The sequence below is a fragment of the Octopus sinensis genome, linkage group LG25 (genome assembly GCF_006345805.1).
Source record: "Octopus sinensis linkage group LG25, ASM634580v1, whole genome shotgun sequence".
NCBI lineage: Eukaryota > Metazoa > Mollusca > Cephalopoda > Octopoda > Octopodidae > Octopus > Octopus sinensis.
In genome coordinates this window covers 14935592-14998906 of record NC_043021.1, presented here as the reverse complement: position 1 = coordinate 14998906, position 63315 = coordinate 14935592, and the positions used below count along the sequence as shown (strand labels likewise).

At 40.1% G+C, this 63315-nt stretch overlaps 1 protein-coding gene across 2 annotated transcripts; it reads left to right on the top strand.

The window, feature by feature from the left end:
* The first annotated feature begins 8025 nt into the window (after window positions 1-8025).
* Window positions 8026-47325, top strand: LOC115224348 (mitogen-activated protein kinase 7-like). 2 transcript variants are annotated; one of them, XM_029795219.2, is made up of 11 exons: window positions 8131-8281; window positions 29233-29903; window positions 30847-31035; window positions 32942-33049; window positions 34531-34742; window positions 35573-36305; window positions 38367-38489; window positions 40504-41756; window positions 43998-44257; window positions 46450-46650; window positions 46857-47325. In XM_029795219.2, exons 2-10 carry the CDS (start codon window positions 29249-29251, stop codon window positions 46607-46609), a joined length of 3693 nt encoding a protein of 1230 aa, XP_029651079.1. In that variant the 5' UTR covers window positions 8131-8281; window positions 29233-29248; the 3' UTR covers window positions 46610-46650; window positions 46857-47325. The 2 variants fall into 2 exon arrangements, with proteins under 2 accessions (XP_036369041.1, XP_029651079.1); XM_036513148.1 differs by lacking the exons at window positions 8131-8281; window positions 46857-47325 and adding an exon at window positions 8026-8113 and having other exon boundaries at window positions 46450-46719.
* Window positions 47326-63315: the final 15990 nt, after the last annotated feature.

The window sequence follows — 63315 nt, the reverse complement described above, 5'->3', positions numbered from 1 at the left end:
ACTTCGCGAGTGTAGTGGGTGCTTTTTACGTGCCACCTGCACAGGTGCCAGACGGAGCTGGCAAACGGTTACGAACGGATGGTGCTTTTACGTGCCACCGGCACGGGGCCAGGCGATGCTGGCAACGGACACGAACGGATGGTACTTTTACGTGCCACCGGCACTAAAGGGTTAAGGCAGTGAGCTGGTAGAATTGTTAGCATGCCAGGAGAAATGTTCAGAGGCATTGCATCCAGCTTTATGTTCTGAGTTCAAATTTTGCCGAGGTTGACTTTGCCTTTCATCCTTTCCGGGTTGATGAATTAAGTACTAGTTAAGTACTGGGGTCGATGTAATTGACTATCCCCATCTCCCCCAAATTCCAGGCCTTGTGCCTATAGTAGAAAGGATTATTATTATTATTGAGTGAGAGAGCAGTTCATGCCATCAAAGTAACACTGGGGTAAAATATACGAAGCTCAATATACCCATCATGACTACCCATCTGATAAGGGTACACCAGGCACATGCATCACAACCATATGTGCGCGACATGGTGATCTCATATCAAGATAAACAGCACATGACCTTGCAGGTGGGGCCCAGTTATAATTTTCTTCAGGTTGAGTAGCCCATCCCGCTCAAACGGTCCCTGAATAAGGGTTGTTTAAGGATGTTGAAAAAACCACCTATGTTTCCAGAGGTGAATTATTCAAACCCCAAAGAATCCCTCTCAACACATGGTGGCTATGATGCTCCCCCACTACTTCTGCTCGTGATCAAAGATGCACATATTTATTATTATTATTATCATTATTATCATTATTATATTATTATTATTATTATTATTAACTTCAACACTTTAGTGTTTAAACCGGCCATATCCGGTCCAAATATTCTACATGGTTTATATTCAAACTGGTGATATCTAGCCTCTCACACCTAACCTACATTGACATTCTAAAAATAAACAATCACATCACTGAAACCTCAAAAGCTATAAGATAATGCAGGAGTAATTAAAAACAATTTGAGTAAAAAAATATTACATTTAACAGAGTAATCATCATCATCATCATTTAGTTTCCGTTTTCAACTGGGGTCTGTGAAGCCAGAAGGCTGCGCCAGGCCCAGTCTGATCTGGCAGTGTTTCTACGGCTGGATGCCTTTCCTAACGCCAACCACTTCGCGAGTGTAGTGGGTGCTTTTTACGTGCCACCTGCACAGGTGCCAGACGGAGCTGGCAAACGGTTACGAACGGATGGTGCTTTTTACGTGCCACCGGCACGGGGCCAGGCGATGCTGGCAACGGACACGAACGGATGGTACTTTTACGTGCCACCGGCACTAAAGGGTTAAGGCAGTGAGCTGGTAGAATTGTTAGCATGCCAGGAGAAATGTTCAGAGGCATTGCATCCAGCTTTATGTTCTGAGTTCAAATTTTGCCGAGGTTGACTTTGCCTTTCATCCTTTCCGGGTTGATGAATTAAGTACTAGTTAAGTACTGGGGTCGATGTAATTGACTATCCCCATCTCCCCCAAATTCCAGGCCTTGTGCCTATAGTAGAAAGGATTATTATTATTATTGAGTGAGAGAGCAGTTCATGCCATCAAAGTAACACTGGGGTAAAATATACGAAGCTCAATATACCCATCATGACTACCCATCTGATAAGGGTACACCAGGCACATGCATCACAACCATATGTGCGCGACATGGTGATCTCATATCAAGATAAACAGCACATGACCTTGCAGGTGGGGCCCAGTTATAATTTTCTTCAGGTTGAGTAGCCCATCCCGCTCAAACGGTCCCTGAATAAGGGTTGTTTAAGGATGTTGAAAAAACCACCTATGTTTCCAGAGGTGAATTATTCAAACCCCAAAGAATCCCTCTCAACACATGGTGGCTATGATGCTCCCCCACTACTTCTGCTCGTGATCAAAGATGCACATATTTATTATTATTATTATCATTATTATCATTATTATTATTATTATTATTATTATTATCGTCATTAAGGTGGTGTGCTGGCAGAATCATTAGCACACCGAGTAAAATGCTTAGTGGTATTTTATCTGTTTCTATGTTGTGAGTTCAATTACTACCAAGGTCAATTTTACCTTTCATCCTTTCGGGGTCAATAAATTAAGTACCAGTCAAGTACTGGGGTCAATGTGATTGACTACCCCTCCCTGCAAATTTCAGGCTTTGTGCCTGTAGTAGAAAAGATTATTATTATTCCTTCGTTATACAGTGTAGGTAAAAATGCACCAGAGTCAAGTCACATCAAGCACCTCAGATAGATAATACTCTCCTTAGGATCTGCACTGTGCCTAATATGACTGCTTTTTGCAAGACATCAATCTTGCATGGGACTTCCAGTTACCTTAGGAAGTCTTGAAGTGTCAATGGGATTGAGCCCAATGCTCCAATTACCACTGGTATCACTTTGACATTACTCTCTCGCATTCCATACAATCTTGCCATTTTCACTTTCAATTCGGAGTATTTGGTGATTTTTTTCAACCTCTTTACTCACAACATTCATGTCATTTGGTATGGCTATATCAATGATCTGACAGTATTTGTCTCTCTTATTCAATACAACGATATCCGGCCGACAGCGTTCGATTACACAATTCGTCTGAAAATCATAGTACCAGAGTATCGCTACTTTTCCTATTATTATTATTATTATTATTATTATTATTGAGTGAGAGAGCAGTTCATGCCATCAAAGTGACACTGGGGTAAAATATACGAAGCCCAATATACCCATCATGACTACCCGTCTGATAAGGGTACACCAGGCACATGCATCACAACCATATGTGCGCGACATGGTGATCTCATATCAAGATAAACAGCACATGACCTTGCAGGTGGGGCCCAGTTAGAATTTTCTTCAGGTTGAGTAGCCCATCCCGCTTAAAAGGTCCCTGAATAAGGGTTGTTTAAGGATGTTGAAAGAACCACCCATGTTTCCAGAGGTGAATTATTCAAACCCCAAAGAATCCCTCTCAACACATGGCTATGATGCTCCCCCACTACTTCTGCTCGTGATCAGAGATGCACATATCGTCAGCCACTAAGGGACATGCTCAACTGGTTAAGGTCAAACAACTGACAAGCAAATCTGTGGTATTGAGCAGAATATTTGCTGTAGCCCATCTTTTATACCAAGTCAAAACAATATACATGATAACACTTCCAATCAGTTAAGATCAGAAGCCATGAGATCCACTGCCTGGTACTGCATCAGGGCATTTATTATTATTATTATTATTATTATTATCATTATTATTATTATTATTATTATTCAGTAGTTTTATTTTTATAGCGTGCTTTCACTTCACTACCGAGCGCAGCTCTGTGTGCCTTGGGTATGTACTGTGATTTGTTGTGATGCTCTGATGCTTACTATATTGAAAGTGTTTTGCATAGGATGTGTTACCTTGGCGGAGGTTTGTGCTCTCAGAGTGCTCTTGTTACCATTATTATTATTATTATTAGTATTGTTGTAAAGGAAGCAAGCTGGCCAAATCATTAGCATGCCAGGTGAAATACTTTATGGGATTTTGTCTGTCCTTACATTCTGAGTTCAAATTCAGGCGAGGTCAACTTTGCTTTTCATTCTTTGGGGATCGATAAAATAAATACCATTTAAGAACTGGGGTCAATGTAATCGACTCATCCCCTTCTACCCAAAATTTCTGCCCTTGTGGCAAAATTTGAAATCATCATTATTACTATTGTTATGAAGGCATTGAGCTGGCTGAAATGTTAGCACGCTGGGTGAAATGCTTAGCGGCATTTCGTCTGCTGTTACGTTCTGAGTTCAAATTCCACTGAGGTCGACTTTGCCTTTCATCCTTTCGGGGTCTATAGATAAAGTACCAGTTGAGCACTGGGGTCGATGTAATCGACTTAATACCTATGTCTGTCCTTGTTTGTCCCCTCTGTGTTTAGCCCCTTGTGGGTAATAAAGAAATAGGTATTTCGTCTGCTGTTACGTTCTTAGTTCAAATTCCGCCAAGGTCGACTTTGCCTTTCATCCTTTCGGGGTCTATAGATAAAGTACCAGGTGAGCACTGGGGTCGATGTAATTGACTTAATCCCTTTGTCTGTCCTTGTTCAGCATATCTGAAATAAATTTGACTGCTCTCACGAACGAGAATACTAAAAGTGAACCCGACTGCTCTCAAAAATTAAGTAAAACAAACAGGAAAAATAATCCAGAATCCTTGTCCGGTGCTGGATTGATCTCAAAATCTTATCAGTTTATGTGTTTGTGTGTCTGTGTTTGTCCCCCCACAACATCATGTTTAGCCCCTTGTGGGCAATAAAGAATTAAGAATCATTTGTGTGCCAGGCAAAATACTTTGTGGCATTTCGTCTGTCCTGGTGTTCTGAGTTCAAATTCTGCCAAGATCAAGTTTGCATTTCATCCTTTCGGGGGCTGAGCATTTTCGACACTATTTGCTTTTTGCATTTAATCGAGATGTTAAGCCCACCAAAGCTGCTCATTAGATTTGTGCTGTGTATGGAGAAGGAGCAATGTCTTTCAAAACCACTAGTCTTGACCCAAAATTTGAAATCATTATTATTCTTGCCGTTGTTATTGCTGTTGTTGTTGTTGTTGTTGTGGGATGACGTCAGCAGGTGGGTGCGCTGACCGGAAGTCGGGGCAGCTTGAAGGGGCAGCCGTGAGGCGCGCGCAGGGAGCGGCGATTTTGGCCTTTTCGAACCGGGGTCGTCGACATGTCAAGACGGGGGAAAACGTTGCTAAGGTTGAGTGAAGCCTTTAGCGTTCAGGTCGGGCTGTGTCGAAGGATCCGTTACCACTGAAGGGTCTCCATCGGAGCGAAGAGAAGGTAGGTGCCTTTATATTCGAATCGCGCACACACTACAGTTGTACCTATTGTAGAATAAATATTTACATACATAATGCATACAACCATTACGATGTGTCGGTAAAATTCAAAGACAGACGATATTTATCTTCAGCTGATTGCTGTGTTAGAGGATATAAAAGGGGACAGAAAGCCTCAGTCTTCAGTCTGTGCTTTATTAATGTACGTTTGGTTGTTTTTGAGTAAACATAATTGATTCAGAGGTGAATAAATAAACTGGTGTGAGGTGGTTTTCCTCAAATAAACGAATAAATGAAGAATAACAAACAAAAGAAAATGATAATGGTCTGCTGATTAATATTAATGACTTTACTTTTTGTATTATTATTATATTGTATAATAGTGAATACAAATATATCTATTTGATTGTCTGTCTGTCTGTCTATCTATCTATTTATCAATCTGCCTACCTACTTACCAACCTACTTACATATCTAACTACCTACCTATCTATCTATCTATCTATCTATCTATCTATCTATCTATCTATCTATCTATCTATCTATCAATTTGCATGTATATGTATATATATATATATATATTATATATATATATATATTATATATATATATATATATATATATATATATGTATGTATGTATGTATGTATGTATACACACACACACACACACACACACATATATATATATATATATGCCAGTGCCGCCTGACTGACTCCCCATGCCGGTGACTCGTAAAAAGCACCATCCAAATGTGGTTGATGCTAGCCCCTCCCCAACTGGCTCATGTGCCAGTGGAACGTAAAGAGCATCTTCTGAACGTGTCACCTGACAGTGGGTATGTATATTTTTCGGTGAATGTGTGGGTGAGCAAGGTCCCTACTTCTTCGCTCTCTTGTGTTACCCTTCTGTCCGGCAGTCGCCATGATAGATCAGTAGCCACTACACACATTTTTTTTTCTCTTCTTGTTTTTTCTGTGTCCCTTTCTGTAGAAGAGCGTAGGCTCGAAATGTAAAAGACCTTTTCAATTCCTGAGCGTTATACTAATACATCTATTTGTTTTATACACCACCTGTCTTCATCTTTTGTTTTTTTTGTAAACTATCCCTATATATATATATATCTTCTTTTACTTTTTTACTTGTTTCAGTCATTTGACTGCAGCCATACTGGAGCACTGCCTTTCGTTGAACAAATCGGCCCCAGGACTTATTCTTCGTAAGCCTAGTACTTATTATATCAGTTTCTTTTTCTGAACTGCTAAGTTACGAGAATGTAAACACACCAACATCGGCTGTCAAGCAATGGTGGGGGGGGACAAACACAGACACACAAACATATACATTTATACACACATGTACTTAGTACATACATACATGTATACATATATAGAGAGATGATGATGCAAATAAACAGTTTTTTTATTTGCATCATAATCTCCATATCTGCTTACCTGGATTCCTATTATATCACTCTTTACCCCAGAACTGCAAAGTGTTTTCAATATTTAACATTTCTAAGGTGGTGAGCTGGCAGAAATGTTAGCACACCGGGCGAAATGCTTAGCAATATTTCGTCTGTCTTTATGTTCTGAGTTCAAATTACGCCAAGGTCGACTTTGCCTTTCATCCTTTCAGGGTCGATTAGATAAGTCCCAGTTACGCACTGGAGTCGATATAATCGACTTAATCCGTTTGTCTGTCCTTGTTTGTCCTCTGTGTTTAGCCCCTTGTGGGTAGTAAAGAAATAGGTATTTTGTCTGTCTTTATGTTCTGAGTCAAATCCCACCAAGGTCGACTTTGCCTTTTATCCTTTTGAGGTCGATAAATTAAGTACCAGTTGTGTACTGGGGTTGATCTAATCGATTGGCCTCCTCCCCCAAAATTTCAGGCCTTGTGCCTAGAGTAGAAAAGAATATTCGGCATCACTGGATTTCATCTCTTGATTCTAGACATGTATGTGAGTGTGCTTATGTATGTATGTATGAGAGATAGGAAAAAGGAAAATGATATTGATAAAGATAGATAGATAGATAGATAGATAGATAGATAGATAGACAGAGGGAAAGAGAAGGAAGAGGAGATACTGAAAGAAAGTAAAAGCTAGATACAGGCAAATGTAAACTTAGGGAAAAAGAGAAGCAGAAATAAAGAAATAAAGATTGCTGAATAACGGACATGGATATAGAAAATGTGCGTGAGTGAGAAAGAAAGAGAAAAAGACATTGAGAGGGGGAGAAATAAATAAAGAGAGAAAGAGGGAGGAAGAGAGATATTAGGAGAAAGAGAGAAAGAAAGAAAGTGGGGAGAGAAAAATAGAGTAAAAGAGAAAGAGAGAGATAGCAGGCGGGGGGGGGGAGATAAAAGTGATAAAGAGAGAGGGAGGAATAAGAAAGAAGGTGAAAGAATGAAAGGAAGAAAGGAAGTGACAAATGAAAAAGCAAAAGAGTGAGATAGAGAGTGAAGGAAGAGAGAGGGAGAGTGGGGAGAGAGATAGAAAGGAGAGAGAAAAGGAGAGAGTGAGAAAGTGTGTATGTGTGTGAGAGAGAGAAGGAGAGAGTGAGAAAGTGTGTATGTGTGTGAGAGAGAGAAGGAGAGAGTGAGAAAGTGTGTATGTGTGTGAGAGAGAGAAGGAGAGAGTGAGAAAGTGTGTATGTGTGTGAGAGAGAGAAGGAGAGAGTGAGAAAGTGTGTATGTGTGTGAGAGAGAGAAGGAGAGAGTGAGAAAGGTGTATGTGTGTGAGAGAGGAAGGAGAGAGTGAGAAAGTGTGTATGTGTGTGAGAGAGAGAAGGAGAGAGTGAGAAAGTGTGTATGTGTGTGAGAGAGAGAAGGAGAGAGTGAGAAAGTGTGTATGTGTGTGAGAGAGAGAAGGAGAGAGTGAGAAAGTGTGTATGTGTGTGAGAGAGAGAAGGAGAGAGTGAGAAGTGTGTATGTGTGTGAGAGAGAGAAGGAGAGAGTGAGAAGTGTGTATGTGTTGTGAGAGAGAGAAGAAGAGAGTGAGAAAGTATGTATGTGTGTGAGAGAGAGAAGGAGAGAGTGAGAAAGTGTGTATGTGTGTGAGAGAGAGAAGGAGAGAGTGAGAAAGTGTGTATGTGTGTGAGAGAGAGAAGAAGAGAGTGAGAAAGTATGTATGTGTGTGAGAGAGAGAAGGAGAGAGTGAGAAAGTGTGTATGTGTGTGAGAGAGAGTGCGCGGTGCGATTCAACTGAGGTTTTCTCGTCCCAAACCTTGAAGTGAAGCAAACTTCAGCCACTCGAGGTAAATACAATCCAAGTTTGTTGAGTTGAGAGAATCTGTATTGGTTTCCTTTTTTTTTTTTTTTCACTTCTGAGTTATTTAATAGAAAACCTTAGATTGATTATTTATTAGCATTGTTACTTTTGTTTGTTCCTGGATTACACGGATTTAGTACTGGTTTACAGATCGGTAAGTAAAAAAAAAAAAGAAGTATTAACAATTCTCGAGTTTAAAACGATCTAGCAGGGAAAAAAAAATATTAACTTTTTGGGTGTAGAGAGAAAGTTTTTAAACTTCAGGAAAGAAGAAAAAAGTTATTTCTGTTTTGAAACGAACTTTTCTGATATACTCGAGTAAAAAACAACGAAAACTGAATTATGTGTTTATATATAATATATACCATGTGTACATAGTTATGTTATATATATATATATATATATATATAGATATAGATATAGATATATTTGCCTAATACTGAATCCATCTCCTGTTAATAACTTTTGTATATAATATACAAAAGATATTTACATTTGTTATTAATATAATATAATATCATTTACATATATTATGTAAATTAGTTATATGCATTATTTATTACTTATGTCATTCGTGTACATTTGTGTATATATTTTATATGTACATGTAGAGGTAGGTACGTACATATATGTTTATATATATGCATATATTCTATTTTATTAACATATATATATATATATATATATATATATATATATATATATATATATATATATATATTTACAGACACACATGATTTATGTAAAATAGGTAAATATATTAGTTATGTATGTGACTTATGTACATTTATGTAAATTAGTCATATATATATATATTGGATATGTATATTATTCGTGTACATTTATGTATATCAGTTATATAATTCATGCATACTGCTTATGAATGCTTTTTTATTTTTCATAAATTATGCTTATTATTTAGCCATGTTACTTATGTGTATTATTTATGTAAATTAGTCAGACATAAATTATGTATATATCTATATAAGTTATGCAAGCATATTAAGTATATATATATATTATGACGACGACGATTATGTATATTAGTAACGTATTATATATATATATATATTTATATATATATTTGGTGGGCCATCTTTACGGATCAAAGTCTCGATAGACTTTTGAGACATGAGAAGTCATTGATTGCCACAGCAACCTCATTACTTCTTCCATAGTTAGCTAACGTTTCTTTATTCTGCTCTTTCTTTCACGGACGTCTGTTGTATATGTGTGTGTTTGTGAAGACAGCGAGCTGGTAGAATTGTCAGGAAGCCGGGCAAAAACTCTTAGCGGAATTTCGCCCGTTTTTACGTTCAGAGTTCATGGTTCCCCCGGGACCGACTTACCCCCTTTCGATTTACCCCTTTCCTCAAACTTGCTAGCCTTGTGCCAAAATTTGAAACCCAATATAGAGCCTCTGTGTGCGTGTGTGTGTGTGTCTATGTGCCCACACACATATACACAACGACAAAAAGCAAATAAAAGTACAACGGACTTTCATAGTTCATATTAGGGTGACGCTCAAGGAAGGAGTAAGAGTTATAGAGTAAAAATTATTACGTTTCGGATATAACCCTTTCGTCGGATATGAGAGGAAAGTCCAGAGGAGACTGAGAAATGAAAGAAGGTGGGTACCGGGTGGGAGTAAGAAAGTATTAGGAATATATACACGTACTTTGTGATACTGGGGTGTGTCATTTGAGTGAGATTTCCCTGCCAGTTCTTGTAGACCGAGCGGAGTGTGCATGTATCTATCTATCTAACCAGGGTCTAATATGGCACTTGGGGTGTCCAGGTAAGATTTTGTTGCTAAAGTGTATATGCAATAAATTGGTTACACTTCTAAAGTTCACAGAATATTTCAACAATTTTTATACAATTCCAAATAATATTTAATCATAAAAATAATAATAGGATTTTTTTAAACACTGAGTGTCCATCCAAGTAAAATTGGAATCAAAGTGGTCCATAGGTAAAATATTGAGAAATGCTGATCTAAATAGATAGATAGATAGATAGATAGATAGATAGATAGATAGATAGATAGACAGATAGATATGGATATGTATGTATATGGGTTTGACGGCCCAAACTGGAGTAATAAAACTCAAAATATAATAGCATATATTTTTTTATTCGGTTGTAAAATTACAAGCGACTCAAGGGCTAACAGTTTCGTGTATTATACTTCTATCTATCTGTCTGTCTATCTATCTATCTATCTATCTATCTATCTATCTATCTATCTATCTATCTATCTGTCTGTCTGTCTGTCTACCCACCTGTCTGTCTATGTATGTATGTGTGTGTGTGTGTGGCGAGAGAAAGGACGTGTGTGTTTGTTCGAAAAATATATATATATAACTAACACGGCGATGTTGAAAAACATGATTGTTGAAGATACTGGATTGCCACCTTTTCCTGTTCTTCAATCAACAACCGAACCGAACACTAGAAATTTAATTTCTTTCCGACAGTAGTGCACCAACAACAACAACCACAAAATGTCAAAGTTTTCTTCTTTCCCGGGGATAAAACTAACTTCTTTGCGAACTTTTGGCATCAAAGAAGTCCTTCCTGCTAGAAATAAATAACAATCCGTTAATATATTCCCAGTCGTATCTGAATCTCTCACCCTTCTTTCGTCATAACTCATTCTTCCAAGAACAGAAAGGCAACTGGCTCTTGTTATATCCGTTATTTCCATAATTGGGCTGCGGCCATGCTGGGGCTGTCAATATAAAGATCTTCACCCGTGAACAAAAAATAAATAAATAAACCAGCCTCCTGTGTGTTAATAAGTATGTAGAAAACGAATATGATAAAAAAAAAATTGCGCTAACGACCCGGGGGGGTGGGTGGGCAGTGGACTTTCGGAAAATTCACAAGATCCGATTTTTCCGTCATTACTTTCGGTAAAATGGATATATATTGATTTTTTTTTTACGGAATCCCACGTTTTTGGTTATGGAGGATCCGATTCTGGAAAAAAAAAAATTTCAAAAATCTCATTTTCAAAATTTCAACTACTCTGAAATTACTCCGAAAGAAATCTTTGCAGAAAGGTAAGTAGATTTGGCTGTTATTTCTAGCATGTGGCTAGCCTGCTTCAAGGCCCGGGGTGTATATATATATTGAGGGATTTTTGAAATTTTTTTTTCAGAATCGGTTCCTCCAAAACCAAAAACAGTATTCCGTAAAAAAAAAATCAATATATATCCATTTTATCGAAAGTTATTACAGAAAAATCGAATCTTGTGAATTTTCCGAAAGCCTTCTCCCCCACCACCCCAGGATCGTTAGCGCAAATCTTTTTTTCATATTCGTTTCCTACATACTTATTAACACCCAGCAGGATGGTTTATTATTATTATTTATTAATTTTTTTTCTGTTCACAGGTGAAGATCTTTATATTGACTGCTGGGGCACCTCTAGACGAATCTACCCCGGTCACTTTTTCTTTTTTCTTTTCTAAGCTTGGGTACTTATTCTATTGTTCTCTTTCGCCGAACCGCTATATTACGGGAACATTAACAAATCAACTCTGGGGAGGCGTAAACACACGCACACATATGCGACGATCTTCCACACAGTGTCCATCTACCAAATCCATTCACTAAGCTTTGGTCGGCGCAGGGCTATAGTAGAAGACACTTGCCCAAGGTGTGCACTGAATCCAAGAAAACATCATTGGGTAGCAAGCTTCTTACTCTCAGATCTATGCCTTCGGCTATAAATTTATCGATTTTTATTTGTTTGCTTGCTTCCCAACCACATGTTTCCAGGTTCAGTCCTACTGCATGATACCTTGGGCAAGTGTCTTCTACTATAATCTCGGGCTGACCAAAACCTTGTGAGTGGATTTGGTAGACAGAAACTGAGCGAATACCATCATCTCTCTCTCTCTCTCTCTCTCTCTCTCTCTCTCTCTATATATATATATATATATATATATATATATATACGTATGAATTTCTGTGTGTGTGTGTCTCTGTCAGTTTTTGCCCCCTCCCACCGCCTGACAACCGGTATTTATGTGTTTACATCCCCGTAACTTATCAGTTCGGCAAAAGAAACTGATAGAATAAGTACAAGGCCTAAAGCGTAAGTCCTGGGGTTGATTTTTTTCAACTAAAATCCTTCAAGGTGGTGCTCCAGCATAGCCGCAGTCAAATGGCTGAAACAAGTGAAAGAATAAAACTACATTATCAAGTGAGCAGACCTACACAAAGGCGCTCCCCACCCCCAATGACTTTGTTTCCTCATAACGTTCAGAGAAATGGCTATTTTTTCATTAACTTTTTCTACAAATACTTTTCAGATGGTGTAGAATACGATTATATCAGAATGTAATAGCGGGTGGGGAGGAAAATTGGTAGACGTGTACACTTACATACTGACATACATCACATAATGTTTCCAATATTTCAAGTTTGAGCATGTAGATATATATCTGATGTGTGTCAGTGTGTATAGGTGTTTGTGTGGAGACGCAATAGCCCAGTGGTTAGGGCAGCAGACTTGCAGTTGTAGGATTGCAGTTTCGATTCCCAGCCCGGGTGTTGTGTTTATTGAGTGAAAACACCTAAAGCTCCATGAGGTTCCAGCAGGGAGTGGTGGCAACCCCTGCTGTACTCTTTCACCACAACTTTCTCTCACTCTTTCTTCCTGTTTCTGTTGTACCTCTATTTCAAAGGGGTCAACCTTGTCACAGTCTGTGTCATGCTGAATCTCCCCAAGAACTACGTTAAAGGTACATGTGTCTGTGGAGTACTCAGCCACTTGCAGGTTAATTTCATGAGCGGGCTGCTCCGTTGATTGAATCAACTGGAACCCTCGTCATCATAAACAACGGAGTGCCATGATAGGTGTATGTGGGCATGGATACCAGTTTTTATTATTCCCTTTTTCACATTAAATTCCGATATACAGTAACCCCTCAACTATCATTGGGTGTTACGTTCCAAAGCCCCCTGCGATAAGTGAAAATTCATGAAGTAGATATAGTACTGTATTGTATATTTTTTCATTATTTTTATCATCTGTACATATTTATTTTGTGGAGGCGCAGTGGCCCGGTGGTTAGGGCAGCGGACTCATGGTTTCGATTCCCAGACCGGGTGTTGTGTGTGTTTATTGAGCGAAAACACCTAAAACTCTACAAGGCTCCAGCAGGGGGTGGTGGCAACTCCTGTTGTACTCTTTCGCCCCAACTTTCTCTCACTTTTTCTTCCTGTTTCTTGAGTAACGCTGCAATGGACTGGCGTCCTGTCCAGCTGGGGGGAATACATACGCCATAGAAACCGGGCCCATGAGCCTGGCTAGGCTTGAAATGGGCGCGTAAATAAAAAAAAAACTTTAATTTTATTATAAATGCAAAACAGTACCACAGAGGAATTGGCGTTAGTTTAAATAATAAACCATGATAGGTGAACCGCGATGTGGCAAGGGATTACTGTAATCATAATCTACCCCATCTGATAAGTCTTTGTAGAAAATATCATTATAAAAAAACCTGTTTTTCTGAAAGTTATGAGGAAACAAAGTTGACTTTTGTGAATTATTCAAAACTCCTCTGTTCTTTTTTGAAAAATGTTTTTCCAAACTAATTCTGATGTAATCGTAAATTACACCACCTGAAAAGAACCTAAAAAATTTGTTAAAAAATAGCCATTATGTGGAAACAAAGGTGGGTGAGTGGGGGCAGGGTGTGTAGGTATGCCATCAAGTATATCCTTTCTTTTCGAAGATGGTGTGGTTAGGGTGGTGGTGGTTTGAGGGAAATTTGGCTGTTATTTCTAACAGCCTAACAGGTTAAAGCAGTAGTTCTCATTTTTTTTTTTACCAATGGTACACGAAATATTGTGGCACACTTGATTGAAAAATTAAAGATTAACCTTTAAAAAAAATGTAGGCATGGCTGTGGGTAAGAAGCTTGCTTCTCATTCACATGGTACAGGGTTCAGTCCCACTCTGTCACACCTTGAGCGAGTGTCTTCTACTATAGCCTCAGGCTGACCAAAGCCTTGTCAGTGGATTTGGTAGATGGAAACTGAAAGAAGCCTGTCATATATATATATATATGTATATAGGTGCAGGAGTGACTGTGTGATAAGTAGCTTGCTTACCAACCCCATGGTTCCGCGTTCAGTCCCACTGCATGGCATCTTGGGCAAATGTCTTCTACTATAGCCTCATGCCAACCAAAACCTTGTGAGTAGATTTAGTAGATGGAAACTGAAAGAAGCCTGTCGTGTGTATATATGTGTGTTTGTGTGTCTGTGTTTGTCCCCCCCAACATCGCTTGACAAACGATGCTGATGTGTTTACGTTCCTGTAACTTAGTAGTTTGGCAAAAGAGAGCGATAAAATAAGTACTAGGCTTACAAAGAATAAGTCCTGGGGTCGATTTGTTTGACTAAAGGCAGTGCTCCAGCATGGCTGCAGTCAAATGAGCAAAACAAGTAAAAGAATAAAAGAGTAAGAATTCTAAATTATCCTTTTCTACTCTAGGCACAAGGCCCGAAATTTTGGGTGAGTTGGGGCAGTCGATTAGATAGACCCTAGTACACTACACTGGTAGTTAATTTATCGACCCTGAAAGGATGAAAGGCAAAGTCGACCTTGACAGACAAAATACTGCTAAGCATTTCACTCGGCATGCTACCAATTCTGCCAGCTCACTGCCTTAAGAATTCTAAATTATCATGAAGGCATTGAGCAAGGCGGCGAGCTGGCAGAAACGTTAGCAAGCCGGGCGAAATGCTTAGTGGTATTTCATCCGCCGCTGCGTTCTGAATTCAAATTCCGCCGAGGTCGACTTTGCCTTTCATCCTTTTGGGGTCGATAAATTAAGTACCAGTTACGCACTGGGGTCGATGCAATCGACTTAATCCGTTTGTCTGTCCTTGTTTGTCCCCTCTATGTTTAGCCCCTTGGGGGCAATAAAGAAATAAGAATCGTTAGCATGCCAGGCAAAATGCTTAGCGGCATTTTGTCTGTCTTTATGTTCTGAGTTCAAATTCTATCAAGGTTGACTTTGCCTTTCATCCTTTCAGAGGTCGATTAAAAGAGTTGATTTTTTATTGCCCACAAGGGGCTAATATGGATGGGACAACACAAAGACATAAAGACGTGTGGGGACATATAACACAAAACTTCAAAATAAAATTACAAATAAAATTATAAAATGATAATATGAAATGAAAAATGGAAATGAGCTGCCTGCCCCACTACAAGCAGCATCACTGACTCTTTTGGAGTCCTTTATTCATGCTAATTCCATGTTTATCCAGCAAAACCTCGCATTCAATATTGTGTTTTTTTTTATGTCCTCGTGTATTTTCCACATTTTCACACAGAGGTCGATTAAGAGTACCTGTTAAGTGCAAGGGTCAATGTAACTGGCTTAGCCCCCTCCCCACCAAGTGCTGGCCACGTGCCAAAATTTGAAGCCATTATTAATGTTATTGTTAAAACTATAGATTTAAGGCAGTGAGCTGGAAGAACCATTAGCACGCCAGGCAAAATGCTTAGCGGCATTTCGCCCATCTTTACATTCTGAGTTCAAGAGTTCAAATTCCGCCGAGGTTGACTTTGCCTTTCATCCATTCAGGGTGGATAAAAATTGAGCACTGGGGTCAGTGTAAGCAACTTACTCCCTCCCCACAAATTGCTGGCCTTGTGCCAAAATTTGAAATCATTATGGTGGTGAGCCAGCTGAACTATTACTGCACCAGATTAAAAGGTTAAGTAGCATTTCCTTCCAGCGCTTTCCATTCTAAGTTCAAATGCCACTGGGGTTGACTTAGCCTTTGAACCTTTCGGGATCAATAGAATAAGTACTCAAGTACTGGGGTCAATGTAATCAACCTCACCCTCCTCTCGAAAACTGCTTGCCCTGTATTGAAATTAGAATCATTAGCATGACAGGCCAAATGCTTAGCAGTATTTTGTCCATCTTTACGTTCTGAGTTCAAATTCCATTAGGGTCAGCTTTGTCTTTCATCCTTTCGGGGTCGATAAAATAAGTACCAGTTGAATTCTGGGGTTGATGCAATTGAAGTTGTTATCAATGTGGTTACTAAAAGTATAGATTTAAGGCAGCGTGCTGGCAGAAACGTTAGCATGCCGGGCGAAATGCATAGCCGTATTTTGTCTGCCGTTACATTCTGAGTTCAAATTCTGCCAAGGTCGACTTTGCCTTTCATCCTTTTGGGGTCGATAAATTAAGTACCAGTTACGCACTGGGGTTGATGTAATCAACTTAATTCGTTTGTCTGTCCTTGTTTGTCTCCTCTGTGTTTAGCTTCTTGTGGGTAGTAAAGAAATAGGTATTTCGTCTGCTGTTATGTTCTGAGTCCAAATTCCGCTGAGGTCAACTTTGCCTTTCCATCCTTTCAGGGTCAATAAATTAAGTACCAGTTACACACTGGGGTTGATGTAATCGACTTAATCCGTTTGTCCTTGTTTGTCCTCTCTGTGTTTAGCCCCTTGTGTGTAGTAAAGAAATAGGTATTTCATTTGTCTTTCCGTTCTGAGTTCAAATTCTGCTGAGGTCAACTTTGCCTTTCATCCTTTCGGGGTCAATAAAAAGAGTACCAGTTAAGCACGAGGGTTGATGTAACTTACTTGGCCAAGGGGGGGTCAGTGTAACTGACTTAGCCAACTTACCCCCAGAAACTGCTGGCCTTGTGCTGAAATTTGAAACAATCACTAAGGCAGTGAACAGGCAAGACCATTACTACACTGGACAAAATGCTTAGCAGCATTATTTTCCGGTTCTTTGCAGGTGTTGGCGTTGTCATTGTTGTTGTTCATTGCTGAAATTAGAAACTATTATTAATGATATCGGTAAGGTGGTAAGCTGGCAGAATCGTTAACGCAAAGGTCCAGTCAAAATACAGGAGTTGATGTCATTAACTTCTGCCCCTCCCCTTAAAAACTACTGGCCCTGCGCTGAAATTTCAAACCATTATTTAATGGTATTATGCAAACTTTTGTGTGTCGCATTACACTGGTTGTGAACCACCAGGTTAAAAGATCACCTCACTCTCCTTCTCTTCCGCTCTCCTCTCTCACCATCTCTCTCCTCCTCACCATCTCTCTCCTCTCTCACCATCTCTCTCCTCCTCACCATCTCTCTCCTCCTCACCATCTCTCTCCTCCTCACCATCTCTCTCCTCCTCACCATCTCTCTCCTCTCTCACCATCTCTCTCCTCCTCACCATCTCTCTCCTCCTCACCATCTCTCTCCTCCGCAGCATCTCTCTCCTCCTCACTCTCCATTCTCTTTCTCCTCTCCTCTCTCTCTCTCTCTCTCTCTCTCTTCATACAAAGCAACAAGTTAACAGAATGACATACTTAAGTAAACTCATAAAGAAAACCCCCTTGTTTTATTTCCTCTCCTTCCGTCTTTCCCGCAGATCAAATTCCCCTGGTGAAATTTGATCCCAGAAATTATGTAAACAAAATATACGCAGTGGTTTAGCCCCAGGTTTTTCCTTTATTGTCTAAAGCTTTCCAACCATAACAGTCCTGCCTTTTTAATATCATTCAGTACTATAGGCACAGGTGTGGAAGTACGGTAAGAAGTTTGGCTTCCCAATCCCATGGTTCTGGGTTCAGTCCCACTCTGTGGAACCTTGGGCAAGTGGCTTCTACTTATAGCCCCAGACTGACCAAAGCTTTGTGAGTATATTTAGTCGATGGAAACTGTCGTGTGTGTGTGTGTGTCTGTGTGTCCCACTACCACTTGACACCTGGTCTTGGTTTGTTTATGTCCCTGTAACTTAGCAGTTTGGCAAAAAGAAACTGATGCAATAAGTATCAGACTTTAAAAAAAAATGTACTAGGGTCTACTACATACTTCAAAGCTGTGCCCCAGCATGGCCATGAGCAAAACAAGTAAAAGAGATGATTACATTATCTATGTTCTGACAATGGAGATGGTAGTGGGAAGCCCTTCGATACAAACTCGTTTGAAACCGCCTCTGGATCTGTATTACAAATGTCTTGTTTTCATAAGTTCTGAATTCAAATCTTCCACCAAACCTTAGTCACAATTTATGTTCCTAACACTAGCTTAATTATTACTAAGTTATTTTACTAAATCCTTTGTTAAATTTAAAATTAATTGAAAGAAACACAGAGCATCTCAACAGAAATATAGTAACAAAAAGGTTAAGAGAGATTAAGGGAGTTAGCTGCTATTTCTAGCAGGCCAAGCGACCACATAGAGGCTCCATTGGTGGCTTACTCTTACTCTTTACTCTTTTACTTGTTTCAGTCATTTGACTGCGGCCATGCTGGAGCACCGCCTTTAGTCGAGCAACTCGACCCCGGGACTTATTCTTTTGTAAGCCCAGTACTTATTCTATCGGTCTCTTTTGCCGAACCGCTAAGTGACAGGGACATAAACACACCCGCATCGGTTGTCAAGCAATGCTAGGGGGACAAACACAGACACACAAACATATACACACACACATACATATATATACATATATACGACAGGCTTCTTTCAGTTTTCGTCTACCAAATCCACTCACAAGGCATTGGTCGGCCCGGGGCTATAGCAGAAGACACTTGCCCAAGGTGCCACGCAGTGGGGCTGAACCCGGAACCATGTGGTTGGTAAACAAGCTACTTACCACACAGCCACTCCTGCGCTTGTAAATAAAGGGCAGTTGAAGTGACTTTGTCTTTCTGTGAGAGACTTTCGGTCGTTGAAGCATCCTTTATCTGACATTGAGGAAAGTAGAGAAAAAAACCTTGTCATTTTGTCATTCTGAGATGATACACAATATCTGAAATTTTATAAACCTACCTCTCATCTGTTTGTTCATTTGCTTTGCATTTTCCCCCACCCATGCTAGTATGGGTTTATGACCCTTCGGGGTTCATGTAAGATTTTTTTGTTAAAATCTGTGTCCAAAAAACTTTTTATACTGATACAATACACAAAATATTTTAACAATTTCTTAAAATACAAATCCTAATAATGTTTGATTATAAAAATATAAGATTTTTTAAATTGTGAATGGCTAGGAGGGTCCACCTCAGGAAAATAGGAATCAAAGGGGTCCATTGGCAAAAAAACGGTTGAGAACCTCTGGGTTTCATGAATATTATTTTGAGGCATTGTTTTATAGACAGATGCTCATCCTAAAGCTAATCCTTATAGTCAGATGCCCATGCTAATGCTAACCCTTGTAGCCAGATGACAGTCCTAATGTTAAACCTTATAACCTGATGCCCATCCTAATGCTAACCCTTATAGCTAGATGCCCATCCTAATATTAACCTTTATAGCTAGATGCCCATCCTAATGTTACCCCTTATAGCTAGATGCCCATCCTAATGTTAACCCTTATAGCCAGATGCCCATCCTAATGTTAACCCTTATAGCTAGATGCCCATGCTAATGCTAACCCTTGTAGCCAGATGATAGTCCTAATGTTAACCCTTATAGCCAGATGCCCATCGTAATGTTACCCCTTATAGCTAGATGCCCATCCTAATGTTAACCCTTATAGCTAGATGCCCATCCTAATGCTAACCCTTATAGTTAGATGCCCATCCTAATGTTAACCCTTATAGCCAGATGCCCATCCTAATGTTAACCCTTATAGCTAGATGCCCATGCTAGCCAGATGATAGTCCTAATGCTAACCCTTATAGCTAGATGCTCATCCTAATGCTAACCCTTATAGCTAGATGCCCATCCTAATGTTAACCCTTATAGCTAGATGCCCATCCTAATGCTAACCCTCATAGCTAGATGCCCATCCTAATGGTAACCCTTATAGCTAGATGCCCATCCTAATGTTAACCCTTATAGCTAGATGCCCATCCTAATGTTAACCCTTATAGCTAGATGCCCATGCTAGCCAGATGATAGTCCTAATGCTAACCCTTATAGCTAGATGCTCATCCTAATGCTAACCCTTATAGCTAGATGCCCATCCTAATGCCAACCCTCATAGCTAGATGCCCATCCTAATGGTAACCCTCATAGCTAGATGCCCATCCTAATGGTAACTCTTATAGCTAGATGTCCATCCTAATGCTAGCCCTTATAGCCAGATGCCCATCCTAATGTTAACCCTTATAGCTAGATGCCCATCCTAATGCTAACCCTTATAGCTAGATGCCCATCCTAATGTTAACCCTTATAGCTAGATGCCCATCCTAATGCTAACCCTTATAGCTAGATGCCCATCCTAATGTTAACCCTTATAAACAGATGCCCATCCTAATGCTAACCCTTATAGCTAGATGCCCATTCTAATGCTAACCCTTATAGCTAGATGCCCGTCCTAATGTTAACCCTTATAGCTGGATGCCCATCCTAATGCTAACCCTTATAGCTAGATGCCCATCCTAATGTTAACCCTTATAGCTAGATGCCCATCCTAATGCTAACCCTTATAGCTAGATGCCCATCCTAATGTTAACCCTTATAGCCAGATGCCCATCCTAATGGTAACCCTTATAGCTAGATGCCCATCCTAATGCTAACCCTTATAGCTAGATACCCATCCTAATGTTAACCCTTATAGCCAGATGCCTATCCTAATGCTAACCCTTATAGCTAGATGCCCATCCTAATGCTAACCCTTATAGCTAGATGCCCGTCCTAATGTTAACCCTTATAGCTGGATGCCCATCCTAATGCTAACCCTTATAGCTAGATGCCCATCCTAATGTTAACCCTTATAGCTAGATGCCCATCCTAATGCTAACTATTATAACCAGGTGCCCATTCTAATGCTAAATAAAGGATGTCTTATTTCACATGTCTTCAAAAGGCATGAAGCAAGTAGATGAGTTACTCACAGAGGAAATGACTATGCTTGAATTATGCCGTAGAAACACTGCCAGATTTGACTGGGCCTGATGAAGCCTTCTGGCTTCACAGACCCCAGTAGAACCGTCCAACCCATGCTAGCATGGAAAACGGATGCTAAATGATGATGATGATGATGATGAAGTTATATACGAGGTGGTGCCAAAAAGTTCTTGGTTTTAAGGAAACCATGAAGGACCTGGTTGGAGACCCAACCTTCTGAGTTCTTTTACAGGGCTTAAAAAAAAAACAAAACGAAGGACCACTGCGAGCTTACGCATATCCTCAGCAGTCACGGCCCATGTTTCACTGCCATGTAGCATGGCTGTTCGTACACACGCATCATACAGTCTGCCTTTCACTCTGTGCGAGAGGCCTTTTGTCACCAGTAGAGGTAAGAGCTCTCTGAACTTTGCCCAAGCTATTCTTACTCTAGCAGTTACACTTCAGCACACCCGCCCCCGCTGCTGACTTGGTCACCTAGGTAACGGAAACTATCAACTATTTCTAGTTTTTCTCCCTGGAAAGTGACGGAAGTTGGTCTCAGAGCATTTTCAGTGTTTATTGTTCCTGAGCATCTGCCACATACAAAAACCATCTTCCTAGTTAGCCTTCCTTTGACATTGCTGCATCTCTTATGTGTCCATAGCTTACACTTGGTGCATCTTATAGAGTTTCTACTACACCTTTTCTACAGATCGAGCAGGGCCATCTACCTGAAGGTGTTTGTGATTTGTCTACCTTCCTACTGATTACGACTTGGTTTTAGCTAGATTGACTCTGAGGCCCTTCGATTCTAATCCTTGTTTCCCACACTGAAACTTCTCCTCCAGTTCTGATAGCGACTCAGCAATTAGAGCAAGGTCATCAGCATAGAGGAGCTCCCAAGGGCATCCTGTCTTGAATTCCTCCGTATTGCCTGGAGGACTATGATAAATAGGAGGGGGCTGAGTACTGAGCCTTGGTGGACTCCTACCTCTACCTGGAATCTTCACTGTACACATTTCCAACCCTCACCCTACTAGCGGCGTCCCTGTACATGGCCCGCCACAGCTCTCACTAACCATTCATCTATCCCTAGTTCCTCATTGCCCACCAGATAAGGGATCGGGGGACCCTGTCGAAGGCTTTCTCTATGTCAACAAAAGCCAGGTACAGGGGCTTATCTTTGGCTAGGTATTTCTCCTGCAGCTGCCTTACCAGGAATATAGCATCAGTAGTACTTTTCCTGGCACAAACCTAAACTGCATCTCATCTAAACTAACTCTCTCTCTAATTAGTTGGGCTATGACCCTCTCCGTAACCTTCATCACCTGGTCCAACAGCTTGATACCTCTGTAGTTATTTGTATCTAGGGCATCACCTTTACCTTTGTAGCAGTTGACTATTATACTGCTACACCAGTCATTGGGTATGACCCCTTTGTGTATCACCTGATTAACTATACGGGTGACTAGGCTATAGCCGACACTACCAGACATTTTGAGCATCTCTGCAGTGATTCCTGATGGGCCTGGGGCTTTCCCTGTCTTCATGCTTCTAATTGCCTTAGCTACCACGGAACTATCAACTCGGATAGCTGGTCCCTCTGTTGGGTCAACATTCGGCAGACTCTCTTTATCCCATTCATTTTCTTCATTCAGCAACCTTCATAGTGGCATCTCCAAACCTCTCTCTTTGCATCCTCATTTAGCGCAAGTGAACCATCTTCCATGCGAACACACTTCTCTCCTACCACATCACGATTCTCTCTCACACACTGTCTTGCAACACGAAACACCTCCAGTCTTTGGTCCTCACGGCGCAGAACATTGGCAAATTTTTCTTATCTGCTTCCCTCTGGCTAAATAAACCTGTCTCCTAGCTTCTCTTTTGGCAGTCTGATACAATCCCCTGCTACCCCCATTTTTCCAGACCTTCCAAGCCTGTCTCTTTTCTCTAATAGCCCTGTCTACAATATTGTTCCACCACCACGTTATTCTAGGTCGAGAGGGGACTTTGCACCAGCCACAGATCTGGTCAGTGGCTCTCAGCAGGTTGTCCTTAGAAACGTCCAGCTGTCTTCTACCCCCTGTGATGCTCTATCCCCTTCTACTTCGTCAGAGGCTTCAAGTAATATGTCCCTAAATCTCTGTCCATTTGCAGGATCTTTAAGCTTCCAGATCCTTCTTCTCCATATTTGTCGTCTTCTGGTTGTCCTCCTAGTCCTGATCCTAAAGTCACTAACTACCAGTCTATGTTGTGGGGTACATTCTTCACCTGGGAAGGTTTTGGCATTTATAAGCAGCCATCTCTCCCTTTGCCTTGTAAGGATGTAGTCAATTTGGCTGGTATGTTGGCCCGATTGGTAAGTGACTAGGTGGCTGGTAGGTTTCCTGAAGTTAGTGTTGCAAATCATAAGATTATTTGCATCGCAGAACTCCAGCAGCCTGGTTCCCTCCTCGTTGCGGGAGCCATAGCCATAGCCTCCATGTACGTCATGGAAGCCCCCAGCATGTCGTCCAACGTGACCATTGAAGTCACCAGCCACAAAGATAAGGTCTCTGTCGTTCCTCAACGAGGTAGTCTGCAGTAGAGTGTCATAGAATCGGTCTTTCTGTCCATCGGGTAGCCCCGACTGAGGAGCATAGGCTGATATAATGGTTGCTAAACTATGATGAAGCACTAATCTAATCTTAAGTATTCTGTCACATACTCTGATTACCTCAATTACTTTATCTACCCATTTCTCAGCGATAAGTATACCCACGCCACCAACCCCGTCAGTGTTCCCTGCCCAGAAAATCTTGTACCTGCGTTCCTTGCCTGTGAGGAACCTAGCTGATCCTCCTCTCCACCTTATTTCTTGCATGCAACATATTGTTCCCTGCCCAGAAAATCTTGAAAAGAAAAATGAAAATACAAAACATTTGGCATTTCTCAAGAAACATTTAATTTAGATAGAAAATATAAATAGATAGTCTCTAACAGCTGTTTCGAGAATAGCCAAACATGTGGATCATAATATGCCTGTCTACTCTAGATACAAGGCCTGAAATTCTGGGGGAAGGAGACAGTCAATTACGTCGACCCCAGTGCATAACTGGTTCTTATTTTATCGACCTTGAAAGGATGAAAGTCGAAGTTGACCTCAGCGGAATTTGAACTCAGAACATAAGGATAGACAAAATGCTGTGCATCATAATATTGAGTAAGGATCTCGTAAGTTAAAATATTCTGTGGAGGCACATGGCCTAGTGGTTAGAGCAGTGGACTTGCGGTCGAGTGATTGCAGGTTTGAATCTCAGACCGAGCGATGTGTGTGTTTATGAGCAAAACACCTAAGCTCCACGCGGCTCCAGCAGAAGGTAATGGCGAACTTTCTGCTGACTCTTTCGCCACAACTTTCTCTCACTCTTTCCTCCTGCATCTTGCAACTCACCTGCGATGGACTGGCGTCCCGTCCAGGTGGGGAACCTATGCGCCAAGGAAACCAGCCCTTATGAGCCAGGCAATATTCTTTTATTCTTTTACTTGTTTCAGTCATTTGGCTGCAGGCATGCTGGAGCACCACCTTTCGTTTTAGTTGAAGAAATCGACCCTAGGACTTATTCCTTATAAGTCTGGTACTTATTCTATCAGTCACTTATACTGAACTACTAAGTTACCGGAACATAAACACACCAGCAGCGGTTGTCAAACGATGGTGGTGGTAGTGGGGGTGGGGACAGCACAGACACACACATAAATATATACACACATACATATATATAAAAAGCAATAAAGATTCAAGTTAATTTAAATGAATTTACTTGAATATGGTACCTAACTTAGATGCACCAAAAAAAAAACTATACTGTTTTAACAATACAGTAATGTGGGGTGATTATAAGCGAGAAAGAAGCAACAAGAATGGATAGGTTTTTGTATGAAACGATTGTACTAAAAACCTATCCATTCTTGTTGCTTCTTTCTCGCGTATATATATATATATAATATATATATATATATGTATATATATGTACATCAAGCTTCTTTCAGTTTCCATCTACCAAATCCACGCACAAGGATTCGGTCGGCCCAAGGCAAATCACAAGAAAACAAATATATGTTTTGGCCCAGACAGGAAAGCTATTGGCCAAACAGGAAAGCTATTGGTCAAACTGGAAAGCTATATATATATATATATCTGTGTGTGTGTGTTTATATACACATACATATATACATGAGTGTGTATACACACATATATGCACACACATATATTTCTATATTTGTTTATTTCTGTACACACAAAGACACACACTCCATTGCTACAGAAAGTAATTAAAAATTAAGCAGGAAGGCACCAATAACCCAGTATACAGACAGACACACACACACACACACGCATCACGCACACACAGACCAAGAGAGAGAGAGAGAGAGAGAGAGAGAGAGCTTGGCAGAAATGAAGAGAAACCTTCAGTAAAAAAGAGAGCAATATCCTGTACCAACAACAATAACAACAATAACAACAACAACCCATAAAGTGAAGTGGTATATCAGAAACACCCAACTCTATTTATGTTATGTATGGAGCATGTTATCTTAATATCTCGTGGAGAATTTTTCTCCTCCTCATGTCATCCAGTTAACCATCTGTTCTAAATCTGTTTCATACTTTCTTATTGTTTTTTGTTTGATTCTGAGCTGCAGTGTATTAAAATTCTTCTGAAACTCCAAGGAGCTTTTAATTGCCGCCACTTACTTAACTCTGGTTTCATAGAACTGAATAAGGGGAAATCTTGCTTTGCTATGATGCTTGTTGGTTTTATTCTGTTCTGTTCTACTGAAAGTAACATTCCCATCTGGGGATGTTACTGGACAGTAATGGTCTGACCTTAGGTAGCATTCCTGTCTGGCCAACAGCTTTCCTGTCTGACCAACAGCTTTCTTGTCTGGCCAATAGCTTTCCTGTCTGACCAATAGCTTTCCTGTCTGGTCAATAGCTTTCCTGTTTGACCAATAGCTTTCTTGTCTGGCCAACAGCTTTCCTGTCTGGCCAATAACTTTCCTGTCTGGCCAATAGCTTTCCTGTCTGGTCAATAGCTTTCCTGTTTGACCAATAGCTTTCCTGTTTGACCAATAGCTTTTTTATCTGGCCAATAGCTTTCCTGTCTGGCCAATAGCTTTCCTGTCTGGTCAATAGCTTTCCTGTCTGGCCAACAGCTTTCCTGTCTGGCCAACAGCTTTCCTGTCTGACCAATAGCTTTCCTGTCTGACCAATAGCTTTCCTGTCTGGCCAACAGCTTTCCTGTCTGGTCAATAGCTTCCCTGTCTGACCGATAGCTTTCCTGTCTGGCCAACAGCTTTCCTGTCTGGTCAATAGCTTTCCTGTCTGGTCAATAGCTTTCCTGTCTGACCAGTAGCTTTCTTGTCTGGCCAATAGCTTTCCTGTCTGGGCAGTAACACTTCTTTTCACATTGCACCACTCCACTCAGCTGTAAATGGGTGCACCCTGTAATGGAGCTTTTTGATCAGGAGCAATGTCACCTAGCCAGCAGGATGGCACCATTCAAAAGCTAAAACATGGGGAAATATCACCTCGGCAGAATTTCTAAGTTTTTGTTGTCGAGCTTATATGTATTATACCTTTACAAGAAGAAAGGCGATAGTAACTTCGAAGTTTTGATCTGCTAGCTTTTGTTCAAATGTCAGACAGTTGCAGGTTGAAGCTGTGAAGTTACTGTCACCCCTCTTCTTGTAAAAGTATAACAATGTATGTGTGTGTGTGTGAATGTGCTTGTGTATGGAGAGAGTCATCATCATCATCATCATCATTTAGCGTCCGCTTTCCATGCTAGCATGGGTTGGACGGTTCAACTGGGGTCTGGGAAGCCAGAAGGCTGCACCAGGCCCAGTCTGATCTGGCAGTGTTTCTACGGCTGGATGCCCTTTCTAATGCCAACCACTCCGTGAGTGTAGTGGGTGCTTTTTACGTGCCACCGGCACGGGGGCCAGGCGGGGCTGGCAAGCGGCCACGATCGGATGGTGCTTTTTACGTACAACCGGACAGTGGAGGGGGTTAATGTTATGTAGGCACAAGTACACCCCACCTCTGTATAAGTGTTTTTTGAAAGGTGTCGGTGGATTTGTGTGGGGGGAGGAGAGAGAGAGGGAAAGTCTATTATTGTGTCTGCACACTTACATATAGAAGGAGACCTTTATGAAAAATTTTAGAAAATAGTGGTAAATCCTGAATAGAGGTAGACATCTGTTCAAGATTTTCCGAATGGTGTCTGCATTAAGAGAGAATGATATTCACACGAGTGTGTTTGGGTCGGGAAGTGGCGTGGGGGGAGGGAGAGAATGAGCAAGACAACGCATAGGCACAGGTACTTTTAGCATGTATTCTGGACTTTTGAGAACAGCTGTGTGTTGCACTGTGTGAGTGTATGTCTGTGCAAGTGGTGTATATATATGTATCTATATGTGTGTGTATGTATGTGTATGTGTATATATATATATATATATATATATATATATATATATATTATATATATATATATATAGGGAGGGTTTATGAAAAAAACAAAAGACGAAGACAGGTGGTGTACAAAAGAAACAGATGTATTAGTATAAAACTCAGGAATAGAAAAAGTCTTTTGCGTTTCGAGCCTACGCTCTTCAACAGAAAGGGACACAGAAAAAACAAGGAGAGAAAAAAATGTGTGTAGTGGCTAACATATATATATATATATATATATATATATATGTGTGTGTGTGTGTTTGTGTGTGTGTGTGTGTATATATATGTATGTATATATCTATATAATTTAGAGGAAAACCTCTATTAAACAATTCAATAAAGAAAGATGTTATTCACACCATATAGAAAACATATACTATAAAAAAAAACCTTATTCTAAAAATTAATAAAGTACAATAAATAGTAGTAAAAAAAGTTTTTCTCTAAATTATATACATATATTATAGTTTGTGAAGTTTGATTTAAAATTGTTAAATTGAATTTTTCCCTGTAGGTTTTGGAATTATATTCCCTACAATTATTATTATTATTATTATTATATATTTCTATACACACACACACATATGTATGTGTGTATTTGGAAGGGCATCCAGCTGTAAAAAACCTTGACAAATCTGACCTCACTTGTGCTTGTGCTATGTAAAAAGCACTGGGTCCACTCTGCTGAGTTGTTAGTCTTAGGAAGGGCATCCAGCCAAAACAGTCTGGTGCAGGCTTCGGCCTGGCTGGCTCTTGTCAAACCATCCCACCCATGCCAGCATGGAAAGTGGACGTGAAACGATAATGATGATGATCATCATCATCATGTATCATCATTTAACATCTGTTTTCCATGCTGGCTTGGATTGGACGGTTTGACAGGAGCTGGTCAGCCAGAGAGCTGGTCAGCCAGAGAACTGGTCAGCCAGAGAGCTGTCTAGGCTCCAATTGTCTGTTGTGGCATGGTTTCTATGGCTGGACACTCTTCCTAACGTCAACCACTTTACAGAGTGTACTGGGTGCTTTTACACAGCACTAGCACAGGTGTGTTCATGTGGCACCAGTACGAGGGCATTTTACGTGGCACCAGCACCTGGAAAAGACAAGTGTATATGTATGGATGACGGCGATTGTACTTCGCTCAACGTGTCTTCTCAAGTATAGCAAATTACTACAACTCCCGGTTGTTGTCATTTTCTCTCTCTCACACACACACAACACACACACACACACACACACGTGTTCACTTAGTCTGTGTGTGTGGAGGCACATGGCCTAGTGGTTAGAGCAGCGGACTCGCGGTCGAGGGATCGTGGGTTCGAATCTCAAACCGGGTGATGTGTGTTTATGAGCGAAACACCTAAGCTCCACGCGGCACTGGCAGAAGGTAATGGCAAACTTCTGCTGACTCTTTTGCCACAACTTTCACTCTTTCATCCTGCATCTTGCAGTTCACCTGCAACAGACCAGCGTCTCATCCAGGTGTGGAACCTATACGCCAAGGAAACCGGGAAACCAGCCCTAATGAGCCAGGCATAGCTTGAGAAGGAACAGACAACAAACTCTTCAAGGCGGTGCCCCAGCATGACCACAGTCGAATGACTGAAGCCTGTTAAAGGTCAAAGATAAATAGATTAATGTATTCTTTGGACACACCTAGTTTGATAAATTAATGATTAAATAAATGATTGTCTTTCTCCTTGGCGCCTAATTATTATTAGTATTTTTGGTTTAATTGTTTTTTGTTTTGTTTTCCATTAACAGCATTCCAGTTGACACAATGCAGAACAACAACATAAACGACGACAGCGGCAACAACAACAACAACGATGACAACAATAACAACAACAGTGACAGCCACAACAACAACAACAGTAACAATATGACACAGAGTAGAAGTCACATGACCAAAACACACAGCAACATTTTAAAGAATTTGTCTTTCCTCAAAAAACGCAGCTTCGACGTGAAGTTCGATTTGGAAGGCACCGGCTATTCTGCCGTAGAAAAAATCGGCATCGGAGCGTACGGGGTCGTGTGTTCGGCCGTGCAGAGTCGGACCGGCGACAAAGTGGCCATCAAGAAAATACCGAACGTCTTCGATCACTGGGTTGTGACGAAGCGGACTTACCGGGAGATCAAGATTCTGAAACACTTTAAACACGACAATATCATCTCGATACGGGATATTCTGAAACCGAAAGAGGGCCCCGTTGACTTCCGAGACATCTATGTCGTGCTCGATCTCATGGAGAGTGACCTGCGCCAGATCATCTACTCGAAACAACCGCTCACCGAAGAACACATCCGATACTTCTTGTACCAGATTCTCCGAGGCCTCAAGTACATCCATTCTGCTAACGTGGTCCATCGAGACTTGAAACCCAACAACCTGCTGGTACGAGAAAACTGCCACCTGAGGATCGGAGATTTTGGTAAGATACCATTTTTGTTGTCATCTGCTTTGTTGTGAAGGCGCACGGTCAAGCAGATAGTGTCGCATTCACGATCTCCTCCAGCTCTTTCACCTTATCTTTCTGACTTTTTCTTTCTCTCTCTCTCTTTCTCTCTCTCTCTCTCACACACACACACACACACACACACCTTCTCTTCGTTCTTTCACACCTTATCTTTCTGACTTTTTCTTTGCCTCTTTCTCCTACTCTCCGTTTTTTTTCACACTCTTTTACTTGCTTCGGCCATGCTGGAGCACCGCCTTTAGTCAAGCAAATCGATCTCAGGACTTATTCTTTGTAAGCCAAGTAGTTATTCTGTCGGTCTCTTTTGCCGAACCGCTAAGTTATGGTGACGAAAACACACCAGCATCGGTTGTCAAGTGATGTTGGCGGGACAAACACAGACATACAAACATACACACACACATATATATACGACAGGCTTCTTTCAGTTTCCGTCTACCACATCCACTCACAAGACTTTGGTCGGCCTGAGGAAATAGTAGAAGACACTTGCCCAAGGTGTCACGCAGTGGGACTGAACCCGGAACCAATTATTCTTTGTAAGCCTAGTACTTATTCTGTCGGTCTCTCTTGCCGAACCGCTAAGTTACGGGGACGTAAACACACCAGCATCGGTTGTCAAGGTGGGGAGGACAAACACAGACACACAAACATATATATACATATATATATATATACGACGAGCTTCTTTCAGTTTCTGTCTACCAAATCCACTCATAAGGCTTTGGTCGACTCGAGGCTATAGTAGAAGACACTTGCCCAAGGTGCCACGCAGTTGGTAAGCAAGCTACTTACCACAGAGCCTTATCTTATTTTTTGTCTCTCGTTCTATTCTCCTCTCCCCTTCCCCCTCTCTATCTATCTCGTAACTAAACAACTAACCATCTTCTCTTTACAGGTATGGCCCGTGGGATCCACTCCTCCCTGTTTGATGGCACCAACAACTTCTTAACCCACTACGTAGCAACTCGCTGGTACCGAGCTCCAGAAATTATGTTCTCTCTCCTGGAATATGGTAGTGCTATGGATATGTGGTCTGTTGGCTGCATTTTTGCAGAAATGCTTGGCCGAAAACACCTATTTCCAGGTAAATCTTCGCATGTTTTTTTTTTCTCTCTCTGTCATGTCTCAACCTGTTGTCTAAGGTGTTTTCTTTTTATTTGATCAATTCAAACGTCCGCTTAAAGCAGTGGTTCCCAACGGGGGTCCATCTCTTGTCATCTCTTGTGAAAGGTAGGAGAGTCCAGTTTGCTGGACATTGTTGTAGAGTTGAAAAAGAGGTAATTTCTACTCTTCTCCTCTGGAAGCCATCTACTCGCAATACCAGAGGGCGCACACTCTCCTACCCTGATGTAATCTCCAGGGATACAGGCATCCAGCAACAGGACCTCCGTAATGCCACGATGGACCGTGAAGTCTGGCGTATCATGGTAAATTCCATTGTCTCGACCACGGTCGAACAATGATGATGATGATTATATTTACGGTTGGTGAAAGCTTGGAAATAAATTTTCCCTCCAGTCAATGCAGCCTTTATAGAACCATTTTTAAACTGGCCCTTTCCCTCTAAAACAGGTAATATTTTGGCACTACTTAAGAAAAGTGGTCCCGGTGCGCGCACTCGCGTACTCGCGCTAGCTAGTCGTGACTTGTCGATCCTACAACGACTACCTAGCAAAGTAAATAAAACATAAAATAAATCATTTTTTTACACAAAGTAAATAATTTTTTTAACAAAGTAAATAAAACACAAAGACACAAAGTAAGGATCGACTAGTCACGACTAGCTAGCACGGATGCGCGAGTACGCGAATGCGCACACCGAGACAACTCTTCTTAAGTAGCACCAATATTTTCCAATCGAACAAATAACGCCGCACACGAATTAAAGGCGATTCTTTAAATTGCTAGATTAGTGGAAGGGAAATAACTCCTTGCAACTATAGTGAGCACGGGAGACAACTGTGTATATCGTCACGGTAGCTTTAAGAAACTTGGGCAGTTTGAGGCGTTTTTTTTTTTTGTCCCCCCCCCGTCTTCTCTCTCATGGGGTATTGTACACCAATTTGTCTTTGAACAGTTCCATCAACGTATCAGTTACCCCATGAGAACAGATTGTTAATTCTTCGATCGACATTTCTCTAATTCTGAAGAGAAATGTCGCTGTGAGTGGGATTCCAGATCCTGCTTTTAATGCGACGCAATGAAAGGGAAAGAAGAAGTAGTTAACCCCGTCTCGTTTACTCTCGGCTGCGACGACTTCATTTAGCGGTGCTGGAAATGGGGAAAGGCAAAGATTTAAAACTTGGAGCACGGCAAGGGCCAAAGGAAATTCTGTCTGGCTCACTAACAACTTAGCCAAATCAGTTTTCTTCTCTTTATATGTGTATGTGTGTGTGTGAGTGTATGTGTGTATATACGTATGTGTGTGTATTTGTATGTGTGTGTATATATATATATATATATATATATATATATATATAATATGTGACAATTGGTTGCCATAATAAAACTCAGAGTTTCGGATGCTGGGACTGAAGTCTGCTCTGGCATCTCATCCATGCTAGCATGGAAAGCGGACATTAAATGATGATGATGATATATATAGATAACGATAGTTATGGTCAGTCTGGGATTACCCAGGGTTTAACTATCTTTATCTAAAAATTCTACTGTTTTATAACTATAAGAGTATGTTTATTCACACACACACACCACACACACACACACACACACCACACACATATATATATATACATATACATATATAGATAGATAAGCTTGTGTACACACACACATTTCAACGTCAGAGTGTGTCACAATGTTCGAGACCATTAGACCTAATCAGACCTGGGGCTGTTGCTAACTGCAAAATCATCCCAACAGCTTTCTATGCATTGATTGTAATTGTCTTTGTTATTCTCCTTATTTTTGTGCTCTAAAATTCTCTTTGTCTCTCATTGTCTTGTGTTTCGTGTCCTCTTACATTGCAGGAAAAGATTACATAAAACAAGCTCAGTTAATCATTGAAATCCTTGGTTCCCCATCAGAGAAGTTCCTCTCGGCCTGTCAATCAGATTTGATCAAGAAATTCCTTATACGTTAGTTGGACATTACTTTTCTTGTTGTTTTAATCTTTTTATGTGTTTGTGTGGTGTTTTTATTTCATCCCCGGCTTCAATATTGCAACATTGGCATCATCATTACTATAACCATCAACATCATCACCATCACTAACATCATTGTTGGCACTCCGTCGATTATGACGACGTGGGTTCCAGTTGATCCGATTGACGGAACAGCCTGCTCGTGAAATTAACGTGCAAGGGGCTGAGCACTCCACAGACACGTGTACCCTTAATGTAGTTCTAGGGGTAGATTCAGCGTGACACAGAGTGTGACAAGGCTGGCCCCTTTGAAATACAGGCACAACAGAAACAGGAAGAAAGAGTGAGAGAAAGTTGTGGTGAAAGAGTACAGCAGGGTTCGGCACCAACCCCTGCCAGAGCCTCGTGGAGCTTTAGATGTTTTTGCTCAATAAACACTCACAACGCCCAGTCTGAGAATCGAAACTGCGCTCCTATGACCGTGAGTCCGCTGCCCTAACCACTGGACCATTGTGACTCCACAACTAACATCATTACCAACGTAACTTCTGTCACTAATGCTAACATTACCGAATTTCCATCTCCAAATCCATTCACAAGGCTTTGGTTGGCTCAGGGCTATAGCAGAAGACACTTGCCCAAGGTGCCACACATTGAGACTAAACCAAAGACCAAATCATTAGGAAACAAGCTCCTTAACCATACAGGTACACCTGCACTTCATATACATGCCACATTTGCACACATAGATACACACGTACATACACATACACACTATTTCATAAACACACACACACACATACACCAAGTTAGAGAAATACATATACACACCATTATACACAGATACACACACATATGCATGTAGAGTTATATAAACACACATATACATAGTATTTCATAAATACACATTACCATAACTGTCACCCGTGCCAGTGGAGCGCTAAGAGCACCATCTGAGCATGATCGTTGCCAGAGCAGCTAACTGGCTTCTGTGCCGGTGGCACATAAAAAGCACCATTCGAGCATGATCATTACCAGCGTTGCCTTACTGGCACTTGTGCTGGTGGCACGTGAAAAAACATTTGACCGAGGTCGTTGCCAGTGCTGCTGGACTGACTCCTGTGCAGGTAGCATGTAAAAAACACCATTAGAGTGTGGCCATTGCCAGTACTGCCTGACTGGCCCTCATGCCAGTGGCATGTAAAAGCACCCACTACACTCTCGGAGTGGTTGGCATTAGGAAGGGCATCCAGCTGTAGAAACTCTACCAGATCAGATTGGGGCCTGGTGCAGCCATCTGGTTCGCCAGTCCTCAGTCAAATCGTCCAACCCATGCTAGCATGGAAAGCGGACGTTAAACGATGATGATGATAATGATGATACACGCACCAAGTTACAGAAACACACATACACAGTTACATACATACACACACACACACACCATTCTAATGTGTCTCTTTTGTCATTTTTCACAGAACTTGGAAACAAGAAACCAGTTCCATGGTCAACTCTGTACCCCAAAGCTAGCCGCAAGGCCCTTGATCTTCTCAGCAAGTTGCTGGTTTTGGTCCCTTCTGACCGATTTACAGTTGAACAGGCCTTACGACATCCTTATTTATCAGTTTACCATGACTCTGATGATGAACCTATCTGTGTCCCTGCCTTCAATTTTGATTTTGAGAAGCAGGTAAGTTATTTGTTCTTGTGGCTGTGGGTGTCTTGTTGTTGTTGTTGTTTAGCCCTGATTGAGCAGACCTATGTCCATCCTATCTTCTTCCTCTGTATAATGACTTTAGGGCTTCCATTAGTCAAAGTCAGCCGTTCATCTGGACCCCGTATGTGCAAGGCGGACAAAATTTTGGGGTTTTACAAAAGCAATTGTGTTTGGGATAAATTTGATGATTTAAAAAAAATTTTTAATGTCTTTGAGGGGAGGGGTAAGTTTATTACATCAACCCCAGTACTTGACTATTGCTTATTCTATTGACCCTGAAAGGAGGAAATGCAGAGAACTGTAAAAGTTGTGCCTATAGTAATTGGTGCATTGAGAACAGTAAGCAAAGATATCGACAAATGGCTGGAGAAGACTGAAATAGAATGCCCAGAAGAGCTCCTATAGAAAGTTTGTCTCTTAGGGACAGCAAGGTTTATAAGTGGGGTTCTAAGCACTTGAAAGACTACAGAAAACTTTTGGATACCTAAGGTTACAGGTGGTAACCTTTCTACCCACTTAAGTCCTACAAGAAATAAGACTGAACTTGAGTCAAACCAAATAATAATAGCATAATCTTTTCTACTCTAGGCACAAGGCTGTTGGGGAAGTGGGGGTGGGTGGGGCGGTCGATTAGATCAACCCACCGGTACGAGGGCCAGTCAGGTGATTCTGGCAACAACCATGCTCAAAAGGTGTTTTTACTTGCTTGTCAAATGTTTGGTGTGTGTGACTTTTGGCCCGTCCTGTAATAATGTTAAAATGTGCTCTGAACAAATAAATAATTTCTGATTTTATTCTTGCAGGATATGTCAATAGACCAGTTCCGGAAGGCCATCTACGAGGAAATTATTGAATATCATGCATCTGAGAATCCAACAATGACCTTCAATCCTGTTTTACGGCCAGCACCGAAGACAAGCGAACCGCAAACAATTCTGAGCCAAACCGCAAATGTTCCCTCAAACTTTGGTTCCTCTGTAGAAGTAACAGAGCAAGGCGCTGCCCTGCAGGCATTCGTCAAGCAGTTACGCGAGAGAGTCAAGACCTCTACCTTGGAGCGACAACACCAAATCCCTGACCGAGATGTAATACCTTTGCATCTCCTGCCCGACCATTCTTCACAGAACGCCTCGCACACTAGTGTTGCTGCCACCACCACTACCACCACCCCTGCCAACAACAACAACAATAATAACCACGCTAGCAATACTACTGCTACTACTACTACTACTACCTCCGTTAACAATCTGGAATCTGTGAGTAACCAGAAGCAGAATGTCCATGGCGGTGTGGACTGTGTGGAGCAGAACCTGCTGACCATTCCTAATAGCCATGACTTGGATGATATTGAAATGCTCAGTGCCAAGAGTTCTGATTCTAAAATGGAATCTACATCCCATCAACTGCTGGCAGCATCTTCGAAAGAGAAACAACAGGAACCGGTCGTAGACAAACAAGAGCATCAAACAATCTCAACCGACACAAGGGAGTTGATCAAGGCAGCTCTTCGGAACTCAAACCTCAAGAAACGGAATGGTAACTAAGTCCTTTGCTTTCTCTTTTGAAATATCTAAATCCCCTAAGAAAACGACATCTATTTTTGATATGTTTTTAATATTTATATCTATTTACAATATATTTTAAGTATTTATACCCAGGTTTTCACCACTCACTTCCCCTCCGCACTCCCTAATCACGCTTCTTTGGCAATGTCTTGCCACTTACATTATGACCTTCAAACCCCCTGGCACTTGCCACCATCTATATCTCTCTCTGCTTTTACTCAACCATCCCATTTATATTCTGATCCCCGTCCCTTGTGAGTATGCCTGGCACTCTGCCACCATCTCTATCCTGCTGCCTCCCACTCTCTCTCTCCTTCACCTGTACTTCCCTTAGGTTGGGTAATCATGTATTTCCTTTGTGGCAGCGCACCTGTTTCTGTCCTCCTTCTTGATATCTCTCTTTCTCTCTCTCTCTCCGGCCAGGTAACCTTGTACTTCCTTTACAGCAAGACACCTGTTTCTGGCTCTCTGTCTCACTATGACCTTTCATCTTCTGACCCAAGATAACCTCCTCCAATGCCTCCTCCCCTCTTAAAAGATTTTCCTCTTGCAGGTGACTTGGTGACCCTGTCAGTGCAGGTGCCACTTAAAAAGCTCTCAGTACACTATGTAAAGTAGTTGGCATTTGGAAGGGCATCCAGCTGTAAAAACCTTGCCAAAACTGACCTCGCCTGTGCCTGTGCCACGTGAAAACCACTAAGTCCACTCTGATGGATGGTTGGTGTTAGGAAGGGCATCCAGCTGTAAAAATCCAGCCAAAACAGTCTCAGAAGTCTGGTGCAGGCTTCAGCCTGGCCGGCTCATGTCAAATTGTTCCACCCATGCGAGCATGGAAGGCGGACGTTAAACAATGATAATGATAATGATGATTTATAGCTATCATTTAGGTGGTGAGCCGACAGAATGGATAGCGTGCTGGCCAAAATGTTTAGCAGCGTCATTTTTGATGTCCACTTTCCCATACCTGAAAGGGTCAAACAGAATTTATTGGGGCAGATTTTCTATGCCTCGATGCCCTACTCTTCACCAACCCCTTCACCTGTAATATTTCTCCTCATCTTTTACTACTCACACACAGCGCAATAGCTATAAACAGCACTGCTTGTATGACAGTGACACTCGTTTACAACTTGTTGTGGAAAGGTTCCGCCACCCCCTCCCCCCCAAGTGACTAAAAGTGGATCAACACATTGCTACAAGATAAAGCACTGTCAGCAGTCCAGGGTAAGCAATTTACTCTGAGTTGTTGGCAGAGAGCATTTAACCTCATGTAACAGCAATTGTAGTGTGTCGTGTAAATACTTCTGTCTCCCTGCTTCGTTAAATTATTTATCCAACACCAGGTTATAAAACAACTATCACATAATGTAAAGACAAGAAGGCACACACATACACATGCAAACACACACACATACACACACATTCATATTCTTCCTCTACCAATCTGCTCATAAAGCATTGGTCAGCCTAAGACTGTAATAGAAGAGGACTTTTGCCCAATCACATGGTTGGGAAACAAATTTCTCAACCAGACAGCCATGTCTCTGCCTATTTTAAGTTACAAAATTCATTTAATCAGTTACAATGTATAAGGGCCATAAGAACTGTTTAATAACTTCACACTCACACATGTGTGTGTATGAGTATATCTATATCTAATCTAAATGTCTATCTATCTATCATCTATCTATCTATCTATCTATCTATCTATCTATCTATCATCTATCTATCTATCTATCTATCTATCTATCATCTATCTATTTCTCCATCTCTCTATCTATCTATCTATCTCTCCATCTCTATCTATCTATCTGTCTATCTCTCTATCTATCTATCTATCTGTCTATCTGTCTATCTATCTATCTATCTATCTATTTCTCCATCTCTCTCTCTATCTATCTATCTATCATCTATCTATCTATCTATTTCTCCATCTCTCTCTCTCTTTCTCTCTCTCTCTCTATCTATCTATCTATTTCTCTATCTATGCATATAATTGTACATATATTTATATATTGTTTTCCCAATCCAGATGTTGAAGTGAAAGACGACAACCGACCTCGTCCTGTAACTGCAGCCCAACGCCAGAGGGAACGAGAAGACAAACGAAGGAAAAGGAAAGAAAGAGCTTTGAAACGAATGAAAGACAAAAAAGGTAACAAAGTGGATGTGTTTGTGTGTGTGAATTTGTTGCTGATGTACACCAGCAAAAGATGTAAATTAGTGAGAAAAACTAATAAACTGTCGCTTGTGTGGACTAAAATACCTGGTGGTATCTGTCACGCCAAGGTTGCATAGTTACCTCCCTTGTCACTCGCCCTCTTGTAACTGTAGTGAATCTATGATTGGTCCATTGGGAAACCTTTAACCAACAACAACTCTGTTTACAAAAACCTGTTGATGGCAGTTTCTTCATGTTTGTGGATTGTGAGGAAGAGTGGTACACCCCCAAGTGTCTATGTAGACTGATCCTCGATACTTACAAGACTTTACTTCCTGCTTGTGCTTAGTAGTTTTAAAGTAAGTCAGTCCACACAATCTGATCTCACTCTTTAGACTTGGAGGTCTGACCACAGTGGCTCAGCTGTGGTGACCAACAGGCTGTAGGTTTTACTTTGGGGTGGCTTTCTCCCTGGTGAATTGCCTTACAGTGCTGGAGAACTCCACCCACCCTGGAATTGCTATCAGGGTGTCAAAGAGGGCTCTGGACCGCCTGGGTCACTCCACGCCTCTATTTGCTGTTGAGGTTGTCTTTCTTAGCCTTTTACTTTCCCAAGGCACTCACAAAACAGTGAGAGTTTGTTCTTGGAGTTTTTTCTATACCATGCTGGTTAACCCATAGCTGGGGCCCTGACAGCTGCTATTACTCTGGTTCACATGTGGCTGGACATTCTTGAAAATCCTGAAAGTTTGCAACAGGGCCCCTTCAACTGATGCAGTTAAGTCATACACAAGACAAACCCTAATAAAGAAATAAATACATAAATAAAATGATGATGATGTTGGTTTTATAGCCAAAATTTGAAACCAATATATTTAGATCAATAATTGGTTGATTGAGAAAGTGGGGCCTCCTTCCATTGAGGGAAAGGGCAGTGTGTTATGATGCTGCTGAGAAGAAGGCCCTGAAACGGTGCACATTCTCTCCTGATGACCTCATGAGTTTTACTATCATCTGGTATGCAGAGCTTTTGACTGGTAGCACTTGCATCAGCAAGCAATTTGTAAAAAATCTATTTGTCAACATCAACATTCGTCAAGCTGGCAGAATCGTTAACATGCTGAATTAAAAATGCTTAGCTGTATTTCATTCATCTTTACGTTCTGAGTTCAAATAACATCAAGGTCGACTTAGTCTTTTATGCTTTCAGGGTTGATAAAATGAGTACCAGTTGGTCACTGGAGTCAATGTAATAGATTTACTCCCTCCCTGGAAATTAACCAGAAAATCTGTAGAGGTAATCTTAACCTTGAGGGTTAAGATTATCTCTGCATAATTTCTTTTGAAATTATAACCAGCACTGATTTTGTTACAACGTTTCGTATCCGAGATGCCAGATCTAAACAAACAATGAGATCAAAGATGAGAAATGGTTAATGGGTGCCTATGCCATATTCCAGGAGTGTTTGCTCCTTCATCAGGACCCATCCAAACCATTGATCATCCAGGTATAGGAGCACTCCGTCGATTACGACGACGAGAGTCCCAGCTGATACGATCAAAGGAACAGCCTGCTCGTGAAATTAACGTGCAAGTGGCTGAGCACTCCACAGACACATGTACCCTTAATGTAGTTCTCAGGGAGATTCAGCGTGACACAGAGTGTGACAAGGCTGGCCCTTTGAAATACAGGTACAACTCATTTTTGCCAGCTGAGTGGACTGGAATAATGTGAAATAAAGTGTCTTGCTCAAGGACACAACGCGTCACTGGGAATCGAACTCACGACCTTACAGTCGTGAGCCGAATGCCCTAACCACTAAGCCACATGCCTTCACTAATCATTCATTAATCACTAATCATCCATTAATCACTAATCATCCATTAATCACTAATCATCTATGTACTCATTGCTTAAGTAGCAAGTCATTAATGTTAATCATAGATTTTTTTTTTATGGTGTGTTTTATTGTTTTGTTTATTTGTTATTTTTTTATCTGATTCGCAGTTCAAGATGCGGAGGCTGAAGACTTGCTGTCGGATGCTGACAGGGAACTCTTGGAACGCTGGAAAAACATGCAGACACAGAAGACAGGCCCAAAGACAGCACTGCAAAACCCTTCCGTTGGAAGTAGTGCCATCTCGTCTGTGATGCATGCTGAGCAAGAAAATCACACACAGCAACAACAACAACAACATTCACAACAGCAACAACAGCAGCAACATGCACAGCCACAGCAACAGCAACAGCAGCAACCTTTACAAAGATTTCAGAACCCTTCAGAGCAGCAGCAACAACTGACACATTCAACTGTCATGATTGCTCCGTCGATCCTCAACCATTATTCTTTAACGCAGCACTCCGTGTCAGCAGCAGCAGTGGCGCCATCTGTGGCCGTTCAGTCTGCCATATCTTCAGCCGTAGCGAATGCACAGGTGAAAAATAACCTGTTAGTATCAAACGGCATCGGTTCAAAGCAGCCGCAGCAGGAGAACGTGAACAGGCCCGTCTACAGCTTGATTTGTCGCAACTCACAGCTGCAGAACGAAACATCCTTACCGGGTGAAGTACCTCAGGATTTCGGTACCCTAAACGTCGAAAACCTTCAGCTACTTGGACTTCTGAACCTCCAGAGTAGTCAACAATTACCAACCGTTATCCCTGTCCCTTATCATCAACAAACACCCTTGGCTGTGCAAACCCTCTCGTCAGAAGCTGCACTGCCGACACCCAACCTCACTTTGATCTCTACGCCTCATTGCCCGGCAAACGGCGCCGGTTCAGTCACAGACATGGTCAGTTCTCCACCGTCGACGTTGCCCCTTGTGTCCCTTTCTGGAACATCGAGCGTGTCCAGCATCAGTTCCACCATAGCACCCACTTACACTTCGATATCATCTATCACAGACAACACTTCTCCCACTCACAACACATCGCTGTCTCCCAGCCAGTTCGTTTCTCCTGACATCTCGTTGCCCGACCCCACGGTGACGACCGGGTCCAACTCTTTCTTAGCAATGGCCAAATGGAAGGATGTTACATTCGATGCTCCTCTGTCCAATGAAACGAGTGTTCAAATCCCTGAAGCAGCAGTGAATCCAAACGGCCAGTTACCACCTTCAGATACTACATTGTCAACCCCACCCCCTGCTACTGTTGACACGTCACGGACCAGGAATTTCGATGATATTCTACCAAATTCCGAAAGATTCCAGCCCAGTCACTATAGCAACCAGTTTCCATGTGTACCAACCATAGAAGTATGTATATATAGATTTTTTTTTTTCCTCTGTCTTCCCTTCTTTGGAGCTTTCCTTTTCCTATGTTTCTGATGAAGAGCTCCACTCGAAGCGTTAAACCCTCCTTCTTTCCTGAGTGTCCAATAATTCTATACTTGTTCCACGTCCTTGCGTTGTTGTGTTTTCTCTTTGTCTTTTCATGTTTGGATTAACTTTATATATATATATGTCTGTGTGTGTGTGGTGTAATGGCCCAGTGGTTAGGGCAGCGGACTCGTGGTCGTAGGATTGCAGTTTCGATCCCCAGACCGGGCGTTGTGAGTGTTTATTGAGCGAAAACACCTAAAGCTCCACGAGGCTCCAGTAGGAGGTGGTGGCGATCCCTGCTGTACTCTTTCACAACAACTTTCTCTCAATCTTTCTTCTGTTGGCCTGCTCACTTAGCCAGCGGGGTGGCGTCATTTGAAGGCTAAAACAATGCAAAGTGCATTGTGACCAACGATGTGTAGCAACATCTGATAGACTGGTCAGTCACGGTGATCACGGTATATATATGTGTATATATATATATAATTAAAGAGGAATGTAAAAATACATTACGAAGGATATATCATAAACAATTAATAATTAATGTAAAGTATAGAAGCCATCTTATCATGGTTAACCACATTGGGGAGGGGGTGTTACTGTAGCTTTATAGCCCCAAGAGATCATCGTCTCTAGCTGGCTTTAGACACAATATCAGTGCCCTTGGAGTATTTGCAAAGGAAAGGGATGGCCTCCCTTTGCAAATACTCCAAGGGCACTGATATTGTGTCTAAAGCCAGCTAGAGACGATGATCTCTTGGGGCTATAAAGCTACAGTAACACCCCCTCCCCAATGTGGTTAACCATGATAAGATGGCTTCTATACTTTACATTATCGAGCGATTACTGTTTCAATCTCATTCTGAGATTTAATTATAATTAATAATTACTTATGACTATATCAATGACAAAACATGTAATCAAAATATTTCATAAGAGAAGTGTGTATTATTATGAATAAATCAACTTTATTGCAAAGAGATAGAATATGGGTGGTTATAATGGCATTATGGTGGTTTTAACTGCTATTTCTAGACATGTAAGGGTTTTTTTGCAACCCTCTCCATTATAATTGTGATTTATTTATAATTATACACACTTCTTTTATATATTACCTAATCATTTACTTTCTTCCTTTCTTTCAATCTGTCTGTTTGTCTGTATAGATGTCTGCATGTGGTGTATATATATATGTGTGTATATATGTTTATATATGTCCATATATATATATATATATATATATATATATATAATAACAATTTAATAAATAAAACACATGCATATATACATACATATACGTACATACTTACATCTATATGTATATATACATGCATATATGAGTACAGGACACCACAAATAAACGTAGAACACGAGAAACGAAAACATAAAATCAAACAAGGAAACAGACTTTTTTTAACAACGAAAAAACAGAGTACAAGACAAACAATACAAGGAATATTCCCCTTCTTCAGCTGCCCCTGTTTCGACTCAATGCGTGTTTCGATGTATATATATATATGTGTGTGTGTGTCTATGTATATATGTGGATGTATGTTTACATGTATATATGTATGTGTGTGTGTGTGTGTGTATATATATATATATATATATGTATATATATATATGCACACACATATCTTTATATATAAAAGAAAGGTTGTGTGTCTGTATACTCCGATTTAGATTCCTAACTACTCCCACATTTTGCGATGCAGTTTAACCAAAACCGGGTATCTTATAGTCGTGATTCATATCGAGCCCTTCTGGGTATTAGCGCGTGTCTACGATGAGTCTACGATTTTAAAAATAATTTACCATCATTTTTTTCCATTTTAATGCATATTTTTTAAATAAAGGGAAGTAACTCTCTAAAAATGTCTACGATGAGTCAACGATTTTAAAAAAAAATTACCATAATTTTTTTTCCATTTTTAATGCATTTTTTGGCTATAACTCTCTAAAAATGCTTTATAGTTATTTCCCTTACAAACCCGAGCAACGCCGGGCGATACTGCTAGTATGTATATAAACCAATGCTGTTTATTCTAGCAAACCATTGATGATAACAACACACACACACACAAGAAAATATTAGTTCCACAGACCAATCACCCAAAATCACTCAGTTGCGTCTCCTAACTGACCCCCACCATTTCTCTTCTTTCTCTTGTACAGGTGAGCTGCATCAATGAAGACGGCAACAAACCAATGATCGAAGCTCCAACCAATTCCAGCACGATGGTCTCGGAACAGTCAGACGTATCCTCGGATCTTATATCTGTGCTTAGCAAGCAACTGTCCAAGTACCAGGTGGAAGACACTGTACCGTTATCTTTGGCTGTCACCCCAAAGGGCACTGGAGGGGGTTACGGTGTCGGACTAAATATTGATCTTGATACTCTTATGGCTGAAAATCTAACAGAGAAGACAGACAGGTAAATAGCAAATTCCTAAATCTGATTATCGTTATGAGGAGCACATGTTACAGGGATTCACCTCCACCCTGCACCCTTAACATGCCACCCTGATTCAGCTCTTGTAGACTACCCAGCCATTTTTTAAATTTTTATTTTATTTTATCTAGTTTCAGCTCACGAGCTGTGGCCATGCTGGGGCTCTCTTGTCCTTTCCCTGTGAACTGTATCATCATCAGGCATGGCTTTGTGGTATGAAGCTCACTTCCCAACCACATTGTTCCAGGTTCAGTCCCACTGTATGTCTTCTACCATGGCCTTGGGCCACCAAAGCTTTCTGAGAGGATTTGATAGACAGAAACTGAAAGAAGCCTGTCATATATATATATATATTGAAATCAAAATTGTAATCGATCAACATCGAATAGAATTTGTAGCTGTGATACCAGTGCCGGTGGCACGTAAGAGAATCATCTGAACGTGGCTGTTTGCCAGCCTCGTCTGGCACTTGTGCCGGTGGCATGTAAAATACACCCACTACACTCACAGAGTGGTTGGCGTTAGGAAGGGCATCCAACTGTAGAAACACTGCCAGATCAGACTGGAGTCTGGTGCAGCCTTCTGGTTTCCCAGACCCCAGTTGAGCCGTCCAACCCATGCTAGCATGGAAGGCGGGCGTTAAACGATGATGATGATATATACGGCTGTTAGGAAGGGCATCCAGCTGTAGAATCATTGCCAGATCAGATTGGAGCCTGGTGCAGCCTCCTGGCTTGCTAGTCCCCAGTCAAATCGTCCAACCCATGCCAGCATGGAAAACGGACGTTAAACGATGATGATGTTGATGATGATATATTTGCATATATCTACGTATGTGTCTTTCTATCTGTTCCCTCCCACACATGGCTTGACAACCAGTGTTGGTTTATTTACATCCCCATAACTTAGCAGTTCAGCAGAAGAGACCAATAGAATAAATATCTGGCTTAAAACATATAAGTACTGGGATTGATTCATTCAACTAAAAATACTTCAGGGTGGTGCTCCAGCATGACCACAGTCTAATGATTGAAACATGTGAAAGATAAAAGATATTACGAGCTCTCAACTCATATATGTGTTAATTATTGATATTACCAGCATCGCCTTACTGGCACTTGTGCCAGTGGCATGTGAAAAATATTCAAGCGAGGTCATTGCCAATGCTGCAGGTGGCACATAAAAAATAACATTTGAGCGTGACCGTTGCCAATACCGCCTGACTGGCCCTCGTGCTGGTGGCACGTAAAAGCACCCACTACACTCTCAGAGTGGTTGGCATTAGGAAGGGCATCCATCCAGCTGTAGAAACTCTGCCAGATCAGATTGGAGCCTGGTGCAGCCATCTGGTTCACCAGTCCTCAGTCAAATCGTCCAACCCATGCCAGCATGGAAAGCAGACATTAAACGAAAGGCCCAAAATTTTGGAGGAGGGGACCAGTCAATTAGATTGACCCCAGTATGCAACTGGTACTTAAAAAGAATATAAAATAATCTGGCAGAAATTTTCAAAACTTCAAGTGACTGGAAGAAATTTAACAAGATCCAAGTAATTAAACTGCTAGACAAATCACCATTGAAATTGAATGGAGCAGCTGTTTTATTATTTTTTTTTATTTCATCTAGTTTCAGCTCGCAAGCTGTGGCCACGCTGGGGCACCGCCATTTGGTGTTGCTACATGATTTTACTTCACGAATGCTTTTTAGCAATTGACATTTGGTGCATGAGAGAGTTTGATGCAGCTGCCCTCATCTGCACCTCCTGCTGTGAAGTTGGTTCATCTGGGACACCTGACAGGAAGAGGTCCAGCTTTGTTTTGAAGACACCTACATCCACCCCATGCAGGTCTCTCAGTTCCTTCGGGAGGATATTGAAGAGCTGTGGACCTCTGAAGCCCAGGCTATTGCAGTATCTTGTCCTACATCTTGATGACAAATTTGGAGTCCTTGGCACTATGGCACTATGCAGTGGCGCCCAGTTCTAGTATTTGTGTAACTCTTGATGCCAAAGTTTGGGACAAGTCCTTCCAGGATCTTCAAGATGTATATCTTTCTCGCCTATTTCTGATAATGTTTATGCTTGTGTGTATTCATCAATGCATTAAGAATTTTCTCAAATATTTCTCAACATTCTGTTTTATTATTTTTACGTTTTTTTTAAAATTTTTTTCCAGTGGAAAATATGAAATTTCTCCCTTGTCTTCATCACTCCTCGCTCACTGGATGGACGTCACAGCAAATATGGACATCCAAACTTTGGAAGAGGAACTTGAATTAAGCATGCAGTCACCCATGGCCTTGTCTTACAGTGACCTAAGTCTCTGCTCATCTTGAAGCTGTAGCATAGAGGACAGCTGCAAAACAGACTTCATTTTGTGTGTGTGTGTGTGTGTCCGTGTGTGCGTGCGTATGTGTGTGTGTATGTGTGTGTATACATGTATATATCTATGCGTGTGTGTGTATACATATATATACTGGTATGTGTGTGTGTGCATGTATACATGTATATATCTGTGTGTATTTGTGTGTGTGTATACATGTATATATCTGTATGTGTGTGTGTATACATGTATATATCTATGTGTGTGTGTGTGTGTGTATACATATATACTGGTATGTGTGTGTGTGTGTGTGTTGAAGTTTAAAAATTCAAGAAGACAATTCCAATTTTCTTTGTTGAAACAGTCTTCAGATGTATGCATGTATGTATAAATATGCATGTGTGTGTGTGTGTGTGTATACATGATGTACATGTGAGAGAGAGTATATATAAAATAGTTGATCCCTGACAGCTTGTCTGATATCTAGTCTTATATCCTTGATTTCCTTCAACAAGCCCCTCCCCTCATATTACCACCATCACCACCACCATCACCACCACCACCACTGCACTTACCTCTACCACCAACCCCCATCACTACCAACCTCATTCTCTGTTTTGTCATTCATGAGTTTAGTATATTAGAAACATATGAAATTCTTTGGTTCAAAGAATTCCGGAATATTGGAATAAAGGTATCAGAATAAATTATAATTTGTCCTAAAATTAATGTGTTGTTTTATTTATTGTTTTGCTGGGGCACTACCTTTAAGCGTTGTTCCTCCTCTAATAGTTTAACAAAGATAACGATCTTCTTCCCTACATTACCAAATACTTGCAAGAAATGTTTTTCTTTTTGTCAATCAATATTGTGAAATAAGATCTCATAGGAAGAAAAACAAGAAAAGTGAAAATATATCACTAATAGAGTCAATGCAATAATTAAAATTCTTTTGCAAAAATTGTAGCAGTAGTGGTGTAGTAGTAGTAGAAATGATAGTATAGAGAAAAGCTACCTATATTTCGTTAATTTGATTATTTACACAAAGACTATAGTGTGTCTTTCAAGAGACTACTACTACCACCACTACTACTACTACTACTACTATGTGGAAATCAATAGATCTATTTTTGTGAGTGTTGCAAGTACATTTGCAGAAAAATCACCAATAATCAAGCATAATTAAGTGATCAATAATAACACTGACTCAAAGTTGTCTCATGGAATAATTTGGCAAGGATCTTAAATTAATCATTAATTTGCTATTTGTTTTAATGACATGTCACAAAGCAATCTACAACATTTTCTCTCAGCCTCCATTTCTTGAGTCTGAAAATTGCAAGGAGTTCTTGCTAAAGGTGCCATTTTTCAGACAGAAAATACCATCTCTTGTAATAATAAAACTTCTTTAACCCTTCTGATGTCAACCTATCTGACTGAGACTATCCCGTAGTTCTATGGTACCAACTTTAGTGAACTAAATTAAAAACCTTCTATCAAAATTTATGCTAATTTGTGTTCTAAACACAAGTTTAATATGAAAAAGATATTTTAGAAAATTCTACATTATTTTAGGAATTAATTGAAACAAAGACAGCATATTTCAACAGAAATATGTTAAAATAAGGGTTAACAATGACAAAGTTATTTTACAAAATTCTTGATTATTTTTCAAAACTGACTAAAACAAAATCATTGTATTTCAACGGGAATATGGTAAGAAAAGATTAAAAAGTAAAGTTATTTCATTAAATTCTCCATTTTCAAAATTAATTGAAATAAACACAGTGTATTTAACAGGAATATAACAAAAGGGTTATATATTTTTTTTAGCGATTTAAGAATTTCACAAAATTTTTCATTATTTTAAGAGTTAACTGAAACAAATATTTCACTAAATTCATCATAATTTTCAAAATTCATTGAAACAAAGGAAATGCATTACAATGGAAATATGGCAACAAAAGGGTTAATGGGGAGGTTCAGCTTCATATTATTTATGAAACAGTCCCATAAATCTTGGAAGCAGTCATCATGGAGTGTCAAACCAGATGACATTTCTTTATCAGTGAAACAAGATCTGTGTCAAAGTAAACAAAGTAGAAGTCTTCAGTATTAGTTGTTTTTCTCTGCATTTTTTTATCTCTGTTGATGTGTGTGTGTCTGTCAGAGAGAGGGGGGGCCAGACAGACAGACAGACAGAGAAGTTGAAGAGTCATGCAAATCTACAGAATGGACATCCAGAAGTAATGGAAGCCAACTCCAAGCCAACCTGCTCACCCTCCAGGCTCCTTACATATAATAGAAACATCATGTGTCAAGTATAGTTCATGGATGACAATACTCTCCACAGTTAACTGAAGTCAACATCCCTTAAGAAAAAGCTTGCTGAGATAAAGAGGCACCAGACAGACAATGGTGTATTTACTTTTGGAATCAACTACACAAATTATACAGCAGTAGCAGAACTTACTCACAATTTACAAATTAAAGGGCATATATATATATGTACCTACTTTTATACTTGTGTATATACATGTATAAATGTATACATACACACACCAGCACACACATAGATATAGAAGTATGCAGACACAAGGAGAAAGAGAGAGAGAAAATGAAAAAGAATTCCTATTTATGAAATATTTTATCACATATTTCTTCTATAAAATGAAGAAAAAAATGGAAAAAAAAAATAAAAGAAGAAACAACAAAATAACCCCAACAAATTTACATGAAAAATAAAGAAAATGTGAATGGTGTAATGTCAATTGACCCAGTTGTAGAGGTAGATTATGACAGGTGTAATATTGATAGTTGATAAAACATTGTTCAACAACCACAGACACTGACTGACAAATGTTGAGAAAAGACAACCAGAGAAAATGTCATTGAAGGAAAGATGTCATGTGCTGGTTGAGCACTGAGCTTTTAATAGAGCGAAACAAACAGATAGAGCAGAGGTGTAGAAGTGAGCGAGGAACCCACTATGTGGACTCTCGTCCTGCTTGTTGTTAGCTATTAATAGCTGTCAAATCTCCTTCAGATCTCACAATCACACCCTTGGTTTCTTAATGAAATAAAAGGAAATAAGAGAGAGATAACATTCGGTCATATGGTCCTTGAGGTTGTTATTACATATGGGAGAAAACTGTTTGTGAAAAAGCAGGCATGGCTGGGCTGTGTTTGATAACAGGTTCTGCTCACCCGGGGCTGACCTGGGGTTAAACAACAACAACAACAACAACAACAGGAGAGAGAGATATGTATTACAAAAATTATCTTATACAAACCACGGAAAGAAGGAATGAAAGAAAGGCAAGCAAAACAAGTGAAATCTCCACCTTGAAAAATAGTCTCATTTGCCCTTTGAGTTTTAGAAAGAGCATACTTGAAAACTTCGAAAAACATTTTGTGATCTTTTGCACACAGAGATTGAGATTGTGAGAAATTGATGTGTTGTTAAGGATTCACAAATACATATATATATATATATATATATATATATATATATATATTATAATATACATAGACATACATTTATATACAAATATATACATTTATATATATATATGTATATATATATATATATATATGTATGTATTCACACATTCATAGATAAACATACATGCGTTAAGAGACAATTACAGACCAATAACAGTTCAGTGCTTTACAGAATTATTATCAAAGATGGTACTTCAGAAAAAGGTTGCTTTCCAGGTTGGTTACGTTCAATTTATTTTACTAATTGTTGAATATTGTACAATATATGCATATATATATATATATATATTTAAAGAAAAAAGTACTGGGATAAATTCATTTAACTAAAATTTCTTTAAGTGGTGACTGAAACAAGTAGAAGATAAAAGTATATATATATATATATATATATATATATATATACATACATATTATACATATATATGTATATATGTGTATGTATATAAGTGAAGGCACATGGCTCAGTGGTTAGAGCGTCGAGCTTATGATCATGAAGTTGTGAGTTCGATTCTCAGACTGGGCTGTGTGTTGTGTTCTTGAGCAAGACACTTTATTTCACGTTCCTCCAGTCCATTCAGCTGTAGAGATGAGTTGCGACATTACAGGTGTCAAGCTGTATCAGCCCCTTTGCCTTTCCTTTGGATAACATCAGTGGTGTGGAGAGGGGAGGCTGGTATGCATGGGCGATTGCTGGTCCTCCATAAACAACCTTGCCCAGACTTGTGCCTGGGAGGATAACTTTCTAGGTGCAATCCCATGGTCTGTGTCGTAACCAAAGGGGGTCTCAGATATGTATATACATATGTATATATATACATATATATATATATATATATATATATATATAGATAGATAGATAAATAGACAGACAGATAGATAGATATATGTATGTATGATAAGAATTTTATAAACTTCTGAGGACATGAAATACTTCGGTTTTTGTTTCTGGAATGGTATATCCCGAAGTACACACATAAAGCAATAAGTAATATCGTGCACGTATTGGTTTGAAAGAATCTGTTGAAATCATGAACACCCTTTGAATTTTTCTATGCAACAGGGTCTTTCAACTGAATATTTACAAACTATTTACATTTTCGTGTGTGTGATTTGAGAAACACCGTGCCCAAAATGAATTTTGTGTACACACAAACACGCACGTATATGTATGCATGCATATATATGTGTGTATATAAATATATATATATATATTATATATATATATATGTATATATATATGTGTATATATACACACATTTATGTGTGTGTCTTTCATTAAATACACATCTGTGTTAAAGATTTATTTTATATAATTTATACATTATATGTTTTCTTGATAGATTTTTTACAGTTCCATTGGTTGGAAAAGTAGGGTTTGTTAATCAATTTTTAATGATTCTCAGACTCATACATACATACATACGTACGTATGTATGAGTCTGGTAGGATTGCTGTCACTGACAGCCTCACCACGCAACAAGTTGTATTGGGTTACATGTTTCCAGTAGCACGAATCGTATGCATGGATTAAAATGTTATCAAACTTCTAACATCTTCCTTTCTCCATTTTTAATTGTTTATTGACTGTATATAGGACTGTGTTCTATAAATGCTCATAATACACCTTATATATATATATATTTTTTTTTCTCTTTTACTTGTTTCAGTCATTTGACTGCGGCCATGCTGGAGCACTGCCTTTAGTCGAGCAAATCGACCCTGGGACTTATTCTTTGTAAGCCCAGTACTTATTCTATCGGTCTCTTTTGCCGAACCGCTAGGTGACGGGGACGTAAACACACCAGCATCGGTTGTCAAGCAATGCTAGGGGGACAAACACACACACACACATATATATATATATACATATATACGACAGGCTTCTTTCAGTTTCTGTCTACCATATCCACTCACAAGGCATTGGTCGGCCCGGGGCTATAGCAGAAGACACTTGCCCAAGATGCCACGCAGTGGGACTGAACCCGAAACCATGTGGTTGGTAAGCAAACTACTTACCACACAGCCACTCCTGTATATATATATATATATATATATATATATATATATATACATATATATATATATATATATATATATATATATATATATATATATATATATATATATACATATATGTACATACCTACATCTATATGTATATATACATCATATATGGGTACAGGACATCAAAAAACCATTGAAAACAATGAGAAACGAAAACATAAAAACAAAAACATGGAAACGAACTGTTTTTGCTTTTACTGTTATTCTCTTTGTTCTGTCTGTTACTGTTTTCACTTTTATTGCTTTTACTGTCTTGTTTTGTTTTCACTGTCCTGTTCTTGTTACCCCTTTTACCCCTCTGCAAAAAATCCCAAATTTTATTTAATTTGCTTTGCGAGAAGGACTGTTTCAACGAAGTTGCATCTTGTCCTTACCTTCGGAACTTTCCAGGAAGTCTCTCATCCTCAGAACTTTCCAGGAAGTATCCCATTCTCAGAACTTTCCAGAAAGTCTCTTATCCTCGGACCTTTGCAGGAAATCCTCGGAACTTTCCAGGAATTCATCAGAATTTTCCAGGAAGTCTCATATTCAGAACTTTCCAGGAAGTCTCTTATCCCCCTGAACTTTCCAGGAAGTCCCCGAAATTTTCCAGGAATTTCATCCTCAGAACTTTCCAGGAACTTTCTCATCCCTGGAGCTTTCCATGAAATCCTTGGAACTTTCCAGGAGCTCCCTTTCCATGGAACTTTCCAGGAGTTCCCCATCCTCGGAAATTTCAAGGAAGTCCTCAGAACTTTCCAGGAAGTCTCTAACCATGGAATTTCCTCGGAAATTTCAAGGAAATCATTGGAACTTTCCAGGAAGTCTCTATCCATGGAACTTTACAGGGAGTCCCCATCCTCGGAACTTCCAACAGCATTTCATCTGTTTTTATATTCTGTGTTCAAATTCTGCTGAGGTTGACTTTGGCTTTCGTTCTTTCAGTCAATGAAATAAGTACCAGTTGAGCACTGGGGTTGATATAATCGACCAACCCCCCTCCCCAAAATTTAAGGCCTTGTGCCTACAGTAGAAAGGATTATTATTATTATTATTATTATTATTATTATTAGTAGTAGTAGTAGTAGTAGTAGTAAGGTGGTGAGCTGGCAGAATCATTAGCACACTGGACAAGATGCTTAGCAGCATTTCATCCCTCTTTATGTTCTGAGTTCAAATCCCACTGAGGTTGGCTTTGCTTTTGATCCTCTCAGGGTCAATGAAATAATATAATACCGATCCAGCATTTCGGTCGATGTAATCAACTTGACCCCTCGGCCAAAATTTCAGGGCTTCCGCTTTACAGCAGAAAGACTAGTAGCATGGTTATATTTTCTTTGCTGAGGAAATTTTTACAACCAGCTGTTGGGGGGTGGGTAAGCAGATGGGTACGTACCTGGATGAGTGTACAAATGGGTGGGGTTAGTTGGGAGTTCCCAGAAATGAAGAATAGCTGTGAGAGAAAGGGTGCACAGGGAGACAAATGAGAAGGAACCAGAGACAAAGGAATAAAGAAACGGGGGGGGGGGGAGAGAACAAAAGAAATCTGGTAAATTTTCTTTCGGAAGGTGTAGATTTATCTCAAGTTTTATCTCCTTAAAGAGAGTTACACCCAGAAAATGTGTTCTCTTGGAGGCAGACCATGAATGCTCTTGTCTATGCATGCATGTACGTATGTACAAATGTACAAACAGAGGCATGTGTGCACAAACACACACACATACATGTCCACATGTGTTAAATATGTTTACGCATGGATATACACAGCAATTATATGGATGTTTAGATTTGTAGACATGCAAATACACAGGTGTATATATGTGTGTGTGTGTGTGTGTGTATATCACAACATGGAAGGCAGACATTAAATGATGATGGTGTTGATAATAATATATGCATATATATATATATATTTATGTATATACAGACACGTGTGTGTGTGTGTATATATATATATTATATATATATATATATATATATATATATATATATATATATATATATATATATACATTCATGTATATATATGTGTGTGTTTGTGTGTACACACATATATATATAGTTTACTGTTCTGTTATATGTAGGATCAACAGAAAAAGAACACCATTCAGTGATATGTACATGAATTTCTATATACACACCACATACATAGACATATATATATATATATATATATATACCTACACACACACACACACACACACATATATATATATATATATAAATGCAGTGTACATTTAAACATGTAAGAGACATCCCAAGGAGTCCTATGATGGATGCCTCTTATGTGTTTAAATGTACACTGTATTTATATGAATAATATATAGTCTATTGACTAAATTTTTACACGCTAGGCCACTGCCTCCTCGTTTGTTTATCAATATCGATAACGCAGCAAATGATTTCAGCTCAAAAGAGAGCATACGATTGGTTAAAATTCGAAAAATTAAACTACGTTAAACAAACGAATTACAAATTTATCAAAAAAGCCAAGTGAAAATAATGTTTTCTTTTGACACATTCTACCAGTATACGAAGTTTCAAATTGTTTAGTTAACTAGAAATTGTGTTGAATTCCATCAATCAAAAGGAAAAGATCCGAAATTTCTAATATTTCTCATTACCCTTGATATTATTAATTATATATATATAGTAGATGACACTGAAGTGCTGCACTGTGGGACTGAACCCAAAGCTATGAGGTTGCAAAGCAAGCCTCCTACCCACACAGTCATGCCAGCGACCACATTATGAGAATATTCTCTCAAAACAATGTTGATGCTAAGACAAGATGTGTGTGTGTGTGTGTGTGTGTGTGCCTGGGTGTTCAGGAATGAATCAAAAAATTTATTTTGTTGTATAGATTAAATGTTGATTACTTTTGACAGTCATATTTTGACTCATTTATTAAACACTGAGAGATGAAATGGGTGAACATATATTCATATTTATACACACATACACACACACACGTGCACAAACACATACACACGTATATATCCGTTTGCAAATGTGCTTATGTATATGTGTTTGAATGCAAGCATGCATGTATGTAGGTGTGTGTGTATACACGCACATACATACACACACACACCTAGTGCATAACTGGTACTTATTTAATCGACCCTGAAAGGATGAAAGGCAAAGTCAACCTCGGCGGAATTTGAACTCAGAACGTAGCGGCAGGCAAAATACCTATTTCTTTACCACCCACAAGGGGCTAAACACAGAAGGGACAAACAAGAACAGACAAACGGATCAAGTCGATTACATCGACCCCAGTGCGTAACTGGTACTTATTTAATCGACCCTGAAAGGATGAAAGGCAAAGTCGATCTCGGCGGAATTTGAACTCAGAACGTAGCGGCAGGCAAAATACCTATTTCTTTACCACCTACAAGGGGCTAAACACAGAAGGGACAAACAAGAACAGACAAACGGATTAAGTCGATTACATCGACCCCAGTGCGTAACTGATACTTATTTAATCGACCCTGAAAGGATGAAAGGCAAAGTCGACCTCGGCGGAATTTGAACTCAGAACGTAGCGGCAGACGAAATACCGCTAAGCATTTCGCCCGGTGTGCTAACGATTCTGCCAACCTTGTCATACATTAGATATGAGGTTGTTAGCTGATAGTTATCTCCCTTCCTTCATTTACCTCAATTCTGCTTTGATTGTCTGCTGGTTGCTTTTCGTTTCTTTCCTTTCTCGAAACTCGATGACTAACAGTTATATATTGGCATCAGAGTGCAGCAGAACAATATCCATACGTATATTTAGTCATTAAATCACCAACTATTTGGGATTGCTGCCAGTGGTATTCAGCGTTTTAACTTACATTTTACATATGTGATTAATAAGTGGATGCTTGTTCCTGCGTCACTACGTCAGTCGACTTTGGTTGGGTAATGAGAATGCCCTGATGATGATGATAATGACTAGACTAATGTGTGTGTGTGTGTATGTGTGTGTGTAGTGTGTGTGCGTGCGTGTAGTGTGTGTGTGTGTGTGTGTGTTCAGAAGACATAATCATTCATTAGAGACAAGGCCGTCTTAACTTCATTAGGGGACCCGCGGGCAAATAAATGATTGGGACCAACAGCATGTATTTATTAATAGCAAGCCACAGCATACATAAACCAGAACTGGGCCCCTAAACTTCTGGGGGCCAAGGGCAAATGCCGAGTGTTCGCATGTATTAAGACAGCACTGATCTGAGGAATTATTATTTATCATCTTGTATAGATTACATGCTGTTTTTTTTTAATTTTGGCACAAGGCCAGAAATTTCAAAGGAGGGGTTAAGTCAATTACATCGATCCTAGTACTCGACTGGTACTTGTTATCGACCCTAAAAGGATGAAAGGCAAGCCTCGGTAGAATTTGAACTCACGGTGGATGAAATGCCGCTAAGCATTTTGCCTGGCGTGCTAACGTTTCTGCCAGTTTGTCGCCCTATATGGATTACATATTGATTAACTATGGCACTCGCTAAATCGTGATAGTCTGACTGATTTTTAAAAAAATCTTTTGACTGCGGCTATGCTGGAGCACAGCCTCGAAATGTTTTTGTTTGATAAAACGACCCCGAGACTTTTTTTAGGCCTGGTACTTACTGTATCGGTGTCTTTTGCCGAACCGCTAAGTAAAGGGGACATAAACACACGAACACCGATTGTGAAGCGGTGGTGAGGGACAAACTCAGACAAACACACATAGATATATACATATGTATACGAAAGGCTTCTTTCAGTTTCCGTCGACCAAATCCACTCACAAGGCTTTGGTCGGCCCGAGGCTATAGTAGAAGACACTTGCTCAAAGTGCCGTGCACTGGGACTGAACCCGGAACTATGTGATTGGGAATCAAACATCTTGCCCCAGCCACGTTACCATATTTCAGATGAAATACATTACCTCTATTTCTCTGTCGCAATGAAGTTATTGTTTGGAACATAACATGGCACTTTGAAGGCGTGTTTTTAATTTAGATCACTTTAAAATAAACTTTATGTCATAGAATCGAGGGCTGTCTGTTGAAATATATTGCCTGTTTCACTCAATTTCTAAAATAATGAAAAATTTAGTAATATTACTTCGTCATTAGTACGCTGGTGTTTCGGAAAAAAATGACATGGACTTTTGATGGAAGGTTTTAGTTTTAAACATTTTAGAACACGAAGTTTGTATCATAGAACCAGGAACGGTCTCACCTCAAGAGAAGAAACATTAACTTGCACCTGACAGTCCACAAGGGCAAAACAGCCAGGAGCAACACAGAGACTGTTCTAATACTTAGTATTCTAGTTATCTCATACATAAAACTATGGTAGATGATCCCTTCATGCACATACTTCGTTGGAAATTATGTTTAATGGCGCCTCAACACTCACGCTTTATTTCAATCTATGGTGACTGACACTTCCATGGCATACTTTGGTTCTTCTCTGAAGAGAAAAACTTCGACCAACACCAATAATCTAACTGGAGAAATGACAGATGGTTAAGTGAAGGTAAAGAATACGCACACCACCCGTTTTCGGCGTTTAGGGTTAGAGTTTGGGTTATGGTTTCTCCGAAAATGGGCTGTGTGCGTATTCTTTACCTCCACCTGATGGTTATATACAGATTTTCCTGCTGGTTCCAGAGTAATGCACACTGAGTTTCTCGTAACTCTGATAGATTTAAAAGTGGCGAGTAACAAAGGTCATGGTATGCCGTCTCACATCTTTCCACAGGGTCTTGGAATTATTACTGCTGGATACGATGAGCTGCTGGAGACAGTTGTCAAACACTGGATGTATAAAGAATGCGATGGAAGGCCATAGGTGTTTCGACAAGACCCAGTAATTTCTCATAAAGTCCGCGTAACTCAAGAATGGCCGTCAGGCATTCTTCACGATCAGGGAACACCAAATTCGTGTAACGTGTAACAGTCCACAAACTTACCAGATTTAAATCCCAAGGGTGTGTTGTCGACATCTTTACGAAGTTGCCATTATCCATAGTGAATTGTCCGAAATGAATAAGGTGCATTTAGTGCAGGCATATCAACAGTTCCAGTCCTGCACTAAAGCAGTCACTGAAACTGAAGGCGGATTCATTAAATAATCCTATGAGAAATATTATCGAGAAGATGTGCAAAAATTTTTATTGAAATACATTTGGATTTTGCGACATTAAAGTTGTTTTATCAAATTACCAACTGTCCTCAAATACCTCTCGCAACCTGTGTGCGTACACACACACACACACACACATACACACACACATACACACACTTGAGCATGTTTTATTGCTAAGAAACTTTCTTAAGCATTCTTTCTTTAAAAGTTTTTTTTTTATATTTACCATCGAACGCCCGCCACCACCACCAAATTGTAAAAAGTGGTATGGTATTTCAATAATTAAAAAAAAAAAAATTAAAATAACAAACTAAAATTCGTGTTAAGTCCCATGTGTATTTTCAACCCCAAACAAATTTTCGTATATTCCGAAGACTCAAACCTCTTTATCCAGTTTACACATACGCACACACACATATATATAAACACATACACACATAGAGGAGAGAGAGACAGAGAGACAGACAGACAGAGAGAGGATGCTCATACATACGCATTCTTTAGATCTAAATGACTATTTCTGCAACTGGGTGTGTCCGGCATTGGCTGAAGCATGATGTTTCATAGAGGCCAGCTGATGAAGAAAAGCTCTGCTTTCGTTACAAGTGCTTATTCATTCATATACGCGTGCGCACTCACACACATACATTCAAACCCACATGTGTGCTTGTCTTTCTACGTAAGCAAAATGTACTTCTAATGACACAACCCAAATAAGTTACAAACACATATAAACACATCACCATCTTTCAAGAGACAATGTAGTTAGACAGAAAAGCTTTTACAACCTCTGAGGTTTTCATTGACATATATCATTATTTCACTTCTCTCCTCGTCCAGAACAAACGCCTTTGATTTGGGGTTTCGTAGGGCATCGGCCTTGCAGTAACAGTCATTTAAAAAGAGCTGCCAAAAAGGCGGCAAGCTGGAAAAATTGTTGCCGCATCAGACACAAACCATAGCAGCATTTCTTCTGGCTCTTTACATTCTGGGTTCAAATTCCCCCCGAGGTGAATTTTATCTTTCATCCTTTTGAGGTCGATAAAATATGTACAAGCTGAGGATGTAATCGACTTTCCCCTCTCCTTCTCCTCAAAATTGCTGGCCTTGTGCTTATAGAAGAAAGGATTATTATTGGCACTGCTTAAATACGATATGCTTTTACAGTGCACACTCGTTAGCGTTAGTTTTACGGTTAGGGTTAGTTAGGGTTACGTAGATGTATCGGGACCTCTGTATTTAAGTGGTATCTTATTCAGCGAATACCGCCAAAAGGTTGGCAAACTGGCGGATTCGTTAGCGTGTCGGACAAACGTTCAGCAGCATGTCTTCTGGCTCTTTCCATACTGAGTTCAATTCCCGTCGACTTTATCTTTCATTCTTTCGGGTTCGATAAAATAAATACCAGCTGAGCTCTGGAATCGATATGATCGACGGATCTTTTCGGTTTGAACGGCAGTTTTTTAAAATAATTTCCACGTAACTGAACACTTTTAAACTTCGTATACTGGTAGAATGTGTTTATAAAACATCTTTTTCTATTGGCTTTATTGAGAAAATTCTATAGTTTGTAAGATACTTGTTTTTTTCTGCAATTTCAACCAGTCAATGACGTCTATTGAGGTGAAAACATTCTGTGCCGTATGAATATGTCCCTCGTTTAAGAAACAGATTGGGTTTATTTACATTTCTGAAGAAAAAAATATACCCTTCCCCCCACCCTAACCCTAAAACAGATTGAAATGCAATAGATCGATACTAGGGTCATAATTATGGGTGACAATTTCATATGACACCGCTAGAAAAAACTGCCGTTCAAACCGAAAAGATCCTGATCGACTTATCCCCTCCATCACAACATGCTGTCCTTGTGCTACAATATGTAACTATTTAAAAAGAACCTCTTTACTTTCCCGCCTTCTCTCGTCACCTTATTTTTCTATCTCGCTTACATCTTTCTTTTCTTCCTTCATTTTATTCTATCTTTCTTTCGTCCTTTTGTCACAAGCCCCCTTCCTTCGGTCTGTTTGCCATGAGCCCTGGAGTCATGAAGCCAAACTTTACTTGGTTTCCAAGGCGTATAAATAACTGAGATTACATTCTGCCCACTCCATCCTCCACTGGGCAGAACGCTAGTCTGTTGTGGGAGTAACTCTCCCAGCTATTGCTGGATCTTATTTACAGCTAAGTAAACTGGAGCAACATGATATAAAAGTGTTTTGCTCAAGCAAACTACGCATCATTCAGTGTGGGAATCGAAACCACATTCTTACTCCCTAAACATTAAGCCATGCACCTTCAAATCTTGGTACAAGGTCAGTATCTTGATTACATGAACCTCCGTGCTCCGTCGGTACATACCTTATCAACCCTCAAAGGGTGAGAAGTAAAGTCGACCAAGACGGAATTTGAACTCAGAATGTTAAGACGAACGAAATGCCATTAAGCATTTTGTTCGGCATTCTTCTATTCTTTCACTTGTTTCAGTCATTTGACTGCGGCCATGCTGGAGCACCGCCTTCAGTCGAGCGAATCGACCCCAGGACTTATTCTTTGTAAGCCTAGTACTTATTCTATGTTTTGCCGAACCGCTAAGTTACGGGGACGTAATCACACCAGCATCGGTTGTCAAGCGATGTTGGGACACGCTCACACACACACACTCATATATATATGACAGGCTTCTTTCAGTTTCCGTCTACCAAATCCACCACAAGACTTTGGTCGGTCTGAGGCTATAGTAAAAAGATACTTGCCCATGGTGTCGCGCAGTGGGACTGAACCCGAAACCACACAGCCACTCTTGCTAATGATTCTGTCAGCTCTTGGCACAAAACCAGAAGTTTTGAGAGTAGGGGCCAAATTGATTACATCGAACTATTACTGGAGTGGTACTTTATTTATCGACCTGGAGGGATGAAAAACGAGGTCGACTTCGGCGGCATTTGAACTCAGAGCTTACGGAGCCAGTGCCAACACCGCAAGGCATTTTGTCAGAAGAGATAACCATTATTACTCTGCCAATCTAGCGCCCTTAATAAATATAGTAATGAGGAAGGTTTATTCATAATAACAATCTTTATATATAAAAGTGAAGTTGTGTGTCTGTCCCCTACGATTTAGATTCCTAACTACTCTCACATTTTGCGGTGCAGTTTAACCAAAACCGAGTATCTTATAGTCGTGATTCATATCGAGCCCTTCTGGGTATTAGCGCGCGTCTACGATGAGTCTACGATTTAAAAAAAAAATTTACCATAATTTTTTTCCCATTTTTAATGCATTTTTTTGCTATTATATAAGGGAAGTAACTCTCTAAAAATGCTTATATAGTTATTTCCCTTACAAACCCGAGCAACGCCGGGCGATACTGCTGGTTATATATAGGTGAAATGCTTATTTCGGTCGCATCACGTTAGCAACAGCAGCCAACATAACCTGCAACAAAAAGCCGAAGAAAGAGGGTGTAAAGAACAAACGCGTTGTTTGGTCGTTTCTAAAGAATTAAAGAGTCGCAAGAACAAGCGGGGGCGTGGTTCTGAAAATCCTAATTAAAACACTATCCCTCCCTACACACTCTCCAATTTGAACAGAATGCACTTCGATGTACAGTTGTCATCCGATTCGGACGAGTACGTTGGGTATAAAAGAAATTATTGTTTGTTCATTTTGCTGTGTTTTATTCTGTGTACTATCTATCGTAAATCCTCGAGTAATATGCAGGGGAGCTGGTAGAAACGTTAGCACGCCGGGCGAAATTCGTAGCCGTATTTCGTCTGTCGTTGCGTTCCGAGTTCAAATTCCGCCGAGGTCGACTTTGCCTTTCATCCCTTCGGGGTCGATAAATTAAGTACCAGTTACGCACTGGGGTCGATGTAATCGACTTAATCCCTTTGTCTGTCCCCTCTGTGTTTAGCCCCTTGTGGGTAGTAAAGAAATAAATATGCAGGGGATTTTTAGGGGGCTGTACCTCTGAAAAACCTAAACCTTGTGTATAATACGCACCCCTTCTCTAACTTGAGTCAAGGAGGTCTATATAACGTCCTTGGTTGTAAAAATGTATATTGTAACGTCCTTTATTATTATTGTATATATAATATAATGCAAACGTGTAGCTTTTTTGTGCATTTTGTTTGCAGAAAATAAAGAAATAACAGTAATAACGTTTAATAAATGTTGCTTACTGCAAGTTATGGATGATTTTTTTAGGACTTCATTGCTTTCTGGCTTAGCTTAAGGTATTTTCGCGCCCGACATCACAAAATGTGTCTGAATAAACATTGCTGGACAGCAAATAGACACTCTGACATTGCTTAGAAAATAATTTTCATTTTTAACCTCGTATATAGTACGCACTAGGGACTTTGGCCTTTAAATTTTGGGGAAAAAATGCGCATTATATTCGAGGATTTACGGTATGTATTTTCGGCTATCATTGCTGTCTTTCTTTACATCTCTTAGGCTTTCTGTCGTCTTCTTTTACCCTTTTTCCGACGAGATGTGCACCTAAGCACAATAATCTCGCAATAAGCGAGCAGAATCCTTAGAGCGTCGGACAAAATGTCTAGACAGAGGCATTTTTTCCAGATCTTTACTGTCTGACTTCAACTTCCGCCGAAGTCGACTTTGCTTCTCATTGCTTCAAGGACGATAAAATGAAATATCGATCGATGAAATATCGATAAAATGAAATATCAATCGGGTAGATGTAATCGCCTAACAATCATCATAATCGTCGTCGTCATCATCATCATCATCATCAATATCAATCCTTGGACAGAACTGTTTCGAATCCAAGAACTCAAAGAGCCGGCTACCCGGTTTCCATGTGTACCTGATCGCGATCACACCATTCCCCCCGTACGAGACCCCAGTCCACCGAAGGGTAACTCGTTTATAGGTGCTTGCAGTGGAGCAACGTAAAATGAAATTTTTGCTCAAGAACACACAACACAATCCCTCTTGGAAAACTGCTGGTGTTGGGCCGAAATTTTTGCTTGTTAGAGTAATCTTAGATCTGCATCATTCATGTTATTACAATGT

Excerpts from the sequence above, each read along its gene's own strand:
- LOC115224348 (XM_029795219.2), top strand. The coding sequence starts at position 29,249 with ATGCAGAACAACAACATAAACGACGACAGCGGCAACAACAACAACAAC. Across the intron at positions 33,050-34,530 it reads GATCAAGAAATTCCTTATAC|AACTTGGAAACAAGAAACCA; the intron begins GTTAGTTGGACA and ends CATTTTTCACAG. Across the intron at positions 41,757-43,997 it reads CATGTGTACCAACCATAGAA|GTGAGCTGCATCAATGAAGA; the intron begins GTATGTATATAT and ends TCTCTTGTACAG.